Below are 72,089 nucleotides of genomic sequence, written 5' to 3' on the forward strand. Positions count from 1 at the left end.
ATCGCCATTCCTGGCAGCGAATTCCAGACACCCACCACCCTCTGGGTGAAAAAGTTTCTCCTCATGTCCCCTCTAATCCTTCTCCCAATCACCTTAATTTTGTGTCCCCTGGTAACCGACCTCTCCGCTAGGGGAAACAGGTCCTTTCTGTCTACTCTATCTAGGCCCCTCATAATTTTGTACATCTCAACCAAGTCATCCCTCAGCCTCCTATGTTCCAGGGAAAACAACCCCATCCTATCCAATCTTTCCTCATTGGCAACTTTCTTGTAAATCTCCCCTGTACACTCTCAGAACAATTATGTCCTTCCTGTAATGTGGTGACCAGAACTGAATGCAGTACTCCAGCTGTGGCCTAACCAGCGTTTTATACAGTTCCAGCATCACATCCCTACTTTTGTATTCTATACCTCGGCCAATAAAGGAAAGCAATCCATATGCCTTCTTCACCGCTATCTACCTGTCCTGCCACCTTTAGGGACCTGTGGACGTGCACTCCAAGGTCTCTCACCTATTCTACTCCTCTCAATATCCTCCCCTTTATTGTATATTCCCTCACTTTATTTGCTCTCCCCAAATGCATCACCTCACATTTCTCAGGATTGAATTCCATTTGCCACTTTTCCACCCACTCAACCAAACCATTGATATCATTCTGGAGTCCACCACTCTGCTCCTCAATATTAACTACATGGCCAATTTTTGTGTCATCAGCAAATTTCCCAATCTTGCCTCCCACATTTAAGTCCAAATCATTAATATACACCACAAACAGCAAGGGACCCAACACTGAGCCCTGTGGAAAACCACTGGAAACCACTTTCCATTCACAAAAACATCCATCGACTACCACCCTTTGTTTCCTGTCACTGAGCCAATTCTGGATCCAACCTGCCACATTCCCCTGTATCCCATGTGCTTTCATTTTACTGACCAGTCTGCCATGCAGGACCTTGTCAAATGCCTTACTAAAATCCATGTAAATCACATCCACTGCACTACCCTCATTAATCCTCCTTGTTACTTCCTCAAAAAACTTAATCAAGTTAGTAAGATATGACCTTCCCTTAACAAATCCATGCTGACTATCCCTGATTAACCTCTGCCTTTCTAAATGACAGTTTATCCTGTCCCTCAGAATAGATTCTAACAATTTACCCACCACCGAGGTCAGACTGACTGGCCTATAATTACCTGGCTTATCCCTCGCATCCTTTTTAAACAATGGTACAACTTTCGCAGACCTCCAATCATCTTGAAGGAGAAAAAAATTGCAGGAACATTGGAAAGGAGCCGGGGAATGGGACTAACTGGATCGCTCTTCAAAAAAGCTGGTGCAAAATTGATGGGCCGAATGGTCTCCTTCTGCGCTGTAATATTCTATATTGTATGAAATGGCTGCAATGATAGGATTTGTAATGATGTTCTCTGGATTATTAGTCCTGTCGTTAGTTAATGGAGATGTCAATGTATATGTGACTCATGAAACTTTGTGACAAACACCCCCTAAACGATCCACAAAAAAGCTTGGATGCTCTACTCTAGACCCACAGGAGTAATTGGCCAGCTGAGTGGATGACTGGAACCGTAACCCAGGGGAGGAGAGAAGGAAACACGGAGGGAATAAACAGAAAGCACGCATCATTTATTCCACCAACAGAAACCCAAAGAGGTCGCGTTGCAGAAACATTGTGTTACAATCTTTTTCAGTGCTGAGGTGTTTTCTATTTCGCTGTTGTGGAACAAATATTGAAGTCATTTAGTCTACAGCTATATCATTTAATGTTATGAGGTACCACAAGGGTGATGAATAGACTTGGATGCTATTTGTATTGCTTGAGTTACCTCAGAGATAGAATTAAAACCGGTTTATATTGCGCTCCTGTGCGTATCCCTCAAAGGATTACATTAAATAGTATTGAAGAGGATTTTTCGAGATACCATCTGAATAATGCCTGATTTAAAGCTTCAGTTTTTTTCCCTTTACCATCAATCTGCTTGTCAATTTCAGGTTACATTTCATATATTCAAAATCAACCAACCGGGAACCTCTCTATAATCAGACTGAGGAGAAAGGACTCTTTCAGTAGTTACCTGCACTGTACAGCAGTAAAACGTGCAAAGATGATTTGAATGATTCAGATGGATGACATGACTTTGATTACACCACAGGCCTCTCAACCATATTCTGCTGCAAAGGACTTCTATCATCCTTCTCCATTCGGAGTTCCAGCACATGCAGAGCATTTAAACTCCAAGAGAATTCATAGAAGCATTTGACGATATCGTACAGTAGGAGGACATTCAGCCCATTGCGCCTGGGCTGGCTCTTTGAAAGACCTAGCAAGTATTCTTTACTCTTTCCCCATAGCCCTCAATTTTCTTTCCTTTTTAAGTATTTATCCAATTCCCTTTTGACAGTTATTGAATCTGCTTCCAGCACCCTTTCACTTAGATCCTAGCAACTGGCTGTGTAAAATAAATTCTCCTCATCTCCCTCTCTTGCTAATTATCTTAAATCTGTGTCATCTGGTCCACTAGGAAGGCCGAGAAGGGGGTTTTGATGCTTGGGCAACTCACAACCTCCATACATTTTGCCCAGGCAAGCACCATGGAGAGGTCACTCCATAGTCGCCTCACAGCAACCAAAACAACATGGAAGGCAGCAGTTACGGGCTGTAAGTCCAGCTCAATTGGCGTAGAGTTTGGGTGCCATGGGTTGCCTTTGTCGGTGGGAGAGGTCATCGCATCTCACTGGACAGCTACCGCCCACATCAAACCGGGCTGCCCCCGGTCAGTAAGGTTCTGTCCTGCCACAGTCCACCTGCTTCAATGGGTGCTTGGAGCTCAGGGTCATTGCCCGACAAGCGGACTGTAACAACGCAACAAACAGCACTACCAAAAAAGGAAAGAAGGTACCAGCCCTTCATTTTGCAAGCTGGAGCGTCAGAACTATGTGTCCTGGCCTGTCGGAAGACCTTACACAAATCAACGACTCTCTGAAGACTGCCATCATTAACAATGAGTTCAGCAGACTCAATGTGGACATTGCAGCACTTCAGGAGACACTCCTCCCTGCGAGAGGATCTCTAAAAGAGCAAGACTACACTTCTACCGGCAGGGTAGGGTTCCTGAAGAACCAGGACAGGATGGAGCGGGCTTCGCCATCAGAAACTCTTTGCTCAGCATGATAGAGCCACTTTCAAATGGCTCGGAACGCATACTGTCCATCCGACTGCTCACCGCCTCTGGCCCAGTACACTTACTCAGCATCTATGCTCCAACACTCTGCTCCCTACCTGAAGTTAAAGATCAATTCTACGAGGTACTCCATAATATCATTAGTAGCATTCCTAATACCAAACATTTGTTCCTGCTGGGGGACTTTAACACTAGAGTTGGGGCTGACCATGACCCATGGCCCTCCTGCCTTGGGCACTATGGCATTGGAAGGATGAATGAGAATGGACAGAAACTGCTGGAGTTGTGTACATATCACAACCTCTGTATCACCAACTCATTCTTTCACACTAAACCCATTCACCAGGTTTCATAGAGACGCCCAAGATCACGTCGTTGGCACCAGCTAGACCTCATAGTCACAAGGCGAGCCTCTATAAACAGTGTCCAAATCACACGCAGCTTCCACAGTGTGGACTGCAACACCGACCACTCCCAGGTATTGAGCAAAGTTAGACTCAAACCAAAGAAGCTGCATCACTCCAAGCAGAAGGGCCGCCCGCACATCAACACTAACAGAATTTCTTATCCACGGCTGTTACATAAGTTCCTAAATTCACTTGAAAAAGCCCTACAGGGGATGCAGAGACCAAGTGGGCCCACATCAGAGATGCCATCTATGACTCAGCCATGAACACCTTTGGCAAACGTGAGAAGCAGAATGCAGACTGGTTTCAATCTCACTTTGAAGAGCTGGAACCTGTCATAGCCACTAAGCGCATTGCACTGTTGAACTACAAGAAAGCCCCCAGCGAGTTAACATCCGTAGCACTTAAAGTAGCCAGAAGCGCTGCACAAAGAACAGCCAGGCACTGTGCAAATGACTACTGGCAACACCTATGCTGTCGTATTCAGCTGGCCTCCGACACTGGAAACATCAGAGGAATGTATGATGGCATTAAGAGAGCTTTTGGGCCAACCATCAAGAAGATTGCCCCCCTCAAGTCTAAATCAGGGGAAACAATCACTGACCAGCGCAAGCAAATGGACTGCTGGGTGCAGCACTACCTAGAACTGTATTCCAGGGAAAATGTTGTCACTGAGACCGCCCTCAATACAGCCCAGTTTCTGCCAGTCATGGATGAGCTGGACAAACAGCCAACAAAATCGGAACTCAGTGATGCCATTGATTCTCCAGCCAGTGGAAAAGCACCTGGAAAGGATGGCATTACCCCTGAAATAATCAAGTGTGCCAAGCCTGCTAATACTCTCAGCACTCCACGAACTGCTTTGCCTGTGCTGGGATGAGGGAGCAGTACCACAGGACATGAGATGCCAATATCATCACCCTCTATAAGAACAAGGGTGACCGCGGTGACTGCAACAACTATCGTGGAATCTCCCTGTTCAGCATAGTGGGGAAAGTCTTCACTCAAGTCGCTTTAAACAGGCTCCAGAGCAGGCACAGACAAGATGCATGCACCTGAATTGCTCCACAATGCTAGATTGCTGTAAAGTGACATTTCTGCCTACTTCTCAGTTCCCCATTGTTTACCTCTTTAAAGCTGTTGGTCAGCAACAGACTACTGATGTTGCCCTGCAGTGATGTTGCAAATGGAAGGGTGAGGGGGATAGGGGCAGGATTTGTTCAGGCATAATAGGATGCAGAAGGTGCACAACAACAACTTGCATTTCTATAGCATCTCCAATGTAGTAAAATCTTCCAAGGCATTTCACAGGAATGCAATCACACCAAGCCAAAGAAGGAGACATTCGGTCTCCCTAAAAGCTTGATCAAAGCAGTCTGTTTCAAGGAGCTTCTTAAAGGAGGTGAGACAGATAGAAAGGGGCAAGATCCTCTATCCAATGGGTTAGACCATTAGAGACTCAATAAAATTAAGAGATGAGAATGACGTTGATCGAGAGAGGTTGGAGGGTAGAGATGAGTCAGAGATTTGCTATCAGATGACAAGCCTTTCTCTGCAACTTTCCCAGCAACATGAAGGAGACACTGGAAGAACCTCCTTAGATATGGGAGCAGGTTTCAAGTCTTGCGCTATGGAAAGAGATGAGAGTTGTTGGCAGGAGGAATTGTTTGAACAGAAGAGGAAACTGAGCTTCAGGAAGCTGAAAAAAATTAGTGTTCATCAGGCTTAAACAAATTAGTAAAATAAAAGCAACTAGGAGGAAGTCGTGTTGGCAGCTCATAAAATGAATGGATATCAAACAGCCGCACAATTAAATTGACCAGAGCAATAAATTTCAGCTCACCTCACCTATGATTCCCATTACGATTGGGACAAAAAAGAAGGTAGAGTTATGGTTTGATGTGTATGGAAGGTCAATAGAGTTTTCCATACGCAGTGTTTATAAGAAATTATTGCACCCAATGTATAGTTTGCTGATTTGTCTCTAGTGCTCTGCCAACACCTACTTAGAAGCACATTAACTGACCATTGTCATTATCAACCCATTGTCAATTTTCATCTGGGTCTGGTACAACACTAACACGATATGAGAAAACTTAATTCTACAGCGAAGTTGAACCAAAGCCCTGAATGTCCTTTCTGGAGGATGTAGAGATTCCCATGGCACTATTTCGAAGAGAGCAAGGGAGTTCGCCCTGGTGTCCTGGCCAATATTTATCCCTCAACAAACATCACTGAAATATAAATGAGCTGGTCATTATCACATTGCTGCTTGTGGGAGCTTGCTATGTGAAAATTGGATGCCACGTTTTATAGTCATTTTTATGGCAGAGAAGGAGACCATTCGGCCCATCATCCATGCAGACTCTCTGTAGAGCAATCCAGTCAGCCCCGCTCAATCCCCATAGCCCTGCAAGTTTATTTCCTTCAAGTGCCCAACCAATTTCCTTTTGAAATCATTGGCTCCATTTTAATGACCTTAGTGGACAGCGGGTTCCAGGTAATTACCACTCGCTGCAAAATAAAGTTCTTCCTCACATTCCCCCTGCATCCTTTGCTCAAAACCTTCAATATGTGCCTCCTAGTCCTTGTACCATCAGTTAATGGGAACAGCTTTTCCTTGTCTATCTTATCTAAACTTGTCATAATCTTGTACACCTCTATCAAATCTCCTCTCAATCTCCTTTGCTCCAATGAGAACAAACCCAGCTTTTCCAACCTAATCTTGTAACTAAAATCCTTCATCCCTGAAACTATTCCGGTAAATCTCCTCTGCACCCTCACAAGGCCACTTACATCCTTCCTAAAGTGTGGTGACCAGAACTAGATACAATACTCTAGTTGGGGCCTAACCAGAACTTTATAAAGTTTCAGCATAACTTCCCTGCTTTTGTACTCTATGCCTCTATTTATGAAGCTCAATATCCCATATGCTTTGCTGACCACTCTCTCAAAATGTCCTGTCACCTTCAAAGATCGATCCACATACACTCCCAGGTCTCCCTGTTCCTGCACACTCTAAGAACTGTGTCATTATGTTTATATTACCTCACCTTATCCCTTCTGCCAGAATGCATCACCTCACACTTGTCTGTATTAAATTCCATCTTGTCTGCCCATTCTGCTAGCCTGTCTATGGCCTGTTGCAGGTGGTTTGTACCATCCTCACTGTTTGCCATCCCTCCAAGTTTGGTATCATTGGCAAATTTTGAAATTCTATTCTGAATTCCAAGACCTTCCCAACCACACTAGTGAACCTCCCTGTGAGGACATTGGTTCCAATCCTGTTGAGGTGAAAACTGCCCCTTTTGAATAGGTGCCTCCTGCCCCAGAACTGGTCCCAGTGCCCCAAGAATCCGAAGCTCTTCCTCCTGCTCCATACTTCAAGCCACACATTGATTCTCCCTATCTTCCTATTTCTACTCTCACTAGCGCATGGCACTAGGAGGAAGCCAGAGATTATTACCTTTGGGATCCTACTCTTTAACTTCCTCCCTAACTCCTGAAAATCTGACCAGAGGACCTTAATACCTGTCCTTGCTATGTCGTTGGTACCAACGTGTACCACAATTTCTGGCTCACTCCGTGATGTCCTTTAACCTGGAACCAGGGAGACAACACACTAACGATGACAGTTACAGAAATGTCTATCTGTCCCCCTGACTATGGAATCTCCTATAACAACTGCATTTCTACATCTTGCTGTTCCCTCCTGTACAGTCCCATGCCCATTGGTGTCATGGTCTGAACTGCATTCCTTCAGGGTATCGCCACTCCCAGCAGTCTGTAATGCTGAGTACCAGTTTGGGAGTGGCACACAGCCCCAAGACTCTTACAGCTCCTGCCTCTTCCTAGCCTTCCGGATGTCATCCATCTCATATCCTGAACCCCTGCTGCCTTTGGGGTGCCCACCTCCTGGAAAGTGTGATCCAGGAAACTCTCCTGCGCTCTGATATTCTGCAGTGACTTCAGCTGCCCCTCAAGCTCAGAAATCCTGAGCTCCAGTTGGAGAGACTTCCCAAACACATGCTTGCCCAAGACACATGAAGTGTCCTGGTGTTCCCACATGGTGCAGGAATTGCAAGCAGCAGGTCACAGCTGCCCATCCATGATAAAAAAAACATATTCACTCTTTTGCAATTTAGTTAGTACCTTGTTTAAATTATTAACTTTACTCAATTCCTGTCAACCTGCTTTGTGCTAATACTCTATTAATTCACTTACTGTTGTAGTTATCCTGATTGAAATCTTCAATTTCCAGGCTCAAGATGTATAAAAACACCCTAGTTATGAGAGAAAAAAAATACTCACCAATCAATCACTTACCTCTTTTCCTGTGATGTCACCCTTTGATTTTTTTTTTTTTGTACCTGGTCCGGTTCGCTCTGAACTCTCCCGAGACCTCTGTTATCCTGCCTGCCGGTCTCGCAGTGACCAGAGCTAGATGCAATACTCTAGCTGGGCCTAACCAGAGCTTTATAAAGTTTCAGCATAACCTCCCTGCTTTTGTACCCTATGCCCCTATTTATGAAGCCCAAGACCCCATATGCTTTGCTAACCACTCTCTCAATATGTCCTAAATAAAAACAAGAAATCCTGGAAATACTCAGCAGGTCTGGCAGCATCTGTGGAGAGAGAAGCAGAGTTAACGTTTCAGGTCAGTGACCCTTCATCCAATAATAATCTGCCTTTTTATTCTTCCTACCAAAGTGGATGACGACGCACATTCCCACATTGAACTCCATCTGCCAAATTTTTGCCCACTCACTTAACCTATCTATATCCCCTTGCAGATTCTTTATGGCCTCATCACAACATGCCTTCCCACCTATTTTTCTATCGTCAGCAAGAGGCAATGTGGTAATGACCTGATAAGTTATATTTCAGTGATGTTTGTTGAGGGATAAGTATTGGCCAGGACACCAGGGTGAACTCCCTTGCTCGCTGCAATAATAGTGCCATGGAATCTTTTACATCCTCTGGAAAGGACAGTCAGGGCTTTGGTTTAACATCGCATCTGGAAGACAGTACCTCATTATCATCCGTTGTCAATTTTTATCTGGGTCTGGTACAACACTAACACGATATAAGAAAACATAATTCTACAGTCGCCCCTCTTAATATGTTGTCAACTGTGACTCAGTGATAGCCCTCTTGCCTGCAAGCCCAACGATTGTGGGGTCCCTTCCCACTCCAGGGCCTTACACACATAATCAAGGCTGACACTCATAGTGCTGAGAGAGTGCTGCACTGTCAGAGGGTCAGTGCTGAGAGAGTGCTGCACTGTCAGAGGGTCAGTGCTGAGAGAGTGCTGCACTGTCAGAAGGTAATTTCTGAGAGAGTGCTGCACTGTCAGAAGGTAATTTCTGAGAGAGTGCTGCACTGTCAGAGGGTCAGTGCTGAGAGAGTGCTGCACTGTCTGCTCTCAATCCCTGCCGATAGCCTCGCTGTCTGTCTCTACTCTCTGTCCCTGCCTCCGGTCTCACTGTGCTCTTGCTCTCTGCCGTTGCTCTCTATCCCTGCTGCTAGTCTTTCTGGTTTCCTACATCACAATGTGACTATAGTTTAAAATTACTTTATTGGCTGTACAGCACTTTGGGATGTCCTGAGGACGTGAGAGGTGCTATAAAAATTCAAGTCCTTCTTTCAGGTTGACTGCTCATTCAAAGGATGTCACCTCCAGCAATACAGCATTCCTTCAGTACAACACTGAAATGCTGGCCTTAATTATGCGCTTAATTATAAAGCAATTAACATCATACTATTAATTCAGAAAATTAAATGAATAACTTTTAAAAGTTTTTTTAATCCTAGGAATGTCTCACCTGGTTGGAGGCAGTTAGTAAAACTGCACTCTTCAGCAAAATGCCATTTGTGAGAGGAAAGTTGCTGCCATGGTTGGAAAATGCCCTGAGTGGTCAGTCATAACTAGGAATTATTCCAATTCTCATTCCTGCAGGACTCTCTCTCTGTGTTGTGTCCTTGTGCCAGCCTTGTTTCTGATATATATTAACAACCTTTGAGATGGTGTCATGAATCCAGTGATCTGTTTTCTAGATAACACTTCCACCCATGGCCCAATACCGCTCCCTCATCAGACCTCCACAGTATCTGATCCCATCAAACAATGGATCCTGAAACAAGGGAACTTCGGAAGATTATAGTTAGGGCTTCTGCAGTATTTTCACCTACTTCCTTTAAAATCCTGGGAAGGAAACCATCTGGCCCTGTATGTTTGTTGCACTTTAATGCCATTATTAAAATAGAATGTGGAACTTACTGCCACATGGAGTGGTTGAGGCGAATAGTAGAGAGGCATTTAAGGGGCAGCTAGGCGAGTACATGAGGGAGAAGGGAATAGAAGGGGATGCGGATAAGATGAGATGAAGTAGGGTAGGAGGATACTCATGTGAAGCATAAAGACTGCAATGGACCAGTTGGCCTAAAGGGCTTGTTTCTGTGCTGTAAATTCCACGTAATATATCATTCTATGTACTGATGTCATGCAACCTTGGTGTTTATAGTTCCATTTAGGTGGAAGACTGATGTTTTATGGTCAACATCAACTTGAAACACAAGCCAGTCCAAACTGAGTATAACCTGAATTCAAGTGAAATGTCAGTCTTTGCAAAATGAGCCCCAAATTGCCTGGCTTACTTCACTTTAAGTTCTGCATTTACTGAATGCAAGGGTGTTGGAAGCAGAGACAATAGGAACTTTGAAAAGGGTAAGTAGTTAGAAAAGAAAAATTTGCAAGGCTGTGAGGCAAGAGCGGGGAGTTTGAATTAATTGAATAGCTCTCTCAAAGAGGTGGGGGGAAAGAGAATGAAAGGGAAGGTGTGTGATATGACAGAGGGCATGAGAGATTAACTAACAAGGAGGTCATGGGGCAAAGGCAAAGAGAGTGTGTTAATGGTGTGGTGAAAGACAAAGCATTAGTGCGGAGAGAGTGTTAATGACAGAATAATGAACAGCCCTAGCCAAAAGCACTTGCCTAAAACCTATTACATTTCTAACCTTTGTCAGTACTGATGAAAGATCAGAAACTTGAAACATTAACCCTGCTTCTCTCTCCACAGATGCTGCCAGACCTGCTGAATATTTCCAGCATTTTCTGTTTTTATATCTAAAAACAGATTATCCGATCCTTTATTACATTACTGTTTGTGGGTTGTTTCTGTGCACAAATTGGCTGCCGCATTTCCTACATTACAACTATCGCATCCAAAGTTCTTCATTGGTTGTAAAGCACTTTGGGATGTCTTGAAGTGCTGAACGGCGCTATAGAAATCCAATTTATTTTTTCCATTTGAGCTGTGTATTAAAAAGATGGAATTTCTAAACCCATTAGACAATTACTTTCTGTCTCAGTCCTTCTGCAACTCCAAGTGTTTACAAATTCAGTCAAAATGGCACATCAAGTAAATGTGGTTTAAGGGATTTCATTGTCAATAGTTTCAAATTGAATTGCGAAGCAATAGAGTTTTTGAAGAGCCACTCTGAATAAACTTGTTTGTGCTGCATATTCACACACTAAATGGATGGTGGATTAAAGACTCACAGAATAGCATTTTATATTAACATGGTACCTGACACAGCTATGGCTTCGTTGCATTTTAATGCATGTAAATAGTGGAATGGATGTTTCATTATCATCAAGTACTGTGTTATTATTGATATGATGGAAATAAAATAATACAGTATATGGATGCCAATGTGTTGATAACAGAAAGTGAATATAAACACTGTGCCGTTATGCACCAGCTGAGAGGACCAGATAAGGAGAGAAGAATAGCATTAATTCATTATTTAACAACTAATGCTTCGTAAGAGAATATGGTTTTGAGGCAGAATGTGTTGAGTCAAAATGAAAACCTTCATTTTGTTCAGGGGAAAGGGAAGATAAAGCAAATATATTTAAATGATCTGTTATGGTATCCTAGTTGGGTGTCAGATTTGGCTCAGTCTTGACTCTGAATCAGAGAGTCGTGTGTTCAAGCCCCAGTCCAAGAGACTCGAGCACAAAATCTAGGCTGACACTTCAGTGCAGTACTGAGGGAGTGCTGCACTGTCGGGGATGCCATCTTTTGGATGAGACGTTGAACCGAGGTTCTTCCCCATAAAAGGCAAAGAGGAAACTCCTGGAAATGGTGGAAACCTGGGTCCGAACTTTTAATTGGCTCCGGAGGCAGTACTGGAGGCTGGCGTGCCAGGAATTTCCCACTGACAGCCAGCGTGTTGGTTTGACAGTAAGGACCCACCTCTGGGCCGGTTCCAAAGAGGCAGGGTTGGAGACAGAACAGCTACCAGCCTGTAAGTGCTGGGTAGTCAATTAGGGCAATTAGTTCCAGTCAGCACGTAGGTACCCAGTGGTGTCCAAAACACGGCCAGTGAAAGGAGGTGACCAGCCAGCACTCCAGAAACATTTAAAACCCCTCTCCCCTCCACCCCACTGCTAGTGCAGAAAGACAGCCACAGCTGTGGCTGCAGCCTGCCCTGTGGAGGCATTCCCCCTCCACAATAGCAGCTGGCAGCTGTGGCCATTTTTATTTTCAAAACTTTCTATAGTGCTGTGAGGGCACCTCCAAATTGAGGTTCCCCCTCTCTCTCTCTTACCTGGATTGGCAGGCTGTCACTCTCGCTGCTGGAGGACCTCCTATTGGCTCTCCAGCTTCGGAAGACCTCCTGCTGACCTTAATTGGCTGGTGAGCGCGTCCACTGGCCATTAATTAGCCAATCCTTGGAAAATCGTATTGGGTGACTATTTCCAACATGGTATGGAGTTGTCACCCAAGTTTGATCCCGGTATCGGGGTCCTGACCTCAAAACAAAAAATCCTGCCCCTGGTTTCTGCCATTGTCCGAGGGATTGCAATGGGAGACCAGCAGGACGCCTGTTGAAGTTTTGGTACCACTCTCTAATAAACTTACGTGGTCCTTAATCATATGAACTTTGGTTGGCCACCCTGCCTCCAGAAACCAATCTGTCAAATGTCCTGCAGGCCCCCACCTGCCAAGAATGATGCACACATTATTTCACCACATGAACATTAAATCTTAAAATTGTTGATGGGAGGAAAAGAAAGCCTATTACAAGGGGTTGCCAAACCCCTGACTGGAAAGATATTTGCATAGTAACAGACAGTACTTGAACAGAGAAAGTAGCCACTCCCTGCTCCAATTTAATCCACAATAGATTTTTGATTACCAGACGATGAAGGTGGAGAGGCTAGCATTCCAGGTTAACTACTAAGATGGCTGAATACACAAACAGGCATGGTCAGACAAATTTGTTTTATTTAATTAATTAATTTTTTATTCATTCATGGGATGTGGGTGTCACTGGCTAGGCCAGCACTTATTGCCCGTACCTAAATTGCCCTTGAGAAGGTGGTGGTGAGCTGTCTTCTTGAACCGCTGCAGTCCATGGGAGTTAGGTACACCCATAGTGCTGTTAGGAAGGGAGTTTCAGGATTTTGACCCAGCGACAGTGAAGGAACGGCAATATAGTTCCAAGTCAGGATGGTGTGTGACTTGGAGGGGTACTGGCAAGTGGTGGTGTCCCATGCATTTGCTGCCCTTGTCCTTCAAGTTGGTAGAGGTTGCGGGTTTGGAAGGTGCTGTCTAAGGAGCCTTGGTGCGTTGCTGCAGTGCATCTTGTAGATGGTACACATTGCTGCCACTGTGTGTCGGTGGTAGAGGGAGTGAATGTTTGTGAATGGGGTGCCAATCAAGCGGGCTGCTTTGTCCTAGATGGTGTCGAGCTTCTTGAGTGTTGTTGGAGCTGCACCCATTCAGGCAAGTGGAGAGTATTCCTTCACACTCCTGACTTGTGCCTTGTGGATGGTGGACGAGCTTTGGGGAGTCAGGAGGTGAGTTACTCGCCGCAGGATTCCTAGCCTCTGACCTGCTCTTGTAGCCATGGTATTTATATGGCTACAAGAGGTTATCAGTTTCTGGTCAATGGAAGCCCCGAGGATGTTGATAGTGGGGGATTCAGTGATGGTAATGCCATTGAATGTCAAGGGAGATGGTTAGATTCTCTCCTGTTGGAGATGGCACATGTGTGGCGCAAATGTTACTTGCCATTTATCACCCAAGCCTGGATATTGTCCAGGTCTTGCTGCATTTCTATACGGATTGCTTCAGTATCTGAGGAGTGACAAATGGTGCTGAACATTGTGCAATCATCAGCGAACATCCCCACTTCTGACCTTATGATTGAAGGAAGGTCATTGATGAAGCAGCTGAAGATAGTTGGGCCTAGGACACTACCCTGAGGAACTCCTGCAGTGATGTCTTGGAGCTCAGATGATTGACCTCCAACAACCACAACCATCTTCCTTTGCACTAGGTATGACTCCAGCCAGCAGAGGCTTTTCCCCCTGATTCGCATTGACCTCAGTTTTGCTAGGGCTCCTTGATGCCATACTCGGTCAAATGCTGCCTTGATGTCAAGGGCAGTCACTCTCACCTCACCTCTTGAGTTCAGCTCTTTTGTCCATGTTTGAACCAAGGCTGTAATGAGGTCAGGAGCTCAGTGGCCCTGGTGGAACTCAAACTGAGTGTCACTGAGCAGGCTATTGCTAAGCAAGTTTTTAAAAATTCATTCATGGGATGTGGGCGTCGCTGGCCAGGCCAGTATTTATTGCCCATTCCTAACTGCCCTTGAGAAGGTGGTGGTGAGCTGCTTTCTTGAACCGCTGCAGTCCATGTGGGGTAGGTATACCCACAGTGCTGTTAGGAAGGGAGTTCCAGGATTTTGACCCAGCGACAGTGAAGGAGCGGCGATATAGTTCCAAGTCAGGATGGTGTGTGACTTGAAGGGGAACTTGCAGGTGGTAGTTTTCCCATTATTTGCTGCCCTTGTCCTTCTAGTTGGTAGAGGTCGTGGGTTTGGAAGGTGCTGTCTAAGGAGCCTTGGTGCATTGCTGCAGTGCATCTTGTAGATGGTACACACTGCTGCCACTGTGCGTCAGTGGTGGAGGGAGTGAATGTTTGTAGATGGGGTGCCAATCAAGCGGGTTGCTTTGTCCTGGATGGTGTCGAGCTTCTTGCGTGTTGTTGGAGCTGCACCCATCCAGGCAAGTGGAGAGTATTCCATCACAGTGCCGCTTGATGGCACTGTTGATGACACCTTCCATCACTTTACTGATGATTGAGAGTAGGCTAATGGGGCGGTAGTTGGCCGGGTTGGACTTGTCCTGCTTTTTGTGTACAGGACGTACCTGGGCAATTTTCCACATTGCAGGGTAGATGCCAGTGTTGTAGCTGTACTGGAACAGCTTGGCTCGGGGCGCAGCAGGTTCTGGAGCACAGGTCTTCAATACTATTGCCGGAATATTGTCAGGGCCCATAGCCTTTGCAGTGTCCAGTGCCTCCAGTCATTTCTTGATATCACACGGAGTGAATCGAATTGGCTGAAGTCTGGCATCTGTGATGCTGTTCCTTTTCAAGGAAGGATGTAAATGCGTTTGAGGCAGTACAGAAAAGGTTTACTAGACTAATACCTGGAATGGGCGGGCTGTTTTATGAGGAAAGTTTGGACAGGCTAGGCTTGTATCCACTGGCATTTCTAAGAGTAAGAGGCAACTTGATTGAAACATATAAGATCCTGAGGGGTCTTGACAGGGTGGATGTGGAAAGGATGTTTCCCCTTGTGGGAGAATCTGGAACTAAGAGTCGCTCTTTAAAAATAAGGCGTCGCCCAGAGATGAGGAGAAATTTTTTCTCTCAGAGGGTCGTGAGTCTTTGGAATTCTTTTCCTCAAAAGGCGGTGGAAGCAGAATCTTTGAATATTTTTAAGGCAGAGGTAGATAGATTTTTGATAAGCAAGGGGGTGGAAGGTTATCGGGGGTAGGTGGAAATGTGGAGTAATCAGTTCAGCCATGAACTTAATGAATGACGGAGCAGGCTCGATGGCAAAGTGGTCTACTCCTGCTCCTAATTGGTATGTTGGTATGTTCGTATGGGACCATTCACCAAGAGGCTGCCATGCCTGTGACAGGCAATGATACTGCTTGACCCCACCTCCAGGGACTGGGTTGGCATTCCTTTTCTAGCTAGCTCACCCTTATGCGTTACCATCAGATTGCCCCTTGTCACACTCACAAGAAGTGATGAAAGGTCACAGACCTGAAATGTTAACTCTGCTTCTCTCTCCACAGATGCTGCTAGACCTGCTGAGTATTTCCAGCACTTTCTGTTTTTATTTTAGATTTCCAGAATCTGCAGTATTTTGCTTTCATTTTACTGAGAAATTCAACCCTGTATCTCTGAGAAAATCAGTGCAATAATGCAGAAGTTTTCTTTTGCTGTAATGCGAATGGCCAATTTTATTTTGATGTAATATGATTGGGAAGAAAGATTTCATGAATTTTGATTGTAACTAAGGAAAGTGGAATGCAACCAAAATAGCCAATTGGAAGGGAGAAAACCACAGGCCTTGAAATGAGTGTGTGTAGATTATTAAACAGATCTTCAGTATGTTAGTATGTAATTTTTTTGTTATTTGAATAGAGATGTTAATCTGTTTGTTTAGTTGAAACAACAGATAGATGAATTACTCAAACAGATTAAACTTTGTTCCATTAATGTTTGCACAGTGTCCTTTCAAGAGCCACAGAGATTCAACCAACGGAGAAGAAAAGCTATAGAGTCAGTCATAGAGAATATAGTTGACAGACTCCCTGGGCTGAATCTTCACAGGGGTCGGCTCTGGAGGTGGGGGTTTGGCTTCCAATCGGGTACGGAGTTGCCTGCAGCTGTTAGTGGGAACGTGGAGTGTGGTCCGATCGTGTCGGGAGTCCAACCCAGGAATGGGGGCAGGAGTGGGTTGTGGGGATGGAGCTTGGGGGTCCGGCGGGGGAGCACTTACCTTTCCCTGAAGTGTCCACACGTCCCTTGAGCTGCCGCGTTTCTTGAGGCCTGGGAAACCTGACCAATCTGCAGATTAAATCAGAGGCTGTCAACCTCATTAAAATGTTTCATTAGCCAATCTGCTTCCTGCTGCCCACTCCTTGTCCCACCTCCATGAAACCCGTAAGTGGGCTGGTTAAAGGTGGCTGGAGTCGTGTTTAAGATTTTAAAAGTATTCACATCTCACCCGACTCCAATCCATCTGACTTTGGGACTTAAGTTTCAACTCCATGACAATGAGATAGTCAGGACAAGTCGCAACAGACACAAATGTTATAAAGACGTACTGGGGCACTACAGCCTCTGTAAACTGAATGCATCATTGCTCAATCAGGTCTATCGATGTAAAACGTGCGTTGTTACAGACTTTGATAGGTTTATAGTTGGTTGTTGAGTGAATGAAACGTTTGAGCTCCATCATTGAACAGTAAGTAAGTAAGTGTACAAACACTAATTGAAAATCAGTTATGCATGACCACAAGCATATGCTACAGGGTTTCCCAGTGTTATGGTAAAGTGAGGAGGGGTCGGAGGGCTTCCCTCTTTTCCCTCCTTGTTTGACCACAACAGGTTTAATTCTTCCTTAAAGTAGCCAATTCAGCAGGCGTTTAGTTCTTATGATCATAGCAAGCAAGTAATCAATCAGACAGGTTTTCTTGAGTTTAACGAAGAAGGAGGTTAACTTTATTGTACCTAAACTGAACTAATAAAAGAAATAAACTACACGTTAACTTTCACACACACAAATAGGTTACAGAGTGCAGAAAGGTAGATTGGTCGAGTTAGAGGTCCAAAGGAGAAAAGCATACAGTCTGTGGAGTTTGGTGATTTGACTGGCTTCTAGTTAAATTTGGTGGTCCTGGGACTTTTAGTTTGAAGAAGTGGATGACTGATTCGATGGGTCTCTTGGAGACAGTGATTTGGATGGTTTCCTCCACTGGGGTTTCTGATTGTAGCTGGAGTATGCAGAGGTAGTCAGTCATCAGGCAGAGTATGAAGCTTGCAAGCTGAAATGGAGAGAGAGGGAGAGGAACCCCCACTTGAATGTGTCAGAGTCCAGATGCTTCTCATTGCTGCTGCAGAGAAACAGAAGCTTAAAAACCACAGATGGGGAGGGGCTTACCACATGACAGTCACTCAGTGATTCAAACATAGTAGTTAGCAGTATTTCTTCTTGCTAAAAGGAAAAGAGCAAGCAGTTTCCTTAAAATTCCTGGGTTTTGGCTCTTGCTGGGATGAGCAGACATTTTGTCTCCCTCCTCACAGGCCTTGCAATGTAGGATACAGTGTTGCAAATTAGGTGGCCATCTTAAGCTGCTAGCAAAGTCATCTTTTATCTGTTCCTCTTAAAATTTCTTTTAAAAAATATTAATTCAGATCTCCAGTCAGTGGATTAAAAACATTTTTCTTTATTCGTTTGTCGGATGTGGGCGTCTCTGGCTAGGCCAGCATTTATTGCCTGTCCCTAATTGCCCTTGCACTGAGTGGCTTACTAGGCCATTTCAGAGGGAAGTTTAAGAGCCAACCACACCGCTGTGGGTCTGGAGTCACACGTAGGCCAGACCAGGTAATTAACATTCAACAAAGCACGTTGGCGTGACACCAGTCTTGGTTGAATTTTGGCATAGAATATATAAGACAATGGATAAAATATCAGAGTTAAAAGCTTCTTCAGATGCCCCAGCTAACAAACTCCCCCTTCTTGCTTTGCCCTCGTGTATTGAAGCTAGGGCCCATCACACTATCTCTCATTCTTTCCCAGGACATAGAAACTTTAGAGTTCCTTGTGCCTCTCAGTCGCCCCTTCCTCCCGCAACCTGTAGGCCTTCTTGCCATCAACGACTACGACTTCTTGATTTCTCACCATCTGTCAACAGTCTTGGGTAGTGTCTTGCAATATGGACCTCATTATTGTCCCTCATTGAGGTTTCTCAGTAACAAAATCCCTATTGTCTATTAATGAACTGTTGGACCTGGGTTCAAGGTTCTCAGAATGCTAAGATTCTAATTTTTAATGCTAACTCATCCAAATGAACAGTAATGTGGAACCAAAAAAGCAAAGGATTCCTGAAAATCTAGGGATAAAAAATAGCAAATTAAAAAAGGGAAAGGTTGGGGAATTTTATTGACCAAATACATAACACCAGTCTTAAAGAATAACATTCATCTGGATGCTGATTAGATGTCAGATTAAGTTAAGGTATAATATGGTGTTACGACCATGAGGAAGGGGTCTCAGGCTCCCCTCGTGCCCCTTTCCTGGTTTGGCCGTAGCAGGGTTTATCTTTTAAAACGCATCGTTTTTAGCTTCACTTCAGTGAGTCTTTGCTCATTGCTCTCTAATTGCATTTGTAAATGAACCAACCAGACCGATTTTCCCAGGTTTAAACAAGAAAGATGTATGTTTATTAACCTTATCACTCTAACTCGGTTAAAATTACTAAACTATGCGATGCAACCAATCCAGCGTGCATAAGAGATAAACATACATACAAATAGATACAGAGGGGGAGAAAGAATTAAAGGGGGAGGTTTAAGTAGGGTTGGCAATAAACAGAATTTAGTTACTGTCTTTGGATGTAAAGCCCTTGATTCGAGTTGAGGTCTTGCAGTTCTCACTGGGGCCCAGTGCACACTTTCAAACTTGTTTCTCTGGTACCAGAAAGCTGAAGAGGTCCTCTTAAGCTGATTCCATGGATCCCTGGGACTTTGCTTGAGAGCGAGACAGGGAGAGAGAGTTTCCTTCTTTTCAGTCTTCAAATTGCAGTCTGTTACCTTTCTGTGAGGCACAATTCAAACAGTCCCAGTCTGGCTAGCAGGTAAGTCATGTGACCGTCTCTTTATTTGAACCAGCATCTACTGCGAAGGTTGTTGATTCTCAAAGTTCTCCAATCACACACAGTGGGGCGTGGGGTTCTGGCTCTTACGCAGACAAAGAAAGTTGATTATTATGATTGCCCAGTCTTGTTAATTGAATCAGTGAGCACTCCCATTGTCTCTCTATTCAACTGTCTCTCAGAATGCAAATGTGCAGTCATGTTTCAGCTGTCCAACTCTGTGGTCTTTTTAATCAAGTTATGTGCTATGTCCAGCAAAAGGGTTCAAGTAATGTTCCATCTGACAAAATTAATAAGTTTCCATTTGACAGGTGTGGTTTCCGTCACAATGGGATCAGTATAGAATTATAGAATCATACATCACAGAAGGTGGCCTTTCGGCCCCTTGTGTCCGATAGCTCTTTGACGAGCTACCCAATTTGTCCCTCTCCCCTGTTCTTCCCCCATTGCCCTGTAATTTTTTCCCCTTCAAGTATTTATCCAATTCTCTTTTGAAAGTTATTATTGAATCTGCTTCTACTACCCTTACAGGCAGTGCCTTCCCGATCGTAACAACTCACTGTGTAAAAAAATGTTTCCTCATGTTGCCTCTGTTTCTTTTGCCAATCACTTTTAGTCTGAGTCCTCTGGTTACTGATTCTTCTGCCACTGGAAAAATTTCTCCTTACTTACTTTGTCAAAATTATTGATGATGTTGAATAACCATAACAAATCATCTCTTTACCTTCTCTGCTTGAAAGAGAACAATCCCAGATCCTCTAGTCTCTCCAAATAACTCAAGCCCCTCATCCCTAACCTCATCCTAAAAAATCTCCTCTGCACACTCTCTAAGGCCCTGATATCCTTCCTGAAGTGCAGTGCCCAGAATTGAACACAATACTCCAGCTGAGGCCTAACCAGTGTTTTATAAAGGTTTAACAAAATTTCCTTGCTTTTGTGCTCTATGCCTCTAGTAATAAAACCAAGGTTACCATATGCTTTATCAACACCCTTCTCAACTTTTCCTGCCACATTCAAAGATTTGTGTATTTACATCCCGCGGTCTCTCTGTCCTGCACTCCCTTTAAAATTGTACCATTTCGTTCATAGTGCCTCTCTTCATTTTTTCCACCAGAATATATTAATTCACAATTGTCTGCATTAAATTTAATATGCCACATGTCTGCTCGTTTTACCAGTCAGTCTTGTCCTCCTGAAGTCTGTTGCCATCCTCATCATTGTTTACTGCATTCCTGAATTTCATATCATCTACCATTACTCTCTGCTTCCTTAACCAATTTTGTCTCCATGCTGCCACTGCCCCTTTAATCTCACAAGCTATTGTCAGTCCCTCAAATGAGGATGACATCTGCCAGGCTTCATGATGTGTGTGTCCTCAGTGAGTCAGCAGACCAATCCTGGAGCAACAGGTCTTTTGGCAGGGAGGGCAGGAGTTGCCCTGAGGAAGAGGGGCTTCTCGAGCCAGGGTTCTGCTCTCTCTCCTTCCGCTTTCCTCGCTTCTCTGCAGCAGAGTTTATATGGTCAGTTTCCAACTGTGTTGTGGGTTGTTGGATGAGACACTGCCACATGTTGCGGTTTGTGGCAAGTTCCTCCTACCTGCCGATGTCAGTCTGTGCCCTTTTCAATGAGGTCTTCAGCGTGTCAGAGTGACACAGAGCTTTAACAGACTACCGAATAATGGAAATCAGGATAAATAGAGGGCTTAGAACAAAAATGTCTTTAAAGAGGTATGTAATAAATATGTAGATGATCCTTTATGGAATATAAGTATAGAAGGATATAGAAGGACAGATTGGAAGGAGTGTGAAAGTAAACATGAAGAGAAATAACAAAGGGTTCCATAGCACATAAGAAATAACTGGTTAGTCAAGGAAGTTCAGTTCTTTGGGAGCTGAGATGAATTGTCCACCAGGACAGCTTTCATTCACTGTGCTTTTAAAAACATCTACCGATAGCTTGGGTAACTCTGCAATACTAATTTTACCCCATTCATTAAGGTATTCCTGACAGTGTTGCACATACGTCACTGTTACCCAGTAAACATCTCCTCTGAACAGCACCAGTTTACACTGCCCATAATGGGGAGGTGGTGGTGTTGTGGTCATATCACTGGGCTAGTAATCCAGGCCCAGGCTAGTGCTCTGAGGACATGGGCTCCAATCCCATCATGGCAGATGGTGAAATTTGAATTCAACTAATAAATCTGGAATTAAAAGTGCTAGTCTAAGTGTGACCATGAAACCATTGTCAATTGTTGTAAAAACCCATCTGGTTTTCTTTAGGGAAGGAAATCTGCTGTCCTTACCTACATGTGACTCCAGACCCACAACAGCAATGTGGTTCACTCTTAAATGGCCTAGTGCTTCAAGGGCAATTATAGATGGGCAAGCCAGCAACACCTACATTCCACAGGTGAATAAAGCAAACAGGCTGGTCTCTTTTCCCTGGAGAAGAGAAGGCTGAGGGGTGACCTGACAGAGGTCTATTTCCACTTGTGGTGGAATCCAAACCGAGGCCTCATGAATATAAGTTAGTCACCAATAAATCTAATAGGGAATTCAGTAAAAACTTCTTTACCAAAAGAGTGGTTACAATATGGAACTCACAACCATAAGGAGTAGTTGGGGCGAATAGCATAGATACATTTAAGGAGACCCTAGACAAACACAAGAGGGAGAAAGGAACAGAAGGATAGGGTAGTACTGTGAGGTTCAGAGGAGGCTCGTGTGCAGCATGTACATCGTCATAAACCCATCATGCTATAGCCTCCGGTGGGGGTAATTTTAACCCCACTGGCAGGTGGGAATCCCATGGGAGTGGCTGGAATGCTAGTTTTTTACCCCTCCCATATTGATCTCTGTTGCCTTCAATAGAGAGTAAATAGGAACTCACCTCCTGACTCCCCAAAGCCTGCCCACCATCTACAAGGCACTAGTCAGGAGTGTGATGGAATACTCTCCACTTGCCGGAATGGGTGCAACTCCAACAACACTCAAGAAGCTTGACACCATCTCGAACAAAGCAGCCCTCTTGATCGGCACCCCACCCCCACCCACCACCTTAAACATTCACTCCCTCCACCAGCAGTGCGCAGTGGCAGCAATATGTACCATATGCAAGATGCAAAGCAGCAACTCATCAAGCTTCCTTCAACAGCATCTTCCAAACCCGCAATCTATTCCACCAAGAAGAACAAGGGCAGCAGATGCATGGAAACACCACCACCGGCAAGCTCCCCTCCAAGCCACTTACCATCTTTACTTGGAACTATATCGCCATTCCTTCACTGTTGCTGGGTCAAAATCCTGGAACTCTCTTCCTAACAGCACTGGAGCTGTACCTATATCATATGGACTGCAGAGGTTCAAGAAGGTGGTTCACCACCACCTTCTCAAGGGCAATATATGCCAGTGATGCCCACACCCCATGAATGAATAAAAAAACAATCAGATGGGTTTAAAACCAGATCTCATCAGATTCCTGACAGGTGAGTTAAATTAATGTTGCCCCATGTATGTAATTCTATGTCGGGCTCTAGATATACCCCTCTCCGTTGATGCCACTGGCCTGGCTGACTGACAGTTCACCTTGTGGGCACCAACTCAAGGAATGCAGTCTCTGCTATCCGTGTTCTCTGGAAGTTTGTAGCTCTTTCTGTTAACAGCGCCCATTCCCATCGGATTCTAGTTGGATAATTACCTCTATCATTTCAAATAAGTGAATGATGTGATTTGGCTTTTTGAGAGTTTGAGTATGAAAGAACAGCTTACACTTCATTCACCCTTTATCCACAAACAGATTATGTGGGAAAGTAGCCTGTGCCTTGTTATGCAAGATATTATTATTTATTACTATTTGGTCTGAGTAGATTGCAGGATCTTTCTTGTGTTACGACCAACCGCTCAAGACAAAGCCCCCAATCAAAATGTATGATTCTGATGGCAGTGGAACATATGTACTGTCAATTCAGTCCCGTCTCTCCACAGATGGCCTACCATATCACTTTCAACTTACCAAATTAAAGAAAACCACAGCCGAATTAAACCATCTATTAATCCCCAAATGAGGCGAACCAAAACAAGTGTCTTGAGATCAACAAATGAACTGTTTTTTTTTAGAAAAAACTAGATTCTTAAACACTACTAAGCTATAAACAACATTTTAAAAAAAGGTAGCAAAGTCCTTGCAGATTTATTCTCCTGCTGAAGTGGAATCTTTCAATGTGAACAGTCCAAGGTTGCTTGAAGTCCTCGCAGCCATCTGATGGGATAAAAAAGGTTCTTCAACAGTAGGACAGTCAGTAGTCTAGTTCAGCAGTTAAGTGATGCTCTTATTCTTTTCCAGTGATGAATTCAACAATTACAGTTCAGTAGTTAAAGTAATTGGTTGTTTTCTTTTGAGAAATTAATCTGGCTTGACTTTTCAGAATTCTGAGAGTATAATAAACAGTGTTTAAACAGAAGGAGGGAGAACTTTCCTATTTTCTTCAGTATATGCTGGCAGCCAGTCTGTGTGTCTGTGTCTCAACTGTCTCTGCAAAAGCCAGTTTTTCAACTAGTTTCAAAATTAAACAGCAACATTGTATATCTTGTCCTTGGTCTCCCAATGGCTGTATCCAGGGCAACCAAGTGGCGCAGTGGTTAGCACCGCAGCCTCACAGCTCCAGGGACCCGGGTTCAATTCTGGATACTGCCTGTGCGGAGTTTGCAAGTTCTTCCTGTGACCGGTGGGTTTTCGCTGGGTGCTCTGGTTTCCTCCCACTGCCAAAGACTTTCAGGTGATAGGTAAATTGGCCATTCTAAATTGCTCCTAGTGTAGGTAGGTGGTAGGGAATATGGGATTACTGTAGGGTTAGTATAAATGGGTGGTTCTTGGTCGGCACAGACTCGGTGGGCCGAAGGGCCTGTTTCAGTGCTGTATCTCTAAATAAATAATAATAAAGATTCACTTTCACTTGGTAACTTCCGAGACTGCCTTAAAGTAGTACTGATCCTTTGCTGACTTAAAGACACATCACATACTTCCTCCCCCCACAAAAATACACCAGGATCATAACACTGGGTTAGGCTCATATGCAATCCCAGCCAGTGAAGACAGCCTAATCCAGGCTGTGATAAATTACTGTAGAACTGCACAAACATCAAATCATTGGCTTGAAAATATAGATTCATATTATTGGTGAATAAACAGCTAATGCTCACCTGTCTGATAAGAGCAGAGCATCTCCAGCGAAGGCCCCTCTTCCCACCCTCGAACCATTACCTCGGGAGTCCCTCAAGCATCTATCCCCCCTCCCCCCTATGCTCTCCACTCCACCAGACACTAGGTTCATCTCTCTTCCTTGATCCTCTTCTTCCTCACCTACTCACTGCCCCTTGGCAACATCATCCGCAGACATGGGATCAGCTTCCACATGTATGCTAATGGCATGCAGCCCAAAAGCTCCTCCGCTTCTTTTGGCCCCTTCACAATCTCTGTGCTACAGCTTAACATAAGACCTAAGTGATCCTTTTGGCCCCTACAGCAAGCGCTGTACCTTTGCCACGTGTTCTATCCCCCTTCCCGTTCTCAGGTTGAATATTCGATCTTGAGATGAGCATTCGACCCCATACCCTGCTCACCATAAAGGACCGCTGACTTCCAACTCCACAACAATGCCTGTCTGCATTCCTACCTCAGCCCACCTGTTTCTGAAACCCTCAGCCATAACCTTTGTCATCTCCAGACTCAAACTACTCCAATGCTTTCCTGGCCATCGTCCACACTTTCTAAACTTCAGCTCGATACTTTTCTGTATTGAAGTTGTTTCATAAATGCACGTTGGTTTTATTGACGTTGTCACTGCAGTTTTGTTCATGCAGCAAGAGTTACCACTTCAGGAAGATAATGTGAAGTCAAGTCGCAACTTTAGGAAATGATGGTTAATGGATGAAAATGAGAAAAGAAATCGTTACATCTTGCAGACTAAATCAATTAACTGTGAATTGGTGCATGGTGATTTAACAGAGAAGAGCACTTCAACAAAATAACTAACCAACTCCTTATTCTCAAATGAGTCCAAATAGTCATCTTCAAATAGTTCCCTTTTACTAAAGAGAACAAAGTTGAATTTGATGCTTTGAGGCCCCCCTCCCCCCTATGCTCTCCATTCCACCAGACACTGGATTCCTAGGTTCATCTCTCTTCCTTGATCTGAGAACATTAATTTATCTGTTCGACAGATGAATACGATAGTTCTTTCCTGTTAGGCAATTTCCATATTTTGTTAGCTTATGTCAAAAATTGTACTGTAATTAAAATAAAATCTGATTGGGCTTGCTTGCATTTCAACTGATTATACCATTGATGGCTTTTTAAAAAAATCTGATTGAGATCAATGTGGGCTTGAAAAGACTCTCAGAGCTAAATTGCAGATCCATCCTTCATAGATTTTACAAATGGTTAGAATTTAATGAAGTTGTCTACATGCTCTTTGTGGATAATGCTTAGCCACTGGGTTTGTGCAGACAGATCATGTTTGCTCCACCACAGCCTGACTGATATTCCCTTACATTACCCTGTGGGCACTGAGTTCAATTCAAGTGCACTTACTGCTGTCTAGGCTGAGGGCTGGTAACTCAGTCAAGACCAGGATCAAAGATGGGACCTTTTTCTGATACTGCATAATTGAACACTTTTCAGATTCTGGAGAATTTCAGGTGCCAGCACTGGGAAAAAAATAGCAGGCCAATTCCAGCATCCAGTACATATTATTTATTTGATATTTAGGAATGATTGCAATGGGGTCATCCAATCGATAGACCAGAATTAGGCATTTTATAACCATCAGCCCAATCATCTGTACTTAGATTACAGCCTCGTAATCACATCTGTTAGCTACTGTTGTTTATAAGGGTTTGTTCAACAAGCCTTTGGGTCCCAGCTTGGAGCTTTGCTCAATGGGAACCACAGGTTGGAGAATTGGTGCTGGAAGTGATGTATCTTAAAGGGGGAGCCTGCATCCCAACTCTCCCTTGAGGGACAATGATCTGCGATGGGGGTGCAGCCTTATTAGCGCTGTACTTAAAGGGGCATGTGGTGGTGACTCTTGTCGGGTGACACTAGGGCAACTTTTGCTACCACTACTGGTCCAATTAAAAGAAGCCCAAACTGGAGCTTTACAGATTTGTGAACAATCTATCTTAGCAGCTAGGGATACCTATTCTGGAGGTGTGTAACAGGTGACAACAATAAACTTGCTGAATTTGGATGATGATGTCCAATATTTCAATCTTGCAAAGGCTGTTTTTTTGTGTTACTGCGTCGACAACTTCTTGACACAGAATTTATTTAACTGGTCCAGTTAAGCTTCTGGTCAATACTGACCACCTGGAAGTTGACTAGTAGTCTTGTGTGAATCTCTTGCCTAAGTAGTCAGCCTCTGCCTGCACACTTGATGTAGCGATGCAGAGTATTCTGGATAGAGGTGCAGCTTTCATGAGAGAGCTTGATCTCTCTTCTCCTCTCCCCGTGCTCTGTGTGTGTGTCTCGTTCTCTCTCCCCCCGCCCCCACCCACGTCCCCTCTAGGACTAGGGGATATAGATTGAAAGTTTTGTGCAAAAGATGCAGGGGGAATATGAGGAAGCACTATTTTGTGCTGTGAGTGGTAATGACCTGGAACTTGCTGCTCACAAGAATAGTGGAAGTGGAGACAATCAATGACTTCTAGAGGAAGTTGGATGGCCACCTGAGAGAAAAAGACTTACAGGGCTACAGGGATTAAGCCAGGGAGTGGGACTGACTGCATAGCTCTGTGGCGAGCTGGCATGGGCTTAATGGACAGAATGGCCTCTTTCTCTGCCATAAGTAAATGATTCTTTGGCTCTCTCTTGCCACTTTCCCCCTTTGTCTCCCTCTGTCCCACCTCTCTCTCTCTCTGACCCCCCTTTCTCTCTGCTTCTCCTCACACTCTTTTTCCCCCTCTCTCTGTTACCCCTCCCTTTCTCTGTTCCCCCTCTCCCTCTCTCCCCCCTCCCCTCTCTCTCTCATGCAGATGGTTGGTCAGTTCTGTAAAAAAGATCGCTGTTAGTTTCACAGCCGACAGCTGCTGCCATCGGGAGCAGACTCGGGGTTTTCCGGCAGGTTTCAAAAAAAAGTCGGAACCCGCCGGAAAAATTGTAAAAGCCTCTGCAAATATATAAAATGGAAGAGACTGGGAAACAAGGAAATGGCAGAGACTTTGAACAAGTATTCTGTATCTGCCTTCACAGTTGAAGACACAAAAAGCATCCCAAGAATAGCAGCAAATCAAGAGGCAAAAGTAAGGGAGGAAGAATTTAAAACAATCGCTATCACTGGAGGAAAGGTAACAGGAAAATTAATGGGACTAAAGGTTGACAAGTCCCCTGGACTTGATGGCCTGTATCCTAGAGTCTTAAAAGAAGTAGCTGCAGAGTTGGTGGATGCATTGGTTTAATCTTCCAAAATTCCCTAGATTCTGGAAAGGTCCCACTGGATTGGGAAACCACAAATGTAATACCTCTGTTCATGAGAGTAGGGTAGACAAACAGCAGGAAATTATAGACCAGTTATCCCTACATCTGTCATTGAGAAAATTTAGAATCCAACATTAAGGAAGTAGTGGCAGGACATTTGGAAAAATCATTCTGCAATCGGGGAGAGTCAACTTGGTTTTATGAAAGGAAAATTATGTTTGAAAAATGTATTCGAGTTCTTTGAGAATGTAACAAGCAGGGTGGATAAAGGGGAACCAGTAGATGTAGTATATTTGGATTTCCAAAAGGCAATCAATAAGGTACCACATAAAAGGTGACTACACAAGAGCTCATGGTATTGGGAGTAATATATTAGCATGGATAGAGAATTGGCTAATCAACAGGAAACAGAAGGTCAGGGTAAAAGGCATTTTCAGATTGGCAAGCTGTAACTAGTGGAGTGCCACAAAGATCAGTGCTGGGGCCTCAACTATTTATGATCTAGATTAACGACTTGGATGACGGGATAAAATTTGACTCAGGGTTTTCTGGCAGGTTTTTAAAAAAAAAAGTCAGAACCTACTGGAAAAATCGTCAAATTTTCTGATACAAAGACAGATAGGAAAGCAAGTTGTGAGGAGGACACAAAGTGTCTGCAAAGAGATATAGATTGGTTAAGCGAGTGGGCACTTCCAGTTTTTATAACCTTTATACCCTTCTGTGTTCTAGTATTCAGTTGGTCCACTATCAATATTGTGCAAAGGAAAATGAGAAGGAAGTTGATAAGTATCATTTGAGAAACGATGCCTATATTTAAATGAATTCGTTATCTTAAAAAATTGCACTCTCTACCCCTGCACTTCGGGATAGATATAGAACTAAATAACTATCTGTCCCAGAGTGGAGGGTCTTAAACTGGAATGGGGTGGGGTTGCCTAGATCCTAAGCTCTGGAATTCCCTCCCTAAAGCACTCCACCTCTTTACCTCTCTTTCCTCCTTTAAAATGTTCCTTTAAAAACTACCACTTTAACCAAGCTTTTGCTCACCAGTCCTAATATCTCTGTATGTTCTTTGCAGTGACAAATTTTGCTTGATAATCACTCCTGTGAATCGCTTTGGGATATTTTATTACATTAAAGGTGCTACATAAATAGAAGCTGTTGTTGTTGTAGCCTCTCTTGATCCACGAGCTACTCTTTCCTGTTCACTTTTTGTGACCATTACTTCAATGTTTCCCAGGAAGTTTACATCTGTCAGGAAGGGGGAAGGGAGAATTTCCTCAAAGCTTCTCCCGCTCTGAGCCATCAATGAGGTTTCTGCCAAAGTCCCATCTGCATAGCGGGAGAACATTTGAGGAAACTCATGTGTCCTTGGTGTCATAGTCAACATTTCCCCTTTGACGAAAGTCAGCAAATCAGACTCACCACTTATGGAATCTTACTGGGTCAAAAATGGCTGGCACATTTGCCCACCTCCTCCCTCAAAAAGTCAGAGGGAGATAGAAAAGCAAATATGTAGGCAAATCTCTGAGAAGTGCAAAAACAATAAGGCAGTAATAGGGGGGGAATTTCAACTACCCTAATATTAACTGGGATAGAATTAGTGTGAAAAGCACTGAGGGAAGAGAATTCCTAAAATGCATTCAGGAGAACTTTTTTAGCCAGTACATAGTAAGCTCAATAAAAGAGTGGGCAGTGCTGGACTTAGTTTTAGGGAATGAAGCTGGGCAGGTGGAAGGGTATCAGTTAGGGGGCACTTTGGTGTAAGTGATCATAATTCAGTTCGGTTTAGGGTAGTCATGGAAAAGGACAATGATAGACCAGGAATAAAGGTTCTCCAATGGGGAAGAGCTAATTTTACTAAGCTGAAATGTGACTTAGCTAAAGTGGACTGGAAACAGCTACTTGAAGTCAAATCAGTGCCAGATCAGTGGGAGGCATTCAAGGAGGGTTCCGAGCAAATATGTTCCCTTAAAGAAAAAGGGTGAGACTAACAAATCCAGAGTTCCCTGATGTCAAGGGACTTAAAGGAAAGAAAAACAAGGAAGCTTATGACAGATACTGAGAGATCAATACTGCAGAAAACCTAGAGGAGTATAAAAAGTGTAGGGGTGAAAATAAAAAGGAAGTTAGGAAAGCAAAGAGAGGGCATGAAAAAATATTGGCAAGTAAAATCAAGGAAAACCCAAAGACTTTTTATAAATACATAAAGAGCAGGAGGATACCTAAAGAAAGAGTAGGGCCTATTAGGGACCAATAGGGTAACTTGTATGTGGAGGCAGAGGACTTAATGAATACTTTGCATCTGTTTTTACAAAAGAAAGGGATGATACAGATACAGGGAGGAGGAATCTGAAATAATAGATTAAATTAACATAGTGAGAGAGGAAGTATTGAAGGGTTTAACATCTTTGAAAGTGAATAAATCTCTAGACCAGAAGAAATGTATCCGAGGCTGTTAAGGGAAGCAAAAGAAGGAATAGTGGAGGCTCTGACCATCATTTTGCAATCCTCTCTGGCTACAGGTGTGGTGCCAGAGGACTGGAGGACTACTAATGTTGTACCATTGTTTAAAAAGGGAGAAATGGATAGGCCGAATAATTTCAGATCAGTCAGCCTAACTTTGGTAGTGGGGAAATGATTGGAAAAAATTCTGAGGGACAGAATAAATCTTCATTTAGAAAGACACCAAATAATCAAAAATAGTCAGCATGGATTTAGGGAAGGTTGTGTCTGACTAACATGATTGAATTTTTTGAGGCGGTAACAAGGAAAGTTGAAGGTAGTGTATTTAATGTAGTCTATATGGATTTTAGCAAGACTTTTCATATGGTCCCACATGGCAGACTGGTCATGAAAGTAAAATGCATGGATCCAGGGTAGTGACAAGTTGGATCCAAAATTAGCTCAGAGGCAGTAAGCAAAGGATAACGGTCGATGGGCGTTTTCGTGACTGAAAGGCTGTTTCCAGTGGGGTCCCGCAGGGCTCAGTACTAGGTCCCTTGCTTTTTGTGGTATATATTAATAATTTGGATTTGAATTTAGGGGATATGATTAAGAAGTTTGCATAATCCAAAACTTAACTGTATGGCTAATAATAAAGAAGAAAGCTGTTGATTGCAGGAAGATGTCAATGAATTAATCAGGTGGAAGGAACGGTGGAAAATGGAATTCAATCTGGGGAAGTGTGAGGTAATGCATTTGGGGAAGGCTAACAAGGCAAGGGGATACACAGTAAAAAGTAGGATACTGAGAAGTGTAGAGGAACAGAGGGATCTTGGAGTGCACATTCACAGATCCCTGAAGGTGGCTGGGCAGGTAGATAAGGTGATGATTGTATGATGTTCAGCACTATTCAGCACTAATTTCTCAGATACTGAAGCCATCCGTGTCCATATGCAGCAAGACCTGGACAACATTCTGGCTTGGGCTGATAAGTGACAAGTAACATTTGCACCACACAAGTGCCAGCCAATGACGATCTCCAACAAGAGAGAATCTGCTCATCTCCCTTTGACATTCAATGGCATTGCCATGCTGAAACCCCCACTATCAGCATCCTGGGGATTACCATTGACCAGAAACTGAACTCGACCAGCCATATAAATACTATGGCTACAAGAGCAGGTCAAAGGCTGGGAATTCTGTAGTGAGTAACCCACCTCCTGATTCCCCAAAGTCTGTTCACCATTTACAAGGCACAAGTCAGGAGGGTGATGGAATACTCTCCACTTGTCTGGATGAGTGCGGCTGCAACACACTCAAGAATCTCAGTACCATCCAGGTCAAAGCAGCCGGCTTGGTCGGCTCCCCATCCACCACCTTAAACATTCACTCCCTCCACCACCGGCACACAGTGGCAACAGTGTTTACCATCTACAAGAATGCACTGCAGCAACTCACCACGCCTCCTATGACAGCACCTTCCAAACCCGCAACCTCTTCCACCTAGAAGTACAAGGGAAGCAGACGCATGGGAACACCACTACCTACAAGTTCCCCTCCAAGTCAGACACCATCCTGACTTGGAAATATATAATCATTTTTTCACTGTCACTGGGTCAAAATCCTGGAACTCCCTCCCTAACAGCACTGTGTGTGTACCCATGCCAGATGGACTGCAACAGTTCAAGAAGGCAGCTCACCACCACCTTATCAAGGGCAATTAGGGATGGGCAATAAATGTTGGCCTTGCTAGCAATGTCCCATGGAACAAATAAAAAAAAGTTGATCAAGATGGCATACGGGATACTTGCCATTATTAGCCAAGACATGGAATCTAAGAGCTGGGAGGTTGTGTTGGAACTGTATACCACACTAGTTGGTCCACAGCTGGAGTACTGCGTGCAGTTCTGGTCACCACACTATAGGAAAGATGTGATTACACTAGAGAGGGTACAGGAGATTTAAGAGGATGCTGCCTGGACTGGAGAATTTTAGGTTTAAAGAAAGATTGGATAGGCTTGGCTTATTTTCTTTGGAACCAAGGAGGCTGAGGAGAGACCTAATTGAAGTGTATAAAATTATGAGGGGTCTAGATAGAATGGATAGGAAGGCCCTATTCCCCTTCGTTGAGAGATCCATAACCAAGGGGCTTAGATTTAGGGTAAAAGGTAGGAGGTTTAGAGGGTATTTTTGGGGAACTTATTTCACCTAGAGGGTGGTGGGGAATCTGGAACTCTCTGCCTGAAAGGGTGATAGAGGCAGAAACCCTCATAACATTTAAAAAATACTTGGATATGCACGTGCATACCTACATGGCTACTGACCAAGAGCTGGAAAGTGGGATTAGGCTGGATGGCTACTTGTCGACCGGTGTGGACATGATGGGCCAAATGGCCTCCTCCTTTGCTATAAATTTCTATAATTATATAATTTCAAGACTTAACAGCAGTCACTGCACTCTAAAATCATTACTAAAAATCGTTACTTGTGAATTAATACGAGATGTTTCTGAGGTCTGATTAAGGTGTTGTATCAATGCAAGTCTTTATGTAAATTCATTGCTCATTTAATCATTGCAATCTCAAACATTCATATTTATGTTGTTACGATTATTTGAAAAATCTTAAAAGGTTTTTTTTAAAAAAACAACACCATTTTTTTTAATAGTTTCCATTCTGCTCAACCCTTTCACCCGCAATATTGACTCAAGGAGATGTTGTTCTGATATAATGTCAGTGAGGTTTCAATAACTGTGCAATTATGTTTGATGTTTGTTTGCAGTTTCCAAATGACTTGAGTTTATGAAATGAGTTTTGAAAATGTTTATTGAACTCCTGTCCCCTGTATTGAGTTTTCCTCATTAGGCATGACATCAACGTACAACACATAGTCTATCTTGTTTTGTGTTTTTGCCAATGCACCCTAGTCCTTTCATGAAGGTGCTGAGCCAAGCTGGGCTACAGTTCCACAGACATTAGCAGCTCTCCAATATCTTGCTCAGGCATCCTCTCTTCACGCGAGAGCATACACCGAGAATGCCGGCTTGACTGCAGAGGCACCATCATGACTGAGTCTGAACCTGTTCTCAATCATCGGCATTCACATTTCAGCAGGAGTCACTGGATAATGGTCAGAGCTGGGAACTCTGGCTGCTTTTCTTCTTACCCCTTCCCTGGTACAGGGGTATTGAGGTCACAGGTAAGGAGATCATCCTAACTCAGCATCCCTCTGGTCTGGCTTAGAAGGAAAAGCAGGAACTTTCTTTTGCATCTTTCATGTCCTCAGGATGTCCCAAAGCACTTTGCAGGTAATGAAGTGCTTTATAAGTCATTGTTATAATGTAGGAAATGCAGTTGCCAATTTGTGCACAGCAAGCTCCTAAATAGCAATGTGATAATGACCAGATAATCTATTTTTGTGATATTGATTTAGGGTTAAATATTGGCCAGGACACGGGGGAGAACTCCCCTCTTCTTCTTCGAAATAGTGTCATGGGATCTTTTATGTCCAGCTGAGAGGGCAGACAGAGCCTCAGTTTAATGTCTCACCCGAAAGATGGCACCTCCAACAGTGCAGCACTCTCTTAGTACTGCACTGAAGTGTCAACCTAAATTATGTGCTCAAACATGTGGAGTGGGACTACACATCCTCGAATTTCTGACTCAGAGATGACATTGCTACCAATTGAGCACAGATGACAAATGACCAGATCATCATCTTTTGCAGTGATATTGTTTGAGAGATAAACATTGTTCAGGACACTGGGGAGAACTACCCTGCTCTTCTTTGAAATAATACCATGGAATATTTTACATTGAACTGAAGGAAAGACCACAAAGAGTGTTAAATTGTGTCTGATCACAGCTCGTGTGTCTGAAGTATTCTAATCACTGCAAATAATTTGCAATGTGCTATGGAATACAACAATCTAGTCCCTTATAAAAGGAAATGTGGTTGATCAGTCAAATTTCATGGGTTTTTGGAGACACATGACCCGCCCAGAGTGATTTGGTGAACTTATGTAAGATGTGCTGTTTTTAAAAAAAAAAGTTTATTGGTCATATGATTATGACCTGCAATTTATACCTAAACTTTGTTCACTGGCCCATTGCATTTAATGAAAGCTCTTGAAGATATTGCTGCACGCTATCTGCACATAAACATCAGGTTCAATTCAGTGGAAATGGAGCATGACTTTCACACTAAAGATCATTTGGATAGTTTCGAAGGTGCTTTATGTGGGAGTTTTAAGCAACAGCAAAGGTTCATTAGGTCTAACAAGCCCTATCTCTATTTGAATGATCAGGAGTTTAGTTGCAGAGATTAGAACAACCATCATGATTATTCAACTCCGAATCCATTTTATCTCTTGAAATATATCCATTTGGCTGGGTAGACCTACTTGCACTATTTGAATCTGTCTGTCAGATTTGGCTCTAGTAATAATGTTGAGGCTATCAGCGCATCTCAATGGAACCATGTGAAGTTGCTGTACTTACATGATAGATATCCACTAAACTCATCATAAAGAGTTAGGGCTGGTCCATTCAAGAGTAAGTAATTTTTTTGAAAGCATGATAAGTCTTAATTACTGTCAAGCAACCTCTCTATCACTGAAAATTAACTCATTCCTTCAGATTTTAATTATTATTAGAGATCTAAAAGATAGTTGCAAGATTTTGAAACATCAACAGTGTGAGAAATTTGTCCAGGTCAGTTTTATTGACAACCTTTCCTATTGTAAAAATGTTGGTTCATCCCCAAAACACCATTAAAATACCAGAAATCCATGCAATTAAAATAGAATTTGACATGTTTGGTTATGGTAACTTATTGCACCTTAAAGCCCTTATTGTTTGATTTGCCCTGCCTGTAATTTTTTGGGATTTGAAAGAATGAAAGACTGATTGCATTAGTGTGACTTTTCACTGTTGTGGCATTGCACTGGTGTGACATTGCCTAATGTGTCTTTGCACTAACATGACTTTGCATGGGTATGTCACTGTGCAGGTATGACATTGCACTGGTGTGACATTGCATGGATTTGTCATTGAACTGGTGTGTCATTGCACTAATGTGACAATGCATGGGTGTGACATTGCATCTGAACAAAGAACAGTACAGCACAGGAACAGGCCATTCGGCCCTCCAAGCCTGCGCCGATCTTGATGCCTGCCTAAACTAAAACCTTCTGCACTTCCGGGGTCCATATCCCTCTATTCCCATCCTATTCATGTATTTGTCAAGATGCCTCTTAAACGTCTCTATGGTACCTGCTTCCACCACCTCCCCCGGCAATAAGTTCCAGGCACTCACCACCCTCTGTGTAAAGAACTTGCCTCGCACATCCTCTCTAAACTTTGCCCCTCTCACCTTAAACCGATGTCCCCTAGTAACTGACTCTTCCACCCTGGGAAAAAGTTTCTGACTATCCACTCTGTCCATGCCGCTTATAACTTTGTAAACCTCTATCATGTCGCCCCTCCACTTCGGTCGTTCCAGTGAAAACAATCCGAGTTTATCCAACCTCTCCTCATAGCTAATGCCCTCCAGACCAGGCAACATCCTGGTAAACCTCTTCTGTACCCTCTCCAAAGCCTCCACGTCCTTCTGGTAGTGTGGCGACCAGAATTGCACACAATATTCTAAGTGTGGCCTAACTAAAGTTCTGTACAGCTGCAGCATGACTAGCCAATTTTTATACTCTATGCCCCAACCGATGAAGGCAAGCATGCCGTATGCCTTCTTGACTACCTTATCCACCTGCATTGCCATTTTCAGTGACCTGTGGACCTGTACACCCAGATCTCTCTGCCTGTCAATACTGCTAAGGGCTCTGCCATTTACTGTATACTTCCCACCTGCATTAGACCTTCCAAAATGCATTACCTCACATTTGTCCGGATTAAACTCCATCTGCCATTTCTCCGCCCATGCCGCCAACCGATCTATATCCTGCTGTATCCTCTGACAATCCTCATCACTGTCCGCAACTCCACCAACCTTTGTGTCGTCCGCAAACTTACTAATCAGACCAGCTACATTTTCCTCCAAATCATTTATATATACAATGTGACATTGCACTGGTGTGTTATTACATGGGTATGAATTTGCACTAGTGTGATATTGCACTCATTTGACATTGCACTTGTGTGACATGCACCAGTGTGTCCTTTTTCCCTTTCCCATCTTGTGGCCTCGCTAACTAAGATTACCAATTACACACAACTGTATCTTGGGCTCGTGCCCATCAAGTGAAGCGATATAGGTCAATATTAATTCAGCATTTCCTAATTGGATTCTAATGATTAGATTCAGAACAAAATAACACCCTAATGCTTTTTGAATAGAGAAATGCAAGAAGCAGTTGGAAGATCTTTATCTCTTGAACCTTTTACAGAGATAGTCACAAACACCTTTTAAATATTGAATAGGATCTTTCCGAAAATAGAAAGTACTGAAAATGCAGAGCTTCATTTTATTTCCCTGTTCATTCTCAGGATGTGGGCATTTTTGGCAAGTCTGGCATTTAGTGCCCATCCTGAGAAGGTGGTGATTGTAGTATAATGTAATATAGGGTTGTTACTGGGCTGAATATGTAAATAGTCTGTAAGTGTCATCACAGGAAGTGATGTAACAGAACTTGTATGGAATCTCATGTAGAGTGAAACTCGAAGCCATAGAAGTTAGATGCATGTAAATAAACTCCTGTTCCTATAACCGTCAATCTCTCATGTGGTACCATTATTCAAGAAGGGTAGCAGGGATAGACCAGGTAATTCCAGGCCGGTGAGTTTAACATCAGTGGTTGGGAAACTATTGGAAAAAATTCTGAGGAACAGGATTAATCTCCACTTGGAGAGGCAGGGAATAACCAGGGATAGTCAGCATAGCTTTGTCAGGGGGAGCTCGTGTCCAACTAACTTGATTGAATTTTTCGAGGAGGTGACTAGATGAGGGTAAAGCAGTTGATGTAGTCTACATGGACTTCATTAAGGCTTTTGATAAGGTCCCGCATGGGAGATCGGTTAAGAAGGTAAGAGCCCATGGGATCCAGGGCAATTTGGCAAATTGATCCAAAATTGGCTTAGTGGCAGGAGGCAGAGAGTAATGGTTGAGGGTTGTTTTTGCGAGTGGAAGCATGCGACCAGTGGTGTACCACAGGGAATGGTACGGGGATACTTGCTGTTTGTAGTGTACATTAATGATTTAGACATGGATATAGGAGGTATGATAAGTAGTTTCGCAGATGACACGAAAATTGATGGTGTCATAAATAGTGAGGAGGAAAGCCTTAGATTACAGGACGATAAAGATGGGCTGAGCTGTGGCAAATGGAATTTAATCCTGAGAAGTGTGATGTGATGCATTTTGGGAGGATTAACAAGGCAAGGGAATGTACAATGGATGGTAGGACCCTAGGAAGTACAGAAGGTCAGAGGGACCGTGGTGTACTTGTCCATAGATCACTGAAGGCAGTAGCACAGGTAGCTAAGGTGGTTCGGAAGGCATATGGGACACTTGCCTTTATTAGCCGAGGCACAGAATATAAGAGCAGGGAGGGTTATGATGGAGCTGTATAAAACGCTAGTTAGGCCACAGCTGGAGTACTGTGTACAGTTCTGGTCACCACACTATAGGAAGGATGTGATTGTACTGGAGAGGGTGCAGAGGAGATTCACCAGGATGTTGCCTGGGCTGGAGCATTTCAGCTATGAAGAGAGACTGAAAAGGCGAGGGTTGTTTTCCTTAGAGCAGAGAAGGCTGAGGGGGAACATGATTGAGGTTTACAAAATTATGAGGGGCATTGATAGGTTAGATAGGAACAGACTTTTTCCCTTAGCGGAGCGGTCAATAACCAGGGGGCATAGATTTAAGGTAAGGGGCAAGAGGTTGAGAGGGGATTTGAGGAAAAGTTTTTTCACCCAGCGGGTGGTTGGAATCTGGAATACGCTGCCTGAAGGGGTGGTAGAAGTAGGAACCCTCACAACATTTAAGAAATATTTAGATGAGCACTTTAAGTGCTATAGCATACAAGGCTACGGGCCAAGTGCTGGAAAATGGAACTAGAATAGTAAGGTGCTTGATGGCTGGCATAGACACGATGGGCTGAAGGGCCTGTTTCTGTGTTGTATAACTCTATGACTCAGGCATTCTGTTGCAAGACTAATCAGCATCAGAATATTGCAGTGATACAACTGAATAACTTAGGCTACTTCAGAGAACAATTGAGAGTCAACCATGTTGGTGTGGGACTGGAGTCACAGATAAGCCAGACCGGGTAAGGATGGCAGGTTTCCTTCCCCAAAGTGACATTAGTGAAACAATTAGTTTTTTATGACAATCTGACAGCTTCATTGTCACTTTTGTTGATACCAACTTTTTAAAACTGAGTTAAAATTCCCAAACTGCCAAGGTAGGATTTGAACTCTTGTCCTGTGAATTATTATTCCTAGCATTCTTAATTTCTACTGCACCCAAATGGGACACAAATTTAGTTCTTTGCTCCCTTCTGAGTCCAGGTGTTTCCAATGCCAGTTCCATTGCTTTGGGAAGGCTTTAGATGAAGGCTCTTCACCATTAACTGACGTGAATTGCCCATGACCTAGTCTTGTATTGCCTCTTGGGCGCAGTCTGTGTGTGATTCAGCAAGATAAAAGGGAAGATGGTGGGTGTGGAGGTGGCGGGAGGGAACAATAATTAAGGGATTACATACCACTGACAGATTGCACCGTTGAGGGCGAGCATAGGGTCTAATGGCAGCCAGGTGAATGGGGAGACGAGATGAATGGACACGAACACAAAATCTAGGCTAACACTCCCAGTGCATTACTGAGGGAGTGCTGCTTTGTTGAAGGTCCTGTCTTTCACATGAGACGTCAAACCGAAGCCCTGTCTGCTCTTTCAGGTAGATGTAAAAAATTCCAAAATGCTTTTTCAAGGAAGAGCCAGGGCATTCTCCCCAGTGTACTGGCAAATATTTAACGCTCAACCAATGCCACTTAAAAAGCAGATTATCTGGTCATTATCACACTGCTGTTTTTGGGAGCTTGCTGTGTGCAACTTGGCTGTCATGCTCCCCACATTACAACAATGACTACACTTCAAAAGTACTTTATTGGCTGTAAGATGCTTTGCGATGCTCTAAGGATGTGACAGGCGCTATATAAGTGCAAGTTCTAGTTAATTCCCCCACAGGTGAGTAAATCCAGCCTAATTGCAAGTGGCTGCTTAAAGTGGTACTGACTGAGATCTGGGAGTGAGTTACTTGACGGAAAAGCCTTAAGGAAGAAAAAAATGTTGAACTAAAATAATGTGGAACAAGGATAGAAGGAAAGCCACTTAATGAGGTGAGGCAGGTCTACCCTGAGATTGCTTGTCTGCCGTTAAGTACTGGATGAGTGGAAATTTCCTCCAACATCTGACATGTGGGAGTCTTTCAAACGTCAGTTGATTAGAATCCAGGCCAGCATGTTCCTGTGAGGAAGAAGGATAAGTTTGGCAAGTTTCGGGAACCTTGGATAACGCGGGATATTGTGAGCCTAGTCAAAAAGAAAAAGGAAGCATTTGTAAGGGCTGGAAGGCTAAGAACAGACGAATCCCTTGAGGAATATAAAGACAGTAGGAAGGAACTTAAGCAAGGAGTCAGGAGGGCTAAAAGGGGTCATGAAAAGTAATTGGCAAACAGGATTAAGGAAAATCCCAAGGCTTTTTATACGTATATAAAGAGCAAGAAGAAAGTATAGGTGGTCTGATTAGCAAGTTTGCAGACGACACTAAGATTGGTGGAGTCGCAGATAGCGAAGGGGACTGTCAGAGAATACAGCAGAATATAGATAGATTGGAGAGTTGGGCAGAGAAATGGCAGATGGAGTTCAATCAGGGCAAATGCGAGGTGATGCATTTTGGAAGATCCAATTCAAGAGTGAATTATACAGTAAATGGAAAAGTCCTGGGGAAAATTGATGTACAGAGAGATTTGGGTGTTCAGGTCCATTGTTCCCTGAAGGTGGCAACGCAGGTCAATAGAGTGGTCAAGAAGGCATACGGCATGCTTTCCATCATCGGACGGGGTATTGAGTACAAGAGTTGGCAGGTCATGTTACAGTTGTATAAGACGTTGGTTCGGCCACATTTGGAATACTGCGTGCAGTTCTGGTCGCCACATTACCAAAAGGATGTAGATGCTTTGGAGAGGGTGCAGAGGAGGTTCACCAGGATGTTGCCTGGTATGGAGGGCGCTAGCTATGAAGAGAGGTTGAGCAGATTAGGATTATTTTCATTAGAAAGATGGAGGTTGAGGGGGGACCTGATTGAGGTGTACAAAATCATGAGAGGTATAGACAGGGTGGATAGCAAGAAGCTTTTTCCCAGAGTGGGGGATTCAATTACTAGGGGTCACGAGTTCAAAGTGAGAGGGGAAAAGTTTAGGGGGGGATATGCGTGGAAAGTTCTTTACACAGAGGGTGGTGGGTGCCTGGAACGCGTTGCCAGTGGAGGTGGTAGACGCGGGCACGATAGCGTCTTTTAAGATGTATCTAGACAGATACATGAATGGTCAGGAAGCAAAGAGATACAGACCCTTAGAAAATAGGCGACATGTTTAGATAGAGGATCTGGATCGGCACAGGCTTGGAGGGCCGAAGGGCCTGTTCCTGTGCTGTAATTTTCTTTGTTCTTTGTTCTTTGTAACTAGGGAAAGGGTTGGCCCACTGAAGGACAGTGAAGGGAATCTATGTGTGGAGCCAGAGGAAATGGGTGAGGTACTAAATGAGCACTTTGCATCAGTGTTCACCAAAGAGAAGGACTTGGTGGATGATGAGCCTAGGGAAGGGAGTGCAGATAGTCTCAGTCATCTCATTATCAAAAAGGAGGAGGTGTTGGGTGTCTTGCAAAGCATTAAGGTAGATAAGTCCCCAGAGCCTGATGGGATCTACCCTAGAATACTGAGGGGGGCAAGGGAAGAAATTGCCGGGGCCTTGACAGAAATCTTTGCATCCTCATTGGCTACAGGTGAGGTCCAGAGGACTGGAGAATAGCCAATGTTGTTCCTTTGTTTAAGAAGGGTAGCAAGGATAATCCTGGAAATTATAGGCCGATGAGCCTTACATCAGTGGTAGGGAAATTATTCGAGAGGATTCTTCGGGACAGGATTTATTCCCATTTGGAAACAAACGAACTTATTAGCGAGAGGCGGCATGGTTTTGTGAAGGGGAGGTTGTGTCTCACTAATTTGATTGAGTTTTTTGAGGAAGTGACGAAGATGATTGATGAAGGAAGGGCAGTGGATGTTATCTATATGGACTTCAGTAAAGCCTTTGACAAGGTCCCTCATGGCAGACTGGTACAAAAGGTGAAGTCACACGGGATCAGAGGTGAACTGGCAAGATGGATACAGAACTGGCTCGGTCATAGAAGACAGAGGGTATCAGTGGATGGGTGCTTTTCTGAATGGAGGGATGTGACTAGTGGTGTTCCGCAGGGATCAGTGCTGGGACGTTTGCTGTTTGTAGTATATATAAATGATTTGGAGGAAAATGTAGCTGGTCTGATTAGTAAGTTTGTGGACGACACAAAAATTGGAGGAGTTGCAGATAGTGATGAGGATTGTCAGAGGATACAACAGGATATAGATCGGTTGGAGACTTGAGCGGAGAAATGGCAGATGGAGTTTAATCCGGACAAATATGAGGTAATGCATTTTGGAAGGTCTAATCCAGGTGGGAAGTATACAGTAAATGGCAGAACCCTTAGCAGTATTGACAGGCAGAGAGATCTGGGTGTACAGGTCCACAGGTCACTGAAAGTGGCAACGCAGGTGGATAAGGTAGTCAAGAAGGCATACGGCATGCTTGCCTTCATCAGTCGGGGCATAGAGTATAAAAATTGGCAAGTCATGTTGCAGCTGTACAGAACTTTCGTTAGGCCACACTTAGAATATTGTGTGCAATTCTGGTCGCCACACTACCAGAAGGACGTGGAGGCTTTGGAGAGGGTACAGAAGAGGTTTACCAGGATGTTGCCTGGTCTGGAGGGCATTAGCTATGAGGAGAGGTTGGATAAACTCTGATTGTTTTCACTGGAACGACGGAGGTGGAGGGGCGACATGATAGAGGTTTGCAAAGTTATGAGCGGCATAGACAGAGTGGATAGTCAGAAGCTTTTTCCCAGGGTGGAAGAGTCAGTTACTAGGGGACATAGGTTTAAGGTGAGAGGGGCAAAGTTTAGAGGGGATGTGCAAGACAAGTTCTTTACACAGAGGGTGGTGAGTGCCTGGAACTTGCTGCCGGGGAAGGTGGTGGAAGCAGGTACGATAGCGACATTTAAGAGGCATCTTGACAAATACATGAATAGGATGGGAATAGAGGGATACGGTCCCTGGAAGTGCAGAAGGTTTTAGTTTAGGCAGGCATCAAGATCGGCGCAGGCTTGGAGGGCCGAATGGCCTGTTCCTGTGCTGTAATGTTCATTGTTCTAAATATTGGGAAGACTGAAGCCATGGACTGCAGTCTCCACCACAAACCCCAGCCGTCACCCTGGTAACTGTCTGAGGCTGAACCAGTCTGCTCTCAACTTTGGTGTCATATTTGACTCCAAGGATGAGCTTCTGACCACATATCCGCACCAGCACTAAGACTGCCCATTTCCACTTCTGTTACATTGCCCGACTGAACCACAGTCTCAGCTCACCTGCTTCTCAATTGATTTTAGCAGTGGCCATCACCTGCTATATTGATTGATAGCCTGTTCTCTCTCGCTGACCTACATTGGCTCCTCGGCTGGCAATGCCTTGATTTTAATATTCTCATCTTTGTTTCCAAATCCCTCCATGGCCTCGCCCCTCCCTATCTCTGTAATCTCCTCCAGCCCCACAACCCTTCCAATTCTGACCTCTTGAGCATTGACAATTTTAATCACTCCACCATTTGGGGCCATGCCTTCAGTTGCCTAGGCCCTAAGCTCTGAAATTGCCTCCCACTATCTTTCCTCCTTTAAGGCACTCCTTCAACCTATCTCTGACCAAGTCTGCCCTAATATATCCTTTTGTGGCTCGGTGTCAAATTTTGTTAGATAATACCATGGTGAAACCCTTTGGGATGTTATACTTCATTGAAGGTGCTATATAAATAATGGTTCTATTGTTGTAATTCAGATGACTTGGTTGGCTGTGAGATGAGTGAAGTAATTGTTTTCAGATGGATCATTTGCTTTGTAGTGCTTGCCCTGACGTTAGCTGAGGCCCTGCTTTGTACAGTGTATCAGGGAGAACTGCCCTACTCTTCTCCAAGAACATATCATGGGATAGTTTACATCTGCTGAAGAGGGCAGACAGGGCCTTGGTTCAAACATCACATCTAATAGACATCACCAGTGCAGTACTCCCTCAGTATTACATGCTCAGATCTCTAGAGTGATGTTTGAACCCAGGACCTTTGGGACCAGAACTGAGAGGGCTACCCACTAAGCCATGACCAACACCTCTTCATGCAAAGTGGGCATTGCCCAGCTGAGCCTCATACTGGCATCCAAACTGGTGATGTCAACACACAAGATGATAAAATGTTATTAAAAAAGGAAATCATCAAAACTTGGACAAAAGAATTCCAACTTCATGAAAAATGGATTTCAATTGGAATTGAGGTTTTGTTACAGATTGCTTTCAAACACATTTACCTTAATGCAATAGACAACCTAGGTTATTACTCCTGCAGGTTTATTTATATGTAAATGCTGTCTATCTGCAGCAGAAGCCTGAATTAGGGCCTCATTTATTCTACAGATATATTTCTCATGCAAATATCCAAACACCCCTGATATATTAACTGGGTTGTTACTGATCAGGATGCTACAATACAGAAATTACAGAGGCTGGTGACAGAATAGGTTTAATAGGTTCATTAAGCACATCACAGTATTCCTGCATAATGCTGTTTCTTATCGATTTTTTTTTTAACGATGATTTGGGGAATTGAGACTTCTAAAGGGAGCTATTCGTTTTGAGGTCTGAGATTATCCTTCAGAGACTGTGAAGGGAAAATGCAGCAAAGGACTTTGTTACACAGAAACTGGTCAGCAGCTGGAATAGAATATCAAGAATCAGAGAATCACGGAATGGTTACTGCGCAGAAGGAGGCCATTCGGCCCGTCGCGTCCATGCTGGCTCTTTGCGAGAGCAACTCAGCTAATCCCACTCCCCTGCTTTTTCCCCGTGGCCCTGCAAATTTTTTCTATTCAGATAATTATCCAATTCTCTTTTGAAAGCCATAATTGAACCTGCCTCCACCACACTCTCAGGCCATGTATTCCAGATCCCAACCACTCACTGTGTAAAAAAAAAAAAGGCTTTTCCTCATGTTGCCTTTGGTTCTTTTGCCATCCACCTCAAATCGGTGTCCTTTGGTTCCCGAGCATTCTGCCAATGAGAACAGTTCCTTTCTATCCACTCTGTCTCGACCCCTCTGGTTTTTGAACACCTCTATCAATACTCCTCTCAACCTTCAATTTCTCAAAGAGAACAGCCCGAGTTTCTCCAATCTATCCACATAATTGAAGTTCCTCATCCCTGGAACCATTCTTGTAAATCTTTTCTGCACCCTCTCTAAAGTCTTTACATCCTTCCTCAAGTCCCCAGAATTGGACACAATACTCCAGTTGAGTGCAAACCATGTTTTGTGAAGGTTCATCATAACTTCCATGCTTCTGTATTCTACGCCTCTATTTATAACGCCCAGGATCCCTTATGCCTTATTAACCTGCCCTGCCAGCTTCAACAATTTGTGCACGCATACCTCAGGTCCCTCTGCTCTTGCACCCCTTTTGGAATTGTATCCTTTATTTTATATTGCCTATCCTCATTCTTGCTACCAAAATGCATCACTTCACACCTTTCTGCATTAAATTTCATCTGCCTTGCGTCCGTCCATTCCACCTGTCTATGTCCTCTTGAAGTCTATCACTATCCCCACAGTTCACAATGCTTTCAAGTTTTGTCAAACATAAATTTTGAAATTGTGCCCTGCACACCCAAGTCAAGATCTTTAATACAGATCAAGAAAAGTAGTGGTCCTAATATCGATTCCCTGGGGAACCCCACTATAAACTGTCCTCCAATCAGAAAAACAATCGGTCATCACCACTCTGTTTTCTGTCACTGTTTTGTATCCATGCTGCCACTGTCCTATTTATTCTATGGGTTTTAACTTTGCTGATAAGCCTGTTATGTGACACATAATCGAATGCCTTTTGGAAGTTTACATACACTACATCAATCCTCCCTGTTACCTCAAGGAAGTTAGTTAAACATGATTTGCTTTTAACAAATCTGTGCTGGCTTTCCTTAATTAATCCACATTTGTCCAAGTGACTGTTAATTTTGTCCTGCATTATGGTTTCGAAAAGCTTTCCCACCACAAAGGTTAAACTAGCTGTCCTGTAGTTGTTGGGCTTGTCCTTACACCCTTTCTTGAACATTTGCAATTCTCCAGTCCTTTGACATCAATCCTGTATCTAAGGAGTATTGGAAGATTATGGCCAGTGCTTCTGCAATTTCCACCCTTACTTCCCTCAGTGTCCTCAGATGCACCTTATCCAGTCCTGGTAACTTAACAACTTTAAATACAGCCAGCCTTTCTAATACCTCCTCTTTATCAATTTTTAGCCCATCAGTGTCTTAACTACCTCTTCTTTCACTCTGACGTTAATAGCATCTTCTTCCTTAGTAAAGACAGTTGCAAAGTACTCATTTAGTACCTCAGCCATGCCCTCTGCTTCCATGCGTAAATCCCCTTTTTGGTCCCACTCCTCTTTTACCACCCTTTAACTATTCAGTTGCCTATAGAAGACTTCTTGATTAATTTTTTATGTTAGATGCCAGTCTCTTCTCATACAATTTCTTGATTCTCATATTTCTTTTTTCACTTCCCCCTCTGAACTTTCCATATTCAGCCTGGTTCTCATTTGTATAATCAACCTGACATTTATTAGACATTCGCTTTTTCTGCTTCATCTTACTCTCTATTTCTTACATCATTCAGGGAGCTTTAGCTTTGTTTGTCCTACCTTTCTCCTTCATGGGAATGTACCTCGACTGTACTCGAACCATCTCCTCTTTAAGGCCAGATCCGTTCTCACCCCACTGAAATTGGCCCTCCCCCAATTAATTATGGCACTGTTTTAAAAAAGAGCAGGGGAGTTCTCCCTGGTGTCCTGTCCAATATTTATCCCTCAACCAACATCACCAAAACGGATTATCTGGTCATTTATCACATTGCTGTCTGTGGGAGCTTTTTAAAAATTCTGTCATAGGCGGTGGGTAGCGCTGGCTAGGCCAGCATTAGTTGTCCATCTCTAATTGGCCTTGATAAGGTGAGCTTGCTGTGCGCAAATTGGCACTTCATTTCCCTACATTCCAACAGTAACCACACGTCAAAAAGTACTTCATTGGCTAGCAAGCGCTTTGGGCAGAGGCTACAAAGGCTGTAGGTTTATCCGAGAGTGAATTCCCAGTGCTGGTTGTAAAACGATGAATGTAGCACTCTCCCTGCAAAAAGCATTGATCTGTGTGAAATGACCTTGTGTGGATGGATGTAGCTACTCAAGCATTACCATCACTATGAGATCGTGCTCTGCAGTACGTTTTATTCCATCTGAAAACAAGATGTAAAACTAAAAAATGACATGGAGATTCCAGATGTGAGAAATGGATTTTATTTTTACCTTTTTTTATTGTGAAAATTTATGTTTATGAGGGTGAGGATTGTTTGTGCTCAGAATGTGGTGACTCAGTTGGTAGCACTTTTGCCTCTGAGCCAGAAAGTGTTGTGTTCAAGACCCACTCCAGGACTTCAGTGCAAAAATCAAGATGAATACAGTACTGAAGCTGTCTTTTGGATGACATGTAAAACCGAGGCATCGTCTGCCTTCTCAGGTGGTTGTAAGATCTCCCACGGGCTATTTTGAAGAAGAACAGGGGCGTTATCCCTGGTGTTCAGGCCAATATTTATTCCTCAACCAACATCACTAAAATCAGATTATTGGGACGTTCCTATTTGTGGGAGCTTGCTGTGTGCAAATTGTCTGCCATGTTTCCTACATTACAACAGTGACTACACTTCAAAAGTACATCATTGGCTGTAAAGCACTTTGAGACATCCGTGAAAGATGCTAGATAAATGAAAGTCCTCATTTCTTTATTTTCCTTTTTGCCGGGGGGGGGGGGGGGTGGGGGGTGGGGGGGGGGCAGTGGTGGTGGGTGGGGAGGTGGAACACTTTCATTGTAAGGCAACCTGGGGAAGGATTTCCAGTTACAAAGACCAGTGGGGCAGGAGCCAGACAAGTGTTGGAGTCACTGCAAAACTTAGCCAAGAGTCCTTATCACTGAATCGGCATCATGGCATCGTCCTTGGCAACCGGTAAACTCAGATGGGATTGGGTTGTTCTGAAGTGCACCAGCCCTTGTGTTTCACAGTTGAAATAGTTGACAATGAGAAAAGGCAAGCCACAGATACTGGCAGACACCACAACCAGACTGCCACCGTCTGGCAATAAGCCACCATTATATCTGCAGCTGCTGACATACCTACCTGCCCTACCCAGCCTGGCCTACCCTAGTCCCACAACCTACGTGGTTGATCTTTAACGAAATAGCCTAGCAAACCATTCAGTCTGACAATATTCCCAAAACCTAAACGCCATTGTGGGAGCACCTTCACCGCATGGACTGCAACCGTTCAGGAAGCGGGCCCACCACCACCTGCTGGGTGCAACTAGGGATGGACAATAAATGCCAGCGATGCCCGCATCCTGAGGATGAATGGATTGTTCCTTTCTTTTAACTTGTCTTATCTTCTACTCTTTTTAACCTTGCTGGTGCCTGCACTTGCTTGGCATTTTACTCAGCTTCTCCCCAATTAAAACCCCTTAGGAGCAGGGGAGAAGGGGCATAAATTGATATGCCAGGGTGTAAATGAAAGAACTTGCATTTTTATGATGCGTTTCGCATACTCGGCACATCCCAATGTACTTTATAGCCAATGAAGTACTTTTTGAAGTAATATAGGAAAAACAGCCGCCAATTTGCACACAGTAAGCTCCCACAGACAGCAACAAGCCAATCTCTTTTCGTGGTAAATATTGGCCAGGACATTGTGAAGAGCTCTTCTTCAAAGTAGTATCCTGGGATCTTTTACGCCCTCCTCAGAGGACAGACAGAACCTCAATTTAACATCCCATCTAAAAGAGGGCAGCTCCAAGATAGCAGTGCTGTCTGTACCAGCTTATGTGCTCAAGCCACCAGTGTAGGATATGAACCCACGATTTTCCTGTTTCAGAGGCAAGAATGCTACTCACTGAGCCACAGTTGGTCATTCTGCTGGCACTTCCTGCAGCTTAAACCTACTCTGAACAGCTGTTTCCATACGATTTCTGTGCAGTGTTTACACGGAATCTGTCATAAATATGTTTAAATTACCAACCACTAATAAGGGTGAACTAGGTGTCACTTTGCGACATAATAAATGCATCAGTGTATAATACTGTTCAATGAATTCTGAAGGAGGACTGCAAGAGGTTAGAACTGGTTTCCTCTCTGCAGTTGCATCTAACCATTTGTTTACCTAAATCATCCAAAACATTTGGATTTTATGTTAATTATCTGCCTTGCACACACTGTTATTAGCTTGTTTATGTTAATATATGGATAAAATTAATGCCATTTGACAGCAGCCCACTGAATGAGATTAAAGAGGCAGGGTCGGCAGAAGTAACCCTGAGTTATAGGTCTTACAGGAAAAGGAACACATTGCCCAGCAGCCATGTGGTGATGTAGTTAGGATCCTGGAAGAATGACTAAAGGTTATCTACTGTCCAGACTAGTTCATGCTGGGTCATTTAGGCATCACCATTGTGTTGCAAAGAGCAGCACACTTGGGTCTAGCTGGTATTTGCTGTCCAGCTGACAGAATGTATCATTGGTTATCATCAGATTAACAGTATAACCTGCCCTTCTGAATGTCCTCGGTTTGGATTTATGAATGGGAAATCATGTTTGATGAATCTGTTGGAGTTTTTTGAGGATGTTACTAACAGAATTGATAAAGGGGAGCTGGTGGATGTGGAATACTTGGATTTTCAGAAGGCATTTGATAAAGTCCCCCACAGGAGGTTGGTTAGCAAAATTAAAGCACATGGGATAGGAGGTAATATACTGGCATGGATTAAAGATGAGTTAACAGGCAGAAAGCAGAGAGTAGGAATAAACAGGTCATTCTCGCGTTGGCAGGCTGTGACTAGTGGGGTACTGCAGAGATCATTGCTTGGGCCCCAGCTGTTCACAATATATATCAATGAATTGGATGTGGGGACTAAATGTAGTATTTCCAAGTTCGCGGATGACACAAAACTAGGTGGGAATGTGTGTTGTGAGTAAGATGCAAAGCGGTTTCAAAGGGATTTGGATAGACTTAATGAATGGGCAAGAACGTGGCAGATGGAATATAATGTGGAAAAATGTGAGGTTTGGTAGGAGGAACAAATGTGCAGAGTATTTCTTAAATAATAAGAGATTAAAAAGTGTAGATGTACAAAGGGACTTGGGTGTCCTTGTCAATAAGTCACTGAAAGTGACTTGCAGCAAGCAATTAGGAAGGCAAATGGTATGTTAGTCTTTATCGCAAGAGAATTTGAATACAGGAGTAGCGAAGTCTTGCTTCAATTGTATAGAACCTTGGCTGTACTGCACCTGGAGTACTGTGTGCAGTTTTGGTCTCCTTACCTGAGGAAGGATATTGTTGCCATAGAGGGAGTGCAACAAAGGTTCACCAGACTTGTTCCCGGGATGGCGGGACTGTCCTGTGAAGAGAGATTGAGGAAACTGGGCCTGCATTCTCTCGAGTTTTGAAGAATGAGAGGAGATCTCATTGAAATCTGCAAAATACTTAAAGGGATAGACAGGGTAGATGCAGCTAAGATGTTTCTCCTGGTTGGGGAGTCTAGAACCAGGAGCCACTTCGGACAGAGATTTGGAGAAATTTCTTTACTCAGTGGGTTGTGAATCTTTGGAATTCTGTACCCCAGAGGGCTGTGGAAGGTCAGTCATTGAATATGTTTAAAGCATAGATTGACAGATTTCTAAATACAAATGACATAAGGGGATATGAGGATAGTTTGGGAAAAAGGCACTGAAGTGGATGATCAGCCATGATCGTATTGAATGGCAGGGCAGGCTTGATATGCTGACTGGCCGACTCCTGCTCCTATGTTCCTCTGCGATTTATAACTAGCGGTATAGAGTACAAAAGCAAGGAGATTATGATGAACCTTTATAAAATACTAGTTCAGCCTCAAGTGGAGTATTCTGTCCAATTTTGGGCACTATACTTTAGCAAGGATGTGAAGACTTATTAGAGGGTGCAGAGAATGTTTTTGTGGATGAGGGACTTCAATTACGTGGATAGATTGGAGAAGTTGGGGTGTTCTCCTTCGTGAATAGAAGGTTGAAAGGAGATCGGAGAGAGGTGTTCAAAATCATGAGAGGTCTAGGTACAGCAGGTAGAGAAAAACTGTTCCCATTGGTGGAAGGGTCGAGAACCAGAGGACGTCGATTTAAGGTGATTGGCAAAAGTACCAATGGTCATATGTGTGGAACTATCTGAGTTGCTCTTACAAAGAGCCGGCACGGACATGGTGGGCTGAATGGCCTCCTTCTATGCTGTAACCATTCTATGATACTCTATAAATACAAGTCTTTTGGTTTTCTGTTATGATACTGAATTATAACCAATAAGGCCATGCTTCCTTTAGCACCCAAAGCATGTTGAAGTTATGAGTAGCCCTTATTTATAAATATTGGAAGGACATGGTATTAGGGTTGCCAACCAGAATAGCTTTTACTCTCTCTTCAATATTTTTATAACTAGTAAACAAACATGTTCAAAGAAAATGAAAAAAAAAACACAAACAATTTTTAATGCAGTGATTTGTCTCTCTAGTGGCTTGCAGCAGTGTCCAGGAGACTAATCTTACGTTTCTGGAGACTCCAGGGCAATCCTGGAGTGTTGGCAACCTACTCATCCCCCTTAAATGGTCGTCTAGTGGTTGTGGACTAGTAACCCAACATAGTCCCAGTCTCAACTGGTGTGGTAGCATTGTGGGTATGTTACTGGACTAGTTCGTCCAGTAGTTTGGGTTAATGATTGGGGGATATTCCCCAGCAACTGGGGAATTTAAATTTAATTAAATAAATCTGGGATGCTGCTAGTACATTGTCATTGAAAACCCAACTTGGCTTGTATGCCACTTTTCTATATTCAAGAAGCTCATTACTTTTTCTCAAGGCCTATGAAGGATGGGCAATATTTGCTGGCCTTGCCAGTGATGCCCACATCCTGTGAATGAAAAGAAGAGGCAGACTGTGAAATTCTGTTGAATGAAGTTGGCCATTTGTGGGCTGGCATTGGGTAAAAATAAGCACTTTCCCAATATGCGCATGCAAGAATGCTCCAGCAGGGGTTGCTAGATAGCAGTCAGTAATCGATTTCCCCTTTCTAATCCAAAGTTGCAGACGGCAATGTTTTAACACCAATATTGATCAACAGCAATTCATGGACTCAGCACCACGGGTATAATCACCTTTGCAATTGCTGCACCTCATGCTGGATATAGTTTGACTCATCTGTGGGTAGGTAGGCACAGATACTTTGACTTTCTGCAAGGATTTGTTCCCTTTGTATTGTTTTGCTTTCAGTAATGTCAATCTCTCTAATTATACTTTTCATTACATTACACTGAAGCGATTTGCCACTCATTGTTCCAGATGCCAAACTTCTCTTGAGCATTTGAAGTAACATCTGTCCCTTTGACACAGTTGTCCTTTCCGCATGATTTTACCTCACTGGTATATTCAGATTTCGGAAGACTGTCAAGGCCTTGGATAGCATCAGGGGTGAGGGACTTAACGAACATACGAATTAGGAGCAGGAGTAGGCCACTCGGTCCCTAAAACCTGCTCCGCCATTCAATAAGTTCATGGCTGATCTGACTGTAACCTCAATTCCACATTCCCGCCTACCCCCGATAACCTTTCACCCCCTTGCTTCTCCAGAATCTATTTATCTCTGCCTTAAAAATATTTAAAGACTGCTTCCTCTACCTTTTAAGGAAGAGTTCCAAAAACTCTCAACTCTCTGAGAAAAAATTCCTCCTCATCTGTGTCTTAAATAGGTAACCCCTTATTTTTAAACAGTGACCCCTACTTCTAGATTCTCCCTCAAGGAGAAACATCGTTTCCACATCCACCCTGTCAAGACCCCTCAGGATCTTATATGTTTCAATCAAGTCGCCTCTTACTCTTCTAAACTCCAGAGGATACAAGCCTAGACTGTCCAACCTTTCCTCATAAGACAGCCCGCCCATTCCAGGTATTAGTCTAGTAAACCTTCTCTGAACTGCTTCCAACGCATTTACACCCTTCCTTAAATAAGGAGACTAATACTGTACACAGGACTCCAGATGTGATCTCACCAATGCTCTGTATAACTGAAGCATAACCTCCATACTTTTGTATTCAATTCCCCTCGCAATAAACTATAACATTCTATTAGCTTTCCTAATTACTTGATGTACCTGCATACTAACCTTTTGTGATTCATGCACTAGGACACCCAGATCTCTCTGCATCTCAGAGCTCTGCAATCTCTCACCTTTTAGATAATCTGCTTTTTTATTCTTCCTGCCAGCCAAAATGGACAATTTCACATTTTCCCACATTATACTCCATGTTACAATCAGGTGAGAGGAAGTCACACGGCTCACCTCTTATCCTTCCTCTTATTTGACCGCAACAGGGTTTATTCCTTTTTAAAACAGTGGATGTGCTTACAGCCTCAGTGCGTGTTTTACCTTTTACCTTTGTTGTGATTATAAAAGAATCAATCAGACAGGTTTTCTCGAGTTTAAACAAGAAAAAGGTGAGTTTATTATACTTAATAATCTAAACCCGATCCAAATAAAATTATGCAACACATTCACACACACACTCACACGCGAATCACACACTCACAAATAGATTACAGAGTGATGAGGAGTAGATTTGTGGTTGGATTAGAGTCCACAACAAATGGAAATTAATACACAGTCTGTGGGGTTGGGTGGTTCCATTGTCTTCCAGCTGACGTTGTGTTCTTGAAGTCTTTGGCTGGTAGAAGTGCCCTTTGTGACAGGCCCACCTAATTCATGATTTTCTTGGAGGCAGAATTGTAGGTGCTTTCTTCCCCTGTTGTCTTTGTCTTGGATCTAGCAACTGGCAGCTAGGCTTCGCATGCCCCACCAGGCCTTCTGGAGAGAAAGAGCAAGAGAGACAGACCTTTTGGTTTCTGCTCAGTCTGAGTCACTGGATTGTCTGCCTTTTCCAAGGGAAACTCCCAGCTTTCACAGCGATGGACTGACAGTCACATGACTGCCTCTGTGTATTCGCTGGAACCTTCTAATGAGATTCAAGTTGGGGAATTTCAGTCTCTCAGGCCTCAGGATGTTAATGTTTACACCTGGAAGGGTTGGCCCTTTCAACGTTAATGACCCAGAATGGCTTTGAATCTCTTGCTATTGAAAGCAATCTCCGTAGTTCAATCAATAGAGAAAACCATTGTTTTGGGTACAGGCTCATCAGACATGTGTCTCCTCTTGGAATATGCAAGGTATTCAAGTGCAAATTTCAGTGGTCATCTTGGCTGCCAGCTTTTGTTTTAAGTTAACTACGGGTTTAAGCTCTTTCTGTTTCATTAAAGGTTTACTGTAGGTTTCCAATTGATGAATTAAAATAAATCCTCCTTTGGCATAGCAGGTTTTATTGACACTCCATTTGCCAGATCTTTCCCACTCACTTAACCTATAATATCCCTTTGTAGCCTCCTCATGTCCTCTTCACAACTTACTTTCCTACCTATATATAAAAGCAAAATACTGCGGATGCTGGAAAGTAAATAAAAACAAGAAATGCTGGAACCACTCAGCAGGTCTGGCAGCATCTGTGGAAACAGAAGCAGAGTTAACATTTCGGGTCAGTGACCCTTCTTCAGAACTGACAAATATTAGAAATGTCAAAGGTTATAAGCAAGTGAGGTGGAGGTCGGGCAAGAGATAACAAAGAAGGTGTAGATTGGACAAGGCCACATAGCTGACCAAAAGGTCATGGAGCAAAGGCAAACAATATGTCAATGGTGTGTTGAAAGACAAAGCATTAGTACAGATAGGGTGTTAACGGACTGAAGATTGAACAGCATGAAACAGCATGTACAAACATGAAAAAAAACAGTGGGTAAGCAAACTGAACAAACTAAGATGAAATGAAATAAACATACAAAAATAAATTGTAAAAAATGTAAAAAAGAAAAAATAACTAAAAATAAAAGTAAAGTGGGGGGCCCGTCATGCTCTGAAATTATTGAATTCAATGTTCAGTCCGGCAGGCTGTAGTGTGCCTATTCAATAAATGAGATGCTGTTCCTCGAGCTTGCGTTGATGTTCACTGGAACACTGCAGCAAGCCCAGGATAAAGATATGAGCATGAGAGCAGGGGGGAGTGTTGAAATGGCAAGCAACCGAAAGCTCAGAGTCCTGCTTGCGGACTGAGCAGAGGTGTTCCGCAAAGCGGTCACCCAGTCTGTGTTTGGTCTCCCTAGTGTACAAGAGACCACATTGTGAACAGCGAATACAGTATACTACATTGAAAGAAGTACAAGTAAATCGTTGCTTCACCTGAAAGGAGTGTTTGGGGCCTGGGATAGTGGGGAGAGAGGAGGTAAATTGGCAGGTATTACACCTCCTGCGATTGCAGGGGAAGATGCCATGGGAGGGGGACGAGGTGGTGGAGGTAATGGAGGAGTGGCCCAGGGTGTCGCGGAGGGAATGATCCCTTCGGAATGCTGACAAGGGAAGGGAGGGGAAGATGCGTTTGGTAGTGGCATCACGCAGGAGGTGGCGGAAATGGCAGAGGATGATCCTTTGGATATGGAGGCTGATGGGGTGGAAAGTAAGGACAAGGGGAACCCTGTCACGGTTCTGGGAGGGAGGGGAAGGGGGTGAGGGTAGAGGTGCGGGAAATGGGCCGAACACGGTTGAGGGCCCTGTCAACAACAGTGGGGGGGAATCCTCGGTTGAGGAAAAAAGAGGTCATATCAGAAGCACCGTCATGGAAGGCAGCATTATCAGAGTAGATGCGTCGGAGACGGAGAAATTGGGAGAATGGAATGGAGTCCTTACAGGAGGCAGGGTGTGAAGAAGTGTAGTCGAGGTAGCTGTGGGAGTCGGGGGGCTTATCATGGATATTAGTAGACAACCTATCCCCAGAGATGGAGACACAGAAGTCGAGGAAGGGAAGGGTCAGAGATGGACCATGTAAAGGTGAGAGACGGGTGGTCTCAATGTGGTCTCCTCTACATTGAGGAGACCAAACGCCAATATGTTACCCCTTATGCAATGAGTTTTTATTTTCCCCAATAAGCTTTGATGTGGCACCTTATCAAATGCCTTCTGGAGATTGAAGTGCAGTACATCCACCAGTTCCTCTTCATCCATAGCACATATTACTTCTTCAAAGAGCTCCAATAAATTGTTTAAACATGATTTCCCTTTCACAAAACCATGTTGATTCTGCCTGATTACCTTGAATTTTTCTAAGTGCCCTGCTATAATCTCTTTAATAATAGCTTCTAGCATTTTCCCTAGGACAGATGTTAAGCTAACTGGCCTGTACTTTCCTGTTTTTTGTCTCCCTTTTTGAATAAAGGAGTTATAGAGTCATAGAGAGATACAGCACTGAAACAGGCCCATCGGCCTGCCGAGTCTGTGCCGACCCTCAACCACCCATTTATACTAATCCTACATTAATCCCATATTCCCTACCACATCCCCCACCTTCCCTCAATTCTCCTACGACCTACCTACACTCGGGGCAATTTACAAACGCCAATTTACCTATCAACCTGTAAGTCTTTGGCTTGCATTCACTGTTTTCCAATCTAATAGAACCTTCCCCGAATCTAGGCAACTTTGGAATATTAAAACCAATGCAGCAACTATCTCACTAGCCCCTTCTTTTAGGACTCTAGGATGAAGTCTATCAGGAACTGGGGACTTGTCAGCCCACAGCTCCAACAATTTGCTCAGTACCGCTTCCCTGGTGATTGTAATTTTCTTGATTTCCTCCCTCCCTTCCATTTCCTGTTTTACAGCTATTTCTGGGATGTTACTTGTATCCTCTATAGTGAAGACTGATACAAAATACCTGTTCAGTTTACCTGCCATCTCCTTATTTTTCCTTATTAATTCCCCAGACTCACTTTCTATAGTACCAATGCTCACTTTATTAACTCTTTTCTTTTTGAAATGTCTTTAGAAACTCTTACTACCTGTTTTTATATTTCTAGCTATCTTTCTCTCGTACTCTAATTTTTCCCTCCTGATCAATCTTTTAGTCATTCTTTGCTGTTCTTTATATTTTGTCCAGTAATCTGACTGCCGCCCGTCTATGCACAATTATATGCTTTTTCTTTAAGTTTGATACTATCTTTAATTTTTTTAGTTAACCACAGATAGTAGGCCCTCCCCTTGGAATTTTTCTTTCTTGTTGGAATGTATCTATTCTGTGTATTCTGAAATTTCTACTTAAATGTCTGCCACTGCATCTCTATTGATCTATCACTTAACCTACTTTGCCAGTTCACTTTAGCTAGCTCTGCTTTCATATCCTGATAATTGCCCTTATCTAAGTTTAAAATACTAGCCTTGGACCCATTCTTCTCTCCCTCAAATTGAATGTAAAATTCAGTCATATTATGATTGCTGCTACCGAGAGGTGCCTTCACTATGAGGTCATCAATTAATCCTATCTCATTGCACAATACCAGGTCTAATGTAGCCTGCTCTCTGGTTGGCTCCAGAATGTGCTGTTCTAAGATGCTTTCCCAAAAACAATTTAAAAACTCTTCATCTACGCTGCCTTTGCCCATCTAATTTTTCCAGTCTATATGTAGATTAAAATCCCCCATGATTATCGCCATACCTTTCTGACAAGCTCCAATTATTTCTTCCTTTATACTCTGTCCTACCGTGTGGTTGCTGTTAGGGGGCCTGTACACCACTCCCAAGATGACTTCTTGCCTTTATCATTTCTCACCTCTACCCAAATCGCTTCTACATCCTGGTTTCCTGAACTGAGGTCACCCCTTTCGAATGTGCTATTATCTTTTCCCAGCTTCCTGTCCTTCGTAAATGTCATGTACCTTTCAATATTCAAGGCCCAATCTACGTCATCCTGCAGCCATGTCTCTGTAATGGCTATCAGATCATACTTATTTCTTTGTATTTGTGCTAACAGTTCATCTGACTTGAGAAGCTGGGATTGTTTTCCTTAGAGCAGAGAGAGTTAAGAAGTGATTTAATAGAGGCGTTCAAAATTATGATGGATTTTGTTTTCCTTAAGTAAAGAAAAATATTTCCTCTGGTGGGAGGATATGGAATTAAAATAATTCGCAAAAGAACCAGAGGAGAGCTGAGGAGATTTTTTTAGACAGCGAATTGTTACGTTGTAGATTCTGTAATATCTGATGTATAATGCATTAATTTAGGAAGCTGAGGAACAGCAGAAGGACTACAGATTCTTCCTTTTGGACTCCGCTTGTCACTGCTTCTCATTGAAAGGATTTCCCATTGACAACCATGCTCTGTGTTCCGTTCGAGATTTAATTAACGGCTTACCACAACCCAGAAGCATCTATAAAAGCTGCTTACCTCTTTATCCTGGGTTCTAGTCTACAGCCCGATAGAAAGATATGAATAACCTGCATTGATGTAGTGCCGACCACAACCCTAGCATGTCCCAAAGCAGCCAACAAACTACTTTTGGAGTGTCATCACTGTTGTAATGTAGGGAAACAGGCAACCAGTTTGTGCACAGCAAGATTCCACAAACAGCAATGAAATTGTTAGAGATGGAGAGGGGGGCTCTTATCTATAGGTTACTCCTCAAATCAATAAGGTTCTGAACATTGACAATCAGGATACCACTCAGTAATTGAGTATACAGTATATGTAAATGCAGTTAAGCCTACACCTAAAACTCAATACTTACAAGACGATTAAGCACATGATGGTTGGTTGTGCATTCAGTTCAGAGGTTAGAATCATAGGCTGATACAAATCCAAATACTCATTGCAAACAGCCAGTTTTTATATATTTCCCTCAATCCCTCTACATAGCAATCCACATAAACCTGCACTGCATAATTATATGCAAGTCAAAATACAATGCCATACAGGGAAAACATTAGACTCATTTTGAAATTTGCAAGATTGAGATTGATAGATTTTTGTTCGGCTCGGGCATTAAGGGTTACAGAACCAAGGTGGATAGGTGGGAGTTAAGATACAGATCAGCTACGGTCGAAGTGAATGACAGGCTCAAGGAGCTGAATGGCCTCCTCTTGGTCCTATATTCCTGTGAATTTAATTGATTTTCCCTAATCAATATGTTTAGTTTCGTCACTGAACGAGTTCTTTCTTCCAGAGGCTGGTACGACTCCTTTGTTTTATTTTCTTGATAGTTTCACTCTTGTTACATATAATTGCTGTTCCACCAAGTGAAACTTTCAATTATAAGTTGGTCTTTGATTCAGTCCCATTCTGTACCCGTCAGTCTCCTGCTTCTACAGAAAGCCCAATGGAAGAGGATGATATACCCAGATGTTTTCCTCTGTGGAGCAACCTGTTTCCGCATACTGTTCTCAAATGATTCAATGACAATGTTCTTCCAACTGACCATTGCTACAGGGTCAGCTCTGGATCAATACCCAGTGTGACTATAGACTAATAAACCTTCCTGCTTAGCAGAAAAGGCTAAAGGTTAACCTTACTACAATAGATAATCAATAGGAGTATAACTTTAGTAGCCATCAGGTCAATCTGATTAACTGTTTACCTTGTAAGTAATGAGCAGATAATCTGTTTTCGTACTGATGGTTGAGGATTAGATATTGGCCAGGACACCTGGGAGAATGCCCCTGCTTTTTGATAAATAGTACCACAAGGGGCTGGTTTTTCTAACCGACGAGTTTCAAAAATGTTGGCTCGTCATCTTGGTCACATACCAATGAGCCGCCCCAATCTCAAGCCCGGCGGCTCATTTAAATATTTAAAGCTAGATTGAATTAAATTAAATACATTTCTTTTGCCCCTTCCCCCACCCTGATAACAATAAAATTAATTATTTGCCCGTTCCCCCACAAAACACATACATTTACCATCTGACCTTCCCCTGCACAAACGGCACGAACTTTAAACTACAACCCTTCCCACCATCCCCCATACCCATGACATTAATTTGACCCCATTCCCCACCCCCCCTCCGCCCACACTGATAAACTTACTTTCTCCCCCCTCCCCACCAGTGTTCCCCCCCAGACGGGGATCCGAAGGCGCGGGTGTGCCAGCCGCTGGGCTAAAGATCGCAGCGTGACATCAAGATTAATTTAAATATTCAAGTTGTGGTCCCGTAGCCCAGCGGTGGGGAAGTGACCACGGAACCTTGCCGCCGCCAGGAGGATCAGGCCGGGCCCTGCCAACATCGAGGACCGTGGCGGGCCTCATCCAGAGCCATCTTCAGGTCAGCCCACCACCACGGATCTCGACATCGAGGGCTCCTTAAAATCCAGCCGAAGACCTTTTGCTGTCCACCAGACAGGGCCTCAGTTTAATGTCTCATCCAATTTACAGCACCTCTGACAGTGCAGCACTCCCTCAGTACTGTATTAAACCGTCAGCCTAGATTCTGTGCTGCTGTGCGAGAATGGGATTTGAATCCATGACCCTCTGACTCAGTACTACGGAGCCAACATCTCAGCCCAAACCCACTAGCCCAGTGAAAGCCCTGGGATGCATCCAGTACTCCTCATGACTCCGGCAGAGTATTATGGGGCGGGAGGGGAGGCCACATTGTTTGGTTATTGTGGTTGGGTGACTACATCACCAAGGGTGCATCCTAGGCCTGAATGGGGACGCTGAGGGTGCATCCCTGCAAATTCTCAAACTCCTTGGGTGCAATTTAAACTTCCATTTCCACTCACTACATCATTAGTCTAATTACATGACCACTACATGCCTTAAACCCCCAGTTCAAGTGCCACATCAGGACTTGAGCCTATAACGCCATTGTGCGGCGCAGTGGCGCAGTGGTTAGCACTGCAGCCTCACAGCTCCAGCGACCCGGGTTCAATTCTGGGTACTGCCTGTGTGGAGTTTGCAAGTTCTCCCTGTGTCTGCGTGGGTTTTCTCCGGGTGCTCCGGCTTCCTCCCACAAGCCAAAAGACTTGCAGGTTGGTAGGTAAATTGGCCATTATAAATTGTCACTAGTATAGGTAGGTGGTAGGGAAATATAGGGACAGGTGGGGATGTTTGGTAGGAATATGGGATTAGTGTAGGATTAGTATAAATGGGTGGTTGATGGTCGGCACAGACTCGGTGGGCCGAAGGGCCTGTTTCAGTGCTGTATCTCTAAACTAAACTAAACCCAGGCAGACATTCCAGTGTAGTTTTCACTGGTGGTGATTCGGATGAGTTGTCAAACCCAGCTACCATCTGCCTCTTCAGGTGGACATTAAAGTGAAAGCACAGTCAATGTCCGACATAGAATTGCATCGAAATTCCAGCAGAGAAACAGCTCATTCGACAGCAACTTGTATTTATATAGCGACTTTAACAGTAAAACATCCCAAGGCACTTCACAGGATCATTAGCAAACAGAATTTGACACCCGGCCACCTAAGTCAAAATGATAGATGTTAAGGAGAGTCTTAAAAGAGGACAAAGAGTTGGAGAGCTTTAGGGAGGGTATTCCAGAGCTTAGGGCTTAGGCAGCTGAAGACACAGCCACAAATGGTAAAATCGAGGATGCGCAAGAGACCAGAATTAGAGGAGCGCAGATATCTCGGAGGGTTATGAGGCTGGCGGAGATTACAGAGATAGGGAGGTGCGAGACTATGGAGGGATTTGAAAATGAGGATGAGAATATTAAAATCAAGGCATTGCTTAATTGGGATCCAATGTAGGCCAGTGAGCACAGGGGTGATGGGTGAACAGGATTTGGTGCGATTTAGGACAGGGCCAGATAGAGTTTTGAATACTATGACTTTTGTATGACGGGAAAAGCTTAAAATAAGATATCCAATTTGTCTATCCATTCAACAACCTCCTGAGATACAGAGTGGAGAAATAAGATGCCTCCTGCAACAGATCTTAGTGGGCAGGTTGTTGTGATGTGTTCCGTGGTCTGGGACTTATGGTAACAATTGGAGTTTGGGTCATCCCTCATCCTCGAATTACAGAGCAGGTGACTACATCGTCCATTCCCTGTGCAGACTCAGTTGCTTGCTGTCCACTGTCTTCAAGGGAGGTCAAAGCCAGGGACATCTAATGTTGGGTCAATGATGAGGGGTTGGTTTTTTTATCCTGCATTTGTCCCATGATTCCATACAGAGTTTTGAATGACTTCAAGTTTACGAAGATTAGAACGTGGGAGACCAGCTAGGAGTGCATTAATAGAATTGTCAAGTCTGGAGGTAACAAAGGGTTTCAGCAGCAGATGAGCTGAGGCAGGGGCGGAGTCGGGTGATGTTACAGAGATGGAAATAGGCATTAGAAATATGGTTAGAATATATATATATAATCAACTTGAAATAGATAAAGGAATAGTTTAGTGCTATATTAAAAACAAGAAATGCTGGAAATACTCAGCAGGTCTGGCAGCACCTGTGGAGAGAGAAGCAGAGTTAATGTTTCAGGTCAGTGACCCTTCATCAGAACTGGCAAATATTAGAAATTTAATAGGTTTAAAGCAAATAAAGAAGGGGTGAGGCAAGAGATAACAAAAGGCAAGGACAGGGTCACAGAGAATAACTAACCAGAAGGTCATGGAGCAAAAGCAAACAGTATGTTAATGGGGTGGTGAAAGATAAAACGTTAGTACAGAAAGGGTGTTAATTGACAGAAAAATTAACAGCCCTGGCCCCAAGCACAAACATGATGTTTGAATAAGTTAGTGCTGCTAGTTTTGTTTTACTGGAAACTGCTTAGGGTTTTGTTTCCCTAAAAACAAAGCTAGTGAAATGATTATGCTTGGGTAATAGTTGGGGAACCAAGGGGCCATAGTTGGATAAATAGATAACCATATTACAAAGCTGCACTAGGTTTCTCATTTAACCTTGTTTAATTAGGATGCTTCTGGAATATAAAAGTTAATTGGTATGTAGGAATAGAATAGGAGTTACTTTAGTAACAGATATGGATAATGAAACTTTTGGGAGTTAGTTTGACAACGGAGATGGAATGTTACTGGGGAGGTTGGAATTGATCAGGGAGAACAGCTTGAGACGAGTTAAGGAAAATATGATGTAACAACCTGATTGATCAAGGACAAAAGGTACTTGCGAATGCTCAATAGCAGGTGGATGACATTAAAGGCAGATTTGGACAAAGAACTGGACTTTTTATAGGGTATTTCAGAATAAGGTAAATCCTTATAGGACGAAAAGACCTTTTCGAAAAGGCTTTGATTTTATCATTATGATATTGTTAGAACTTAATTGTCATATCCTTAAGCAGATCTGTTAACATTGTGTTCTGTATGTAACATAATTGCAAAGCATGATGGATAAGTTCAGTCGAATATTAGCTAGAATACTTTACAAGTCATGATATGCCGCAAAGTGATGAAAAGGGTTAATTCAGCCCATGTAAAGTCCTTTGTTTAGAAGTTGTTAAACTGTGGGTAATAGAGTCATAGAGTTATACAGCACAGAAACAGGCCCTTTGGCCCACCGTGTCTGTGCCGGCCATCAAGCACCTATCTATTCTAATCCCATTTTCCAGCACTTGGCCCGTAGCCTTGTATGCTATGGCGTTTCAAGTGCTCATCTAAATACTTCTTAAATGTTGTGAGGGTTCCTGCCTCTACCACTCCTTCAGGCAGTGTGTTCCAGATTCCAACCGCTGGGTGAAATTCTTTTTTCCTCAAATCCCCTCTAAACCTCCTGCCCTTTACCTTAAATCTATGCCCCTTCCTTCCCCTACCCTCCTCTTCCACCCCCTCCCCTTCCCTTCTCTCGCCTCCTCTCCCTTCCCTCCCTTCCTCGCCTCGCCCTGCTTCTCCTCTACCCTATTCTCCTCTCCTCTACCCTATTCTATTCTCCTCCCCTCTCCTTTTCCCTCCTCAATGTAATGTACCCCAGGAAGCTGTTAGCCCCTTAACCAGGAAAGACTGTAAACATGCTCTGTCTGGTCAAGAAGTTGTGAAATGAGACAAGTGCATATCAATCCAAATAAGTGGTCACTGTTGATGAATAGCCACAGCAAGGTGGCACTGGATCAAGGTATGACCTTTTATCTTAGGCTTTGTGAAGGAGTTCATAGAGTCAAGGAAGCATGAATCTGGAGGCCCCCTGAATGACAATGGCATAAACCAGGTGCTAAGAGGTCGTGAAAATGGTGGATTATGTGCCAGGCTCAAGGTTCCATCATGGAAGGGCAGTTAGGTGATTACTGACCAATCAGACAGTCAGAAAAGGAGTTTTACCTAATATGGCACAGAGCCAAACTGGAAAAAGTGTATCAAACAAAGATTTGTAAGACACTTGTAAGGCACATCATTGTGATGAGGAAAAGAAAGAAGATAGACTTCAATGAAGAGACAAGTGCTGCAGTCAACCAGAAGTCAAGGACCGGAGTTCCACAGTAAATGTGACTGCTTACCACTGCCTTTTGTTACGTATCACATTTTTGTTCTTATTGTGATAAACGTAATAAATTCTGTGAAGCCTGTGAAAACACATTCATATCCAGCATGGTCTGTAGCTAGTCTGACCTGAAAGTCCCTTTGAGATCAGCTCTCCCAACTTTGTCGGTAATTGTAATTGACCTAAGTCTTACAATTAAGTTAAAGCAAATCCCAGATCTTACAATCTTGCCAATAATTCATCCAGGTATCCACTCCTAAAAAAGGGTATAAAGTAAAAGACTTTGGGAGACCTCAGTACAGTTAGGAGGTGGAGAACTCTCAAGGAAGATTCAAGTCCAATACTCCTGAGCAATTCGAGAAGTTGAGAAGACTTGGGGTACCAAGAAGAGAAGTGGAAGAAGAAGAAGAAGAAAGAAAGAGCTGTTCACGCATGCCAGCTGTCCTGCCCGGCCTGGACCTGCACTCGCTACTTTAGTATGTCATATTCCATCTTAAACTCTGATGTAACTCAATGAACCCATCGTACACCAGTCACTGAAGGTAAGCATGCAGGTCCAACAGGCGGTAAAAAAGGCAAATGGTATGTTGGCCTTCATAATGAGAGGATTCGAGTACAGGAGCAGGGATGTCTTGCTGCAATTATACAGGGCCTTGGTGAGGCCACACCTGGAATATTGTGTGCAGTTTTGGTCTCCTTATCTGAGGAAGGATGTTCTATAGAGGGAGTGCAGCGAAGGTTTACCAGACTGATTCCTGGGATGGCAGGACTAATCTATGAGGAGAGATTGAGTTGGTTAGGATCATATTCGCTGGAGTTCAGAAGAGTGAGGGGAGATCTCATAGAAACCTATAAAATTCTAACAGGACTTGACAGGGTAGATGCAGGAAGGATGTTCCCGAAGGTGGGGGAAATCCAGAACCAGGGGTCATAGTCTAAGGATACGGGAGTGAGGACTGAGATGAGGAGAAATTTCTTCACCTAGAGAGTGGTGAGCCTGTGGAATTTGCTACCACAGAAAGCAGTTGAGGCCAAAACATGGTATGTTTTCAAGAAGGAGTTAGATATAGCTCTTGGGGTGAAAGGGATCAAAGGATATGGGGGGAAAGCGGGAACAGGTTACTGAGTTGGATGATCAGCCATGATCATAATGAATGGTGGAGCAGGCTCGAAGGGCCGAATGGCCTACTCCTGCTCCTATTTTCTATGTTTCCATGTATCATATTGGTTGCAGTTAGCCCTGATTGATTAGATAGTGATAACATCAACTATCTTTCAAAGATTAAAACTATTATAGGTCGTCTTAGTGATGGCACGAATATGAGGTTACACCAAGGTTGCGAACAGTCTGGTTCAGCCTCAGACAGTTGCCAGGGAGAGGGATGGGATCGGTGGCTAGGGAACAGAGTTTGTGACAGAGACAGAAAACAATGGCTATGGCCTTCCCAATATTTAGTTGGATGAAATTTCTGCTCATGCAGTACTGGATGTCAGACAAGCAGCCTAATAATTTAGAGATAGTGGAGGAGTCAAGAAAGGTGTCATACAAAAATCCTTTTACTACTATGGAGACCAGAACTGTTAACGGTATGCCAAATGTGGTCTAACTAAGGTTTGATGCAAGCTTCGCATAACTTCACTGTTTTTCAATTCTAACCCTCTGGAAATGGACCCCAGTTCCTTGCTTACTTTTTTAATAACCTTCTGTATCCCCAGGTCCCTCTGCATCTCTACCCCATTTAGACTCTTATTCTGGAGGGTCTTTTTCATTCAAAGTGTAACACCTCTTTCTCTTTCAGATGCTGATTAAGCAATGTAGATTTTCAGCAGGACCTGTTCTTATTCATACGTTTATCTTACTCCTGTACTGGTTCTGGTATGTCAGGCTCCCAATATCTAAATGGAAAAATCCATATTGGTTCATATCAAAATCAGCTCCAGCAATGAATTCCGGGTTAGACAGTTTTCTTATTAATTTCAACACCATTTATTGTGCTTCTGTGTCATAACACAATTCATTTAATATTGGATAGTTTTATTAATACCTCAGCTTACCTCCAGAACCCCAGACAGAATATTGCAAATACATGTAAACCTTTTCACTCTGGCCCATGTGTGTGTATATATAAGCTGTTATTAATTACATGCAACAAACATATCGCCACATCAATATCTCTGACCTTTAATCTCTCAACATCTTTTCTAATATTTCTGCAATAAGATGCTCAATAAGATGAAAGCACAATAATAAAACATGCCTGTCAAATGTCTGAAAATAGGGAAGTTACATTTTCAGTCCAAAATCCTATTTTTGTCAGGAAAGCGTTCAAGGGTTACAGAATGAAGGCAGGTAAATGCAGCTGAGATGCAGCTCAGTTATGATCTAATCGTGTAGTGGAACAGTCTGGAGGGGCTGAATGGCCTCCTCCGATCCTTTGTTTCCCTTTGTCAGATCAGGATATGGAAAGGAGTTCAGCCTCATCTGTAGGACAGAGGGAGGGGGAGCACCGTCAGTCAAACGTGCTAAATGCTGGTGGAAACAGAGAGTTAATTGGAATGGAATTTTTAATTAAAAATAAAACTGGGGAGTGGTGAGAAGTGCTGGATGATACAAAAATGTGATGACACATGTGAGTCAGACAGTGGAAAGGCACCAGAAGGACAGAAAGTGAAATAAAGCTTCTCCCAAAGGGAAAGCAACAAAATGGAGGTTGAACAGCAATAAGTGACAGTAAAATGGGAGAAATCATATGCCTGAGGTCTGAAGCTGTTGAAGTCAATTTTCGTGCTTAGGAGGAAGATGAGATGCTTATCCTTAAATGCATGATAAACATTAGTGAGAACACTGTGGATTTGTAGGACTTTTTAAAATTCAGTTCTTATTTCTAATTATCCTATTTACACGTCCTCCTCTTCTCTTTCATTTAGTTTCTCTGCCAACCTCCATGAGATTTTCCTCTTCCCTCTCCAATTATCCCTACCCCTTTCCTTTACTATTCCAGTGCTTATTGCATAGTTATAAAATCCTTTCTATTACCTGACACTTTCTTCCTCTTAGGCTTTAAAATCTCCTGTCTTTCTGATGAGACATTAAACCAAGGCCCCGTCCGCTGTCTCAGGTGGACATTAAAGATCCTATGGCTCTATTTTGAAGAAGAGCAGGGGAGTTCTCCCCGATGTCCTGGCCAATATTTATCCCTCGGCCAACATCACTAAAACACATTATCTGATCATTATTACATTGCTGTTTGTGGGAGCTTGCCGCATGTATATTGGCTGTCGTGTTTCCTACATTACAACAGTCACTCCACTTCAGAAGTACGTCAAGGCCCGCAAAGCACTTTGGGATGTCCTGAGGTCATGAAAGGTGCTACATAAATGCAAGTTCTTCCTTTTTTTGAGGCTCCCTGCCTCATTATCTAGTTTTCTTGGGTTTCTTGCATTATTAGTTCTAGAATTGTCATATGAGGACAATTATTTGTTTACAGTGAGTTGTTATGATCTGGAATGCACTGCCTGAGAGAGTGGTGGAAGCAAAAGAGAATTGGATAAATACTTGAAGGGGAGAAAATTGCTATGAAGAGCTATGGAGAAAGAGTAGGGGGAAGTAGGACTAATTGGACAACTCTTTCAAACAGCTGGCACAGGCATGATGGGCCAATTGGGTTACTTCTGTGCTGCACCATTCTATGATTGTATGGCATGCCTCTTTGACAAAAGAATAGAAATGTGGGAGAAGGAATTGTAAATTCCTTAGAGCAGAGAAGGTTAAAGTGAGATTGACCAGAAAGTTAAAAGGGATGAGGGACTTCAGTACGCGGAGAGACTGGAGAAACTGGGGCAGTTCTGCCTCGAGTAAGGAAGGTTAAGAGGAGTTTGACTAGAAAGGTACCAGGGATGGGGACTTCAGTTATGCAGAGAGACTGGAGAAGCTGGGATTGTTCTCCTTAGCGTAGAAAAGGTTAAGGGAGATTTGATAGAGGAGTTCAAAATCATAAAGATTCTTGATAGATAATTAATAACTATTTCCAGTGGCAGAAGGGTCAGTAACCGGAGGCCACAGATTTGAGATAATTGACAAAAGAACCAGAGGGGAAGAGGAACAGAATTTATTTTTATGCAGCGAGTTACAGCTTTAAAGGACAGCGGAAGCAGGAGGATTGATGCTGAAGCCAAGGTGGACCCTGTCATCATTGTGAGAGATGTACAGGTGGGAAGGTTAGAATGTTGGCAGAGGAAATGGGACAGAGCTGGTTAAAGGTTGAAACACAAACAGAGAATGCTGGAAATACTCAACAGGTCAGGCAGCATCTATGGAGTGAAAAGCAGAGTTAACGTTTCAGGTCAACAACCTTTCATCAGAAGCAGCAGCCACAGTATTTTGCTTTTGTTGTATTGGAAGGTTTGCTGATCACACTGTCCTTTATATAGGACTTGCTGCAATTATATAGGCCTTTGGTGAAGTACTGTTTTGGTCTCCTAAGGAAGGATATACTTGCCTCAGAGTGGGTGCAACAAATGTTGATTAGATTTATTCCTGGGATGAGAGATTGAACAGAATGGGTCTACACTCTGGCATTTCGTAAATGAGAACTGACCTCATTGAAATGGAGAAAATTCTTCGAGGGATTGATAGGGTACATGCTGAAAAGGTTTCTGCTGGCTGATGAGTCTAGACGGTCACAACCTCAGTTAAAGGATTGGCTATTTTGGACTGAGATGAGGGGAAATTTCTTCACTCAGAGGGTTGTGAATCTTTGGAATTCTCTACCCCAGAGGGTTGTGGATGCTCAGTCATTGAGTATATTCAACACAGCGATCAGTAGATATTTGGACACTCAGGGAATCAAGGGACATGGCGGAAAGGTGGAGTTGAGAATGAAGATCAGCCATGATCTTATTGAATGGCAGCTCGAAGGATTGAATGGTCTAATCCTGTTCCTATTTCTCAAATTAAACAAGAAATATTCTTATCTACAACTTTCTGAGAAGTTTGAGCCAGTATTATATCTGCTTCCTGTGGTGTGAGATGGTTGAGATCACAATGTTGGTGCACTTTATAATGGTCTACGGAGTTGAATCCATCAGTTGATGGTTTTTTTTTTGCAAAAGTACAATTGTCATTGCATTTAGTTAAAACATTTACAAAGCATTAAAGAGGCCCTGCAGTGAGTAAATGTACTGCCCAGTGTAATACAGCACCATCGAGAATAGATGGTAAAAAGCATTGTGCTGCTAAAAATCTGAAACGCAAAACAGAAGAAAAGCTGGATGCCTACAGTGCCTGAGGAGAGATCCTCGGGTCTGTGCTGAGTGAGCTATCATCAGCTTGAACAATAGTTGTAGTGTATACATTTGACCTCAATATGTCTGGTCTCAGAACATAGAGCGTACAGCACAAAAACAGGCCATTCAGCCCAACAGGTCCATGTTGGTCTTTATGCTAAACACAAGCCTCCTCCCACACTTTCATCCGATTAGCATATCCTGCTATTCCTTTCTCCTTCAGCTGTTTATCTAGCTTCCCCTTTAATGCACCTATGCTACTCACATCAACTATTCCTTGTGGTAGGGAATTCCACATTCTAACCACTCTTTGGGTAAAGAAGTTTCTCCTGAATTCCTTATTGGGTTTAGTAGTGAATATCTTATATTTATAGCCCATAGTTTTGATCTCCCTTATAAGTGGAAACATTTTCTTTATGTCTACCCTATCAAACTCTTTCAAATTTGTTAAAGGATGGTCTTCTTTGCGAAGATTTTATCAGGATACTTTCAGCAGAGGTGGAAAATAGACATTAGCAGATTGGCTACCGTCAAACAGCCCATCCTATTTTACTTTTACTGACTTTGGTCAATCAATCATTCTCATTGGACCAGATTTGGTGAATGCAGTAATACTTTGAAAGATAAGACAGTAGCACATAGAGTATCAACCTTGACTCAGGGGTAGTACACATGGCTCAGACTTCATAGATGCAAATTGCTCAGCATTAAAGACTTACATCTATCTAGTTCACCTTCTACCATCCTTGTAGGCATGTGATACAATAATAATGGGGTCCGTAGAATCATACAATCGCACATCACAGAAGGAAGCCTTTTGGCTCATCGTACCTGTGCCAGCTCTCTGAAAGACTAACAATTAATCCCACTCCTCTCCTGCTCTTTCCCCTTAGTCCTGGAATTTTGTTTACCCTCAAGTACATATATCACTCCATAATCACTGACCACCTCCAGGCGCGTATCCATTGTCTCTCGAGATAAGGAGGCCCAAAAGAAGAAAGAAGAAGACATATCCAATTCCAATTTGGACTTTGCTATTGAATTTGCCTCTGCAGTCCTTTCAGACAGTCCATTTGATGCCATGACAACCTAATTGTTGACTAGGGAAAGGGGGAAAATATGGCAATTAGAGTTTCCGATTGTTGTGGCGTGTAGTCAGGAAGTGATCCTCCCCACAGTCTAATAGCTTGACAACGCTGAGTGCCGAGACTCGTGCTTGAAGGTTGGTCAGTTGTGTGATGTACAAGACAGTTGCTAGCCTCTGCGGAACAGAACGGGCAGCAGTCGGCGTCTCCAGGAATGAAGAGGGGATAAAAGAACAGCAGCCAAGCCTGCCTTTAAGCCAACCCAATACTCGGATGTTTAAGCTTGCTTTCGATTAGTGTCAACCATCTTAAGTTGCAGCTGCTCATTGCATTAAGCTCACGGACCAAGCCACCCTACCTTCTGTAATATACTGCTTCATCTCCTCTTACAAAAAAGTCACTCCCGTATGCATGAACAAGCTTGCTCACTGCAGTTCCCATTACAGTCTATTCACTGCGGTCTGCTGCTATCTAACTTCCAAGAGTATTACTAATTCAGTCCATTATGTGATATCTTATAAATAGAACTGGAAAAAAATTCCTTAAGCAGTATAAATCTAAAATTCTTTTAGTTAAGTTATTCATGCAATGCTTCCTGACAGTTTTTACATACCTTGTTGATAGAATAATCTTTCTTTCCCCAGCATAGATTTTTTCCCCTTTATGTATATTTTTTTTGTTAAGAATGGATTAGATATATATTGCATATAAAAATGCATGAAGCCAGGTTTTTGAGCTATATCTTGTACTTAGTGCGGCAAGGGATGCTGTACTTCAAAATGGAAGACTTTGGGCAGTCATGACCAGAATTCCAGGTCTGGCACAACACAGTTAGATTCACTACAAGCTCTCTCTGCCTTGCTGAATTAATTAGTCTTGGCCTAATTTCAGGAAAACTCCCTGCACTACACTAATATGAGAACGTAAGTTAAGTAACCAAGTTAAGAGGAGTACACTTTATTTTCTAGTTCCACTTCTCCACAGGTCACAACATGTATTTAAATGTTTACCCAGTGACTGATACGGTCAATCATATACTCTACTCTTTATTCCAGAATAAAACACACCAACCAGATTTCTTTAATAAACAACAAAATTATCAGTTTATTATAAAACAAGACATAACCAGTAACAAAGCAAAGCATTAACACACAGAGTGAAATATGAAAGTTCCCTTTTACCTTAGCCCCTTACACACACACACTGGTTAACTGAAAAAATAAAGATTTTATCTTTAGAGCTCTGTTATTAAAAAAAAAGACAAAAAAAGTACTGTGGCCAAACACTTGCTAATTCTTGAAGAAAAAAGAGAAGATATGGAAAGATGTCAGTTGTCCCTTTCTTGGTTTGGTGTCCCAAATGTGCGTAGATGGCTGTCACTGGTATCTTTCTAGACCAGTTCTTTACAGATGACGTTGAAAATCAGTTTGGCAGGTGTTTCAGGAGAAATGCAGCATCAATTTCTCTCAGTCTCATTGTCTAAGTCTAAATGTAAATTCTAAATAGCTGAGATGCCAGCACTGGTCATTGTGGCACTCCACTAGTTACAGCCTGCCAACTTGAAAATGAACCGTTTATCCCTACTCTCTGCTTTCTGTCCATTAACAAATCCTCCATCCATTCAAATATATTACCCCAAACCCCATGAGCCCTTATCTTG

The sequence above is a fragment of the Heterodontus francisci genome, chromosome 9, assembly GCF_036365525.1.
Source record: "Heterodontus francisci isolate sHetFra1 chromosome 9, sHetFra1.hap1, whole genome shotgun sequence".
Classification (NCBI taxonomy): Eukaryota; Metazoa; Chordata; class Chondrichthyes; order Heterodontiformes; family Heterodontidae; genus Heterodontus; species Heterodontus francisci.